This window comes from Myotis myotis, unplaced genomic scaffold, assembly GCF_014108235.1.
Source record: "Myotis myotis isolate mMyoMyo1 unplaced genomic scaffold, mMyoMyo1.p scaffold_m19_p_14, whole genome shotgun sequence".
NCBI lineage: Eukaryota > Metazoa > Chordata > Mammalia > Chiroptera > Vespertilionidae > Myotis > Myotis myotis.
In genome coordinates this window covers 54,081,157-54,152,984 of record NW_023416318.1, presented here as the reverse complement: position 1 = coordinate 54,152,984, position 71,828 = coordinate 54,081,157, and positions in this window count along the sequence as shown.

Below are 71,828 nucleotides of genomic sequence, written 5' to 3'. Positions count from 1 at the left end.
GAGGGAGCAGGGGTCACCGAGGGAGCAGGGGTCACGGCGGAGCAGGAGTCACGACGGAGCAGGGGTCACCGAGGGAGCAGGGGTCACGGCGGAGCAGGGGTCACGGCGGAGCAGGGGTCACCGAGGGAGCAGGGGTCACGGCAGAGCAGGGGTCACCGAGGGAGCAGGGGTCACGGCGGAGCAGGGGTCACCGAGGGAGCAGGGGTCACGGCAGAGCAGGGGTCACCGAGGGAGCAGGGGTCACGGCGGAGCAGGGGTCACCGAGGGAGCAGGGGTCACGGCGGAGCAGGGGTCACCGAGGGAGCAGGGGTCACCGAGGGAGCAGGGGTCACGGCAGAGCAGGAGTCACGGCGGAGCAGGGGTCACCGAGGGAGCAGGGGTCACGGCGGAGCAGGGGTCACGGCGGAGCAGGGGTCACCGAGGGAGCAGAGGTCACGGCGGAGCAGGGGTCACCGAGGGAGCAGGGGTCATGGCAGGAGCAGGGCCACCAGGGAGCAGGGGTCATGGCAGAAGCAGGGCCACCAGGGAGCAGGGGTCATGGCAGGAGCAGGGCCACCAGGGAGCAGGGGTCACGGCGGAGCAGGGGTCACCGAGGGAGCAGGGATCATGGCGGAGCAGGGGTCACCGAGGGAGCAGGGGTCATGGCAGGAGCAGGGCCACCAGGGAGCAGGGGTCACGGCGGAGCAGGGGTCACCGAGGGAGCAGGGATCATGGCGGAGCAGGGGTCACCGAGGGAGCAGGGGTCATGGCAGGAGCAGGGCCACCAGGGAGCAGGGGGCCCTGGGGCTGTCTCCTAAGTGCACGCAGCGAGGACGCAGCAGGCGGCGAGGCTGGGGTGACCAGGGATGAAGCCCGGCCCACGCTGCCTCTGTCACCATCGCAGGACGCCGGGTGCTGGAGCCCCGGGCCGGCCGGGCCCTGGGACGCAAGGCACCCACAGAGCCGCCAAGTCTAGACTCCAGATGTGCTCCGTCCCGGCCAAGGCCCACCCAGCGGGCAGATGTTCCCACCAGATGACAGTGGGCTCGGCACAGCACCACGCAAAGACAGAAACAGGAGCGGGGAAGGCCCAGGCACTCCTGCTCCGTGGGAGGCGACAATCACTCACACGCCCGCACACCCGCACACGCTCACACCCTCACACGCCCGCACACCCTCACACCCTCACACCCTCACACCCTCACACTCTCACATGCCCGCACACCCTCACAGGCATGCACTCACACACATACCCACGCTCACACACCCTCACACTCACATGCTTGCACACCCTCACAGGCATATACTCACACACTCACATGCCCGCACACCCTCACAGGCATGTACTCACACACTCACATGCTTGCACACCCTCAGAGGCATATACTCACACACTCACATGCCCGCACACCCTCACAGGCATGTACTCACACACTCACATGTTCGCACACCCTCACAGGCATGTACTCACACACTCACATGCTTGCACACTCTCACACTCACATGCTTGTACACACATTCACTCACATGTTTACGCTCACACACAGGCATGTACACAAACTCACAGAGACTCACACACACACTCACAGGCATATACATACACTCACACGCATGCTTGTACACACAAACACTCAGAAACTCACACACTCACAGAGACTCACACCCACACTCACTCTGACCCACACTCACTCTCACGCAGACTCACATATCCTCACAGGCAGGTGCACACACACTCACATGCTTGCACACACTTCTTCAAAATGCTATGATGTCAATAGGTCATATATCCCCTTATGTTTTCTTGCCATACTGAAAGAGATCCAAGATGAACTGAAGACTAAGTCAATGAGACATTTAAAATGAGCTGAAACTGGGTGCGTGGAGAGGACACGGGCAGCTCCCCCTCCGATGTTTAGCCTTCAGAAAGTGCCAGAGCTGGGAAAGACCGGACACTTGAAAGAATTTTAGAACGCAGGGCCGCGGAGTATCCACTGACTCAGACATGAGAGTTCCACAGCGCTCGGAGCGACAGAGTAGCCCTGCCCAACGGGACCTAAAATTAGGCCTTCTCTCCGGGCTCCTGGGCGCAGGCGCCCCTGCCCCCCACACCCTCCGCCTCCCTCCCCACAGCCCGGCCGTGGCGTGACGCCAGGGCTGGTTCCACACTGTGACTTACACCTGCCTCCAGCGACGGCAGGAAGGAGGTGGGTTTCCAGCCCCAGAGCTGGAACATCTCTTCTCTTCGCTGAAAATACACTGGCACCTGGCAGGAGGCAAGGCGCCACTTCCTTGTGAAATCGCAGCCTCCCTGTGGCAGAGGAAACAGTGGAAAGGGAACGAAGTGCAAGAATGTTTCACCACCCCTCACCCCCCCCCGCACCCCCCCCTCCCCCACCCCCCCCGCACTGGATCCGCAGCATCCAACCCAGGAGGCGCTCAGCCAGTGTCGCCTTCTGAGTTTCTTACTTTTCCTCTTGAGAGCGTAGGGTTCTGTGTGGGAGGAGACTTGACCTTCAACTGGAATGTAGGTCACCCCTTTACATGAAAGGCACCACCAGGGAGGGAATTTCACTTCTCATTCGATGACGATTCCCCAGACACGCCGCCTATTTTATCCCCGTATCTTCGCAGCAGCGACAGGCAGAGTAGGCTAATGGGTGAGTGATTTCCAGGTCACACGGAGAAGGGGCCGAGCTGGGACTGGACCACCCCGCCTGCTTCCAGGAGGAAAGCAAGTGTGCCGGACGAGGACTGGGACAGACAACTGCCACCCACCGTGGCTGTGGCAGCATTCATTTTATTTCTAAAACGGAAATTCCCCGCACAAGTCAATGAATCCACATTAAATGTGACGTCTTTTACTTCATTCACTTCTAGATCAAAATTAAAATTTGCCTCCCAGACTTGCTTGAGTAAAAAATTTATAATACACAGAATTTCAGCCCAGAAAAAAACAAAACAGACAGTGCCTGGAGGACTCAGCATGGCCGCAGGTCCTCGGATTGTGGTCGGCCAAAGAGTGAACTTACACTTAATAAAAGTCCGCCACCAAAGAGGTACTAATGGGTTAGAGTCCTTCCCTTGTTCCAGGGCCATAAAGATAGCACCTTGATTACTGTTATATTGTCTCCGAAAGTCAGTTATCTAAATTGTATTGTTTTATATTACATAAATGTATATTATAAAACAACATCTCACAGTGCTGCCTATTACTAAAACTCCTCATTATTTAGTGGGTCAGGCTGCCAACTTCTGCTTCATGTGGGAAAGAGGGTGTGGGACACATTTACGTTCAAAAGGCCTGGTCTCCCGTCGCCGGGCCACGTGGCAGGATAACGGGTGGACGTCATCGCGCCCAGCGCGAGAAGCGCAGAGATGCTATGGCTAGACAGTGAGCTGTGACTTACATGTGAGTACGCCATAGATATACATATAAACAGTACACACGTGTAAGAAAAATGAGGGGAAACGTTCACATTATGAGAGAATTCGTGGAAGCAGCAGATCCACAGAACCCTAGGGTCCTGCTGGACTTTAAAATGCACTTGATAGGCAGTGCTCAGGGACACACCTGCTTCATCACCTGGAAGGAATCCATGTTTATTTACATTTGAAAACCGAAGTGACTGCTGTCTACGGATGTGCCCGCAGACAGTGACACGCCACGGTGCCCGGAAACGGCTGGAACGCGGCACCACGAAGCGCGTGCCCACAGCAGGGTCACCTCAGGGAGAGCAGCGGCTCCTGATTCACCCAATTACCCCGCATCCTAACAATTAAGCGCTCACGTTTTAAAGTATTTTAGAGCGCTGGAAAGACCCCAACGCAATGGTGGCTCAGAAACATTAGACAAATCCATGTCATTTTAAGACCATGTCCATTGGCAAAAGGATTCAGACAGAATTTTGTTTGAATCAAAGTTTAAATAGGACAACTGACAATCAGCCTGGAAATAATTATTTGACTGGATGCCTCCCATGAACCTCCCATGAACTGCTGTGTCCACCCAAGTCCCTACGCGTCACTTCACCAGGACGGCCTATTGGTGCATATGCTCCTTCTGGGACGGAAATGGGCTGAAAGCTTGTTGAATCGGGACTTCCCAGCGTCCTCCCCTCACACCAGACTTTGCTTGTGTGTCTTCTAGGAACTTGCATCCACCAAAGGCCACAGCGAATGCCATTCCCCCCGCAGCGCAATCTTAGACCCCAAATCCCAACGCCGCTAAGCCTCCACCCAAGCTGCGTGAATGATGGACGTCCAGCCACCAATCCAGCGCCTTTCTCTTAGCCCGACTTCGTCCCTTCATCCTCCTTGGCTTTTACGCAGCCTCTCCTATCGATCGCTTTCCCCGGAGCTCACACTAAGAGGAGTGAGCCACCCCCTTCCCAGACGGCAGGGGTCCGGCCCGCAGGAGGCGAGGACATGAGGACAGAAGGTTAGGGCAGAGGCAGCCTCCGCCTCCGGGGCGCCCTCTCCTTTGTAGATTCTGCACCGGTTTCCTGCGCTATCTCCCCAACAGCTGCCTGCATGATCATTCTATTTCTATTCCCGCCGCCCCGAGCTATTTGCGGAGGAGCCTGCTGTAAAGAGCTTTGTAATTAGGCAAACAGAAAGATCTTTTTATAGGAGGCAGGTCTGGGGTGAAAGCACACACACACACAGCAACAGTCGCAAACAGTGCGGGCTGTTCCAGGGGGAGCGCCCCGCTCCGCAGCGGACACGGCTCTGCTCCTACCTGCGAGGGTGTGGTCCTTGCCGCACGACAGCGTAAACTGTCTTCTCCTGGTTTGGTTTTGTTTGTTTTCTTAAGCAAAGGCCATATTTTTCAGGGTGGGTTCTTAACATGTGTGTGCGTGTGTGTGTGTGTGCGTGTGCGCGCGTGGGTGTGTGTTTCACAAAACAACAGGGTCACAAGGAACACACACATCTCTGGCCGGGCAGGGCTTGAAATCTGCCTGGCACGCGGAGAGAGAACAGCAGAGACGCAGGGACGCACAGGGTGACAGATTAAATTAGTAGACACTATGGATTATGTGATGTTGCCATGGAAGTAGCTGCCAGACAAAAAGAAACGTGAACTACTAATCACGACATTAAAAAAAAACAACAAAAAAACCCGCCGGTGGCTCAGTGGGTGAGTGTCACCCCATGAACCAGGAGGTCAGGGTTCAATTCCGGTCAGGGCACACACCCGGGTTGTGGGCTGGATCCCCAGTAGGGGGCATGCAGGAGGCAGCCGATTGATGATGTTTTCTCCCTCAAGGATGTTTCTATCTCTTTCCCTCTCCCTTCCACTCTCTAAAAATATCAATAAAAACACATTTTTAAAAAAGGCTCAGGTTCCAGTCCAATCTGCCCAAAGCATGGGGCGTTCCCCGGGAGGGCCAATCTGTGCCCATGTGCTTTCAGTAACGCTCACCCCATCATCCTCATTAAAGCTGTCATTGGCTGGACATCTTTGCTCTGCCCTTTTGTAGACTTCCTCAGCCATCCAGGAGCCACGCAATCCCAGAGATGGATAGAAAACACAACTGTCATTGGCTGGGTTTCAGCCTGGCCACAGGAAGGCTCACACATCCCACGACAGTCATACAGCACGTGCCCGCTGCCATCCGCCCGAGAGCACAGGGGCAAGGCCGTGGGAACGAGCCACACACAGGCACACTGTTTATCACGTTGTTTATATTGGCACTAGAGGCCTAGCACGGGAGACCGTGTGCGGGGAGGGCCCTTAGGCCTCGCCTGCAGTCAGGGCCATCTTCCGCCCGCTTGCCAGTCCCCGGTCCCGCTGCCACCCCTGGTTCCCCATGGCTCCCCATTCGCCACACTGTGATCAGAGCCTGCGGGCGGGGGGAGGGACCAAGATGTCAGCCGTTCTGCCCGCTTGCCAATCCCCAATCCCGCCCCGCTGCCACCCCTGGTTCCCCGTGGTTCCCCATTCGCCACGCTGCAATCGGAGCCTGCGGGCCGGGGCGGGGGAGGGACCGAGAGGTGGTCAGTGCACCTCATAGCCACTGGTCGAGCAGTCGTTCTGGTCGTTGCACCATTTTGGTCGCTGGGCTTTTATTATATAGGATAATATAAGAAAAGCAATGTGCTTGCATGTCCAACAGTGAGGAAATGGTGAAGAATTCACAGTAGATGCTCTCAATGGGATGTCTTACAGCCATACTAAATTTGTTTTCTAAAATCTTACAGTGATTTAGGGAATGTTTACTATATAATGTTAAGGGACAAAAATATGATCTCAATCCTGTACAAACTAAAGCACACACAAAAAAGGAAGGCAATAATATTTCAAGACGTTAACAGTGGTTAAATTAGGGAGATGGGGTATAGATTTGCTGAATATTGTAAACCATGTGTTCATGGAACGTGTCTTGAGATCTGCTTCTCCTAATACAGAATACCATGTTTCCCCCTTAAAATGTGTACCTGGGTTCTCCTAGGATAAATCCTATTGCTGGTAGGTGTATAAATGGATTCAACTTTTTTGGAAAACAAGTTGGAAATTTGTATCAAGAACCTTAAAAAGGGCCCAGTGGATAGAGCGTCGGCCTGCGGACTGAAGGGTCCCAGGTTCGATTCCAGTCAAGGGCATGTACCTTGGTTGTGGGCACATCCCCAGTAGCGGGTGTGCAGGAGGCAGTTGATTGATGTTTCTAACTCTCTATCCCTCTCCCTTCCTCTCTGTAAAAAATCAATAAAATAAAATATATATTTTTTAAAAAGAACCTTAAAAAGGTCCTCTTGGTACAATAATAGCATTCACTTTACTTTATCTGAGAACATTACTCAACAGACACAGAAAGTAAAAACCTTGATATCAAAGATATCACCATGATGCTATTGATAAGAAACATCATACATGATCAACAAATGGTACAGCCACATGGTCATTTGTACTTTGATGTGCGCATGACATGAAGCAGGCCACCTGTATGCTAAGTGTAAGGTGGTTCTAAATTGTAGGTAAGTAATGCTGACCACGGTCAAAAAAGTGTGCACTGAGGAAGGTTTAATTAAATAAAAATGTAGTTGTATTTCTGTGGTATAATTATACTCAATTTTTTTCAACATTTCCATAATTAATACATTTTTTACAATGACCATATTTTTTTTATAATCAGAAAATAAATCTTTACTTTTTGGAGAGCTTTTTCTTCTTGATGTCATAATCAAAGGGGAATGGTGGACATTGACAGATATTCATTTTATAAATAAGAAGCAAGAGAAAGACACATTTCAAGGGAGACATTGAGGGCAGAAGTAGCAAGTAATCATGGAGTGGGAGTGGTCAGATGTTGGGAGGCTGAGTCTAGAACGACCTCCAGACTCCCTTGTAGCTTACAGGATGGGGAGCATCCCGTGGTTCTCAACCTTCCTAATGCCGCCACCCGTTAATGCAGTTCCTCCTGTGGTGGTGACCCCCAACCATAACATTATTTTCGTTGCTACTTCATAACTGTAACTTTGCTACTGTTATGAATCGTCATGTAAATATCTGATATGCAGGATGGATTTTCAGGGGTCGCGACGCACAGGTTGAGAACCGCTGACAGACAGTGAGACCTCCCTACAGAAATCTGGAAGCACAACTTGCACCTAAAATAAGAAGAGAGCTGGGAGGTGCAGAAATGTGCAGAGGCCAGAGGGACATCTGACACAAGATCATTAGAACCCCCAACGGGGGAGGAAGCTGTGACATTCGCCACTTGCTTTAAAAATAGAGTCATAGCCCGTTGGCCGGTTAGCTCAGTTGGTTAGAGCGTGGTGCTAAAAACAGAGTCACACAACGAGGTGAGACCTCGCAGCCACGTCAGACGGGTAAGGAGAGACCGAGAGTCGAGAGCGGGCGCTGCAGTAAGTACGTGTGTCAGGGGTGCTGCTCCCGCACGTCGCCAGCCCACACTGCGCTGTGTGAGGCCGCAGCTGCGGGGTTTGCGGGAGGCTCAGGCTCCAATGCTGAGGGGCGGGCTCTGCCCCTCCAGAATGAGGTCCGCCTCTTCCCATCCCCCCACCGGGCAGAAGGCACGCTCCTCCCGCCAGCAGTGACCCCGGCGCGAGGATGCTGATGCCGCGGCCCCGGCCACAGCCAGGCCGAGTGAAGGTCACCGATGAGGGAGCTTTTATAAAATGCACCTAAACCTCTGCCGGCACCACCACATTGTACTGGCCTGAAGCAATCCCACTGGACCATGCAAACGCCTCCCTGCACCACTGCCTGCTGTCCACGCTGAGGACACCGGACTCCCTCACTCAGTCCAGCCCTGGGTTCAGGGGAAGCACCTACTTTTTAAAATATATTTTTCTAAATTTATTTCAGAGAGAGGAAAGGAGAGGGAGAGAGAGAGAGAAACATCAATGACGAGGGAATCATTGATCCGCTGCCTCCTGCACGCCCCACGCTGGCGATCGAGCCTGCAACCCAGGCCTGTGCCCTGACCAGGAATCAGCTGTGACCTCCTGGGTCACGGGCTGACACTCGCCCACTAGCCCCGCCTGCGGGTGTGAAGCACCTAATAACGTGCATGTCCTCCAGGCCTGGTGCAGGGCCTCCGTGAGGCCCAGGGGTTTGCATCGCGGCAGCGTTTCCGTTCCTTATGACAGAGGGGACCACAGGTGTGACAGCCGCTGCGGTGCCTGCTTCCCAGGCAGCGAACAGCACTTGCTGAACTCAGGCCGGTTTCACAAATCAGGTGCAACCCAGGCATTCAGCCCGCAGGCCAGACACCCGCTCCCCATACAGCAGGGCTGCTGGGTGTGTGCTCAGCCCGTAACCAGGAAGAGCTTTATCAAAGGGTTGGATGTATTCGAGCTAGAAGATTCCATGTGTCTGGAGTCATCAGATGACACCAGGTAGAGAGAGACGCCAAGACATTACTGGACAGTTGGATCAGGACTGCAAAGGTTCTGGCATCCCTGTAAGCGGGCCAGAGCTCAGGAGGTAAAAATAAATACGCACAGAGCCAATTCTGAGTCAGAGGAGCATGGCCCCGGGGAGGGACCGGTTCAGGGGGGCACAGCTCGGGGGGAAGCGGGCTCACCTGGTGGAGGTGACCCACGCCACAGTTGGGGCTCATGACAGAGAAGGGAACGGCCCAGGGCACCCGCCCCCCAGGAAGCCACATCTGCAATCCGCTGGGAGCCCCAGTTCAAGGAGAAAAATGGCAAATGGAAGCATCTCCACTAGAGCAGACTGAGAGGGAAGGTCCTGGGAGCCATTCCACGGGAGGAGGGCGAGGGAACGGGAGGGTCTCCCTGGACAGGGCGGGGGTGGGGGGGGGGGCGCGGAGCGACGGTGCTGTCACATCTGCCCAAAGCTCTCGGGAAGTCCCCTCCTTTTGCCCCGGAAGTGACACCTAGGTCCCGGGCAGGAAGCAGCATAAGCAGCAACGCCCCTGAGAACGGGCCTGTCTGTCCTCCTGTCCTCTCCCCAGCTCCCCCCACCATGGCGCCCCTCCCTGTGCCCAGTTCTCTCTCAGTCTAATCGCGGGGCTCTCCCCTGGAACAGCCTCTCTTAATCGTGTCCCAGCGACACCTGCTCAACCCCGTGGGCCTGGCGACTCCTCCTCCGGGAGATCCTGGCCCCAGCACCCCCGCCCTGCAAGGACCCCGCCACCCAGCACCGTCCCTGCACCACAGGCCCCGGGCGCTCCTCCCTCATGCAGCCCCAGGGGCGGCTCAACACCTGGGCACGCCTCTCTCATTCCCTGAGCTCCCAGCAGGTCCTGATCCCCAACACAGACAGACCCTTAAGAAACTCGGGGTGGAGGGAGAGAGGGGGGGGGGGGAGAGAGAGAGAGAGAGAGAGAGAGAGAGAGAGAGAGAGAGAGAGAACCCATGGCTGATTGACCTACACCTCCCGGTGTGAATTTAATCAGGGGGAGCCCCAGACGAGAAGATCCCGCCTGGAACAGGCTGCGGGCGTGACGAATGACTTGCTCTTTGGAGAGATGGATCCAAGGAGAGGAGAGCTCAGTCTGACGCTCCGCCTGACCTCTCTCTGGATGAAAACCACATGGCGACTTGGCAGGAGCGCCGGCCGCGGGGCCGAGAGAAAGAATGGGGGTGGTGCCGCCTGGAATCCGCAGCGGCCGTGAAGCAGAAGCAGCAGAAGCGTGGTCGCTTGTTTCACTTTAATGCTGATTTCACTGCTGCTATTTCCAAAATAAGCTGGGATCTTCATGCTTCAAGCTGATCTGTCGGGAACCAGTGGCTTCTCATGACATGGAGACAATATTAAGAACAGAACTACCCTAATCCAGTATAGAAAACGAAGGCGTTCAAGCTGAAAGCTGGGCCATGTCATGCTGCCCTGGGCTCGTAGAGGACAGACCAGGCCTCCTCATGTAAGCGGGGATATAGCACTTATTTCTCCAAATGGAATCGGGGAGTCATAAAACTGACGTGCAATTCATCGTACCGTGACATGGTTCCCCAAATCTCCAGACTTGAAATGATTGGCCAATCGCCCTACCCTGGGAGGCCCCTAGACAACAGAAGTAAGCGTATGCAGAGTGCACCCCAACACACAAGCTCAACGACAGTGGGGCTTCTCCAAAGAAGGCCTGCCAAGGCCAGTGGGCACGTCGCCAGGATCAAATCTCTATGGTGCACCATCGCACCTTCCCAGGACGGCTGCAGTCAAAGACAGATTGTGACAAGTGTTGGCGGGTCGTGGGCAATCCGAGCCCCACCCACTGCCGGCGGGAGAGCAGGCTGGTGGTTCCTGACCTCGTCATCCATGCAGTTACCATGTGACCCAGCAGGTCCACTCCTAGATGTGCATACAAATACCCAGGTGAAACAAAAATGTGTCCACAGAAAGCATGTACACAAGTGCTCATAGCAGCATCCTATATAATAAAAGGCTAATATGCAAATCGACCAAACGGCAGAACAACCAGTCACTATGACACACACTGACCACTAGGAGGCAGATGCTCAATGTAGGAGCTGCCCCCTGGTAGTCAGTGCACTCCCACAGGGGGAGTGCCGCTCAGCCAGACGCCGAGCTCACAGCTGGCAAGCACAGAGGCCAGTTGCGAGAGCCTTTCCCACCTCCACTGCAGCGCTAAGGATCCCTCTGGGGATGTCCTACTGCTGGCTTAGGCCCGCTCCCAGTCGGGCATCCCCTGAGGGGTCCCAGACTGCAAGAGGGCACGGCCGGGCTGAGGGACGCCCCCCCCTCCGCCCCCAGTGCACGAATGTCATGCACTGGGCCTCTAGTTATTTATAACAGTGGTGGGAAGTGTTTCCAAAGGTGGGGGAAAAAACACAATTGACCATGAGAGATGACTGGAAAAACAAAATGCGGCATGTCCATACAACGGAGTCTTCCTCGGCCATAAAGAAATGAAGTGCACGCCACACTACACCATGAATGAACCTTGGAACTAAGCTCCGTGGAAGAAACCAGTCACAAAATACCACATGTTGTTGGTGCATGTATACGGAATGTCCAGATTGGGGAAATAACAGACGGAAACTCCGTGAGTGGCCGCGTGAGCTGGAGGCAGGAGTGGACTGGTGTGGGGGCGGCGGCTAAAGGGCAGCCTTCACCTTGGGCTGATGGAAATGTGTAAGATTGTTTTAGGAAAAGGCTCCATAACTCTATGAATAAGTTAGAACCAGAGAACTATGCACTTTAAATGGGCAAAGTGTATGGTACGTACATTTTACCTCAATAAAACTGTTACAAAAGATAATCAGCCAACTACAAGCAAGGGAAAAATGCAAGAAGATATTGTTTAAATATTGCTATTTTCTGGTTTTTAGAGGAGAAATTACTAGAGGAATGTGATTAGAAAAAGAAGGCCATGAACAACTTTGCTGGGAGCTTAATCTTAGCATCTGAGAAATGGGGCAAGTATCCCCATTGGAAAATACCCCACGCCCCAGATAGATGTTCAAACTTCTTTAAAAGCTAAAATTAATCTGAAATTCAAATATTAAGAAGAATATGTAAATTACCTGATAAACAATTTATAACAATTTTCCTAGAGAACACACACATTATATAATGGCACCAGAAATCCTCAGAGTAAAATCTCTGTAACGAGAAAATACGTTAGTGCCCATCCAGGTGTTGAAGTCTCCAGGATCCAGAAACATCTGTAAAACTAATAAAACCTTCTGGCCGGCGTGGCTCAGTGGTTGAGCATCAACCTATGAACCTGGAGGTCATGGTTTGATTCCTGATCAGGGCACATGCCTGGGTTACGGGCTCCATCCCCAGTGTGGGGCGTGCAGGAGGCAGCCAATCCATGATTCTTTTCTATCATTGATGTTTCTCTCTCTCTCTCTCTTCCTCTCCCTTTCTGTATGAAATCAATACAAATATACTGAAAAAGAAAAAATTAAACTAATAAAACCATCTGGGGGGAGGGAGGGGGAGAGAGACTCTGTCATCCTTGTGAGCATCGCTAGGTTTTAGATGCAGAGCCATCTCCATCCACCACACATTTTCTAGATGGTGACGCCGAGGTGGGCGTGGAGAGCTCCCGTTGCCATGGTGCCAGCCTGCAGGTGGCCGAGCCAGGACCTGGCCCAGCCTCCCTCCACCTCTCCGCTTCCCCTTCGCCTGGGCCTGAGCCAGGACATGTGAAGTGCGGGTTTGCCGCGTGTCTGCACAGCGTTACTGTGCACTGCGGCCTCGCCAGTGTGTGCACTCCCCTCTGCGTGCGCTGGGCGAGCTGGGACGAGGGGCAGGTGGCCCATGCTGTGTCCTTCCCTGGAGGCTTCCTTCTAGATGTTTCCCTTAAGCAGGAGCCCTCGGCGGGAGTTTTATCTGGAGACACGGGCAGCTCCCTCAGGGCCAGGTCCGCCATCAGCTGGCTAAGCCCCTGCACCGCCGGCCTGGGAATCACGGCAGGAGCGGCTCGATCGGCACAACAGATGGCTCTCGTTTCATCTTCAAACACAGCACTGAACCTGTCCCCACAAAAACATCGCGATCTGTAACGAAGCCAGAAAACTTAAAAGAAAGTAACGATTTTTTTTTTCTGTGAATTCAACTAAAGGGCTGTTAAGTGTCTGTTTCTCCTCAGATATTGTGCTCAGCCAAAGAAATACAGAACTGAATGAAGACACACGTGTCCTTTCCCCAGAGGACTCACAGCCCTGCAGGAGAAACACATGCACTACACACATGAGCTGCGGGAGAAACACATGCACTACACACATGAGCTGCGGGAGAAACACACACACTACACACGCGAGCTGCGAGAGAAACACACACGCGAGCTGCGGGAGAAACACACACACACTACACACACGAGTTGCAGGGGAAACACATGCACTACACACGCGAGCTGCGGGGGAAACACACACACTACACACACGAGCTGCGGGGGAAACACATGCACTACACACATGAGCTGCGGGAGAAACACATGCACTACACACACGAGCTGCGGGAGAAACACATGCACTACACCCATGAGCTGCGGGAGAAACACATGCACTACACACATGAGCTGCGGGAGAAACACATGCACTACACACACGAGCTGCGGGAGAAACACATGCACTACACACACGAGCTGCGTGAGAAACACATGCACTACACACACGAGCTGCGGGAGAAACACACGCACTACACACACGAGCTGCGGGAGAAACACATGCACTACACACACGAGCTGCGGGAGAAACACATGCACTACACACACGAGCTGCGGGAGAAACACATGCACTACACACACAAGCTGCGGGAGAAACACACGCACTACACACACGAGCTGCGGGAGAAACACATGCACTACACACACGAGCTGCGGGAGAAACACATGCACTACACACACGAGCTGCGAGAGAAACACACGCACTACACACACGAGCTGCGGGAGAAACACACGCACTACACACACGAGCTGCGGGAGAAACACACGCACTACACACACGAGCTGCGGGAGAAACACATGCACTACACACGCGAGCTGCGGGAGAAACACACGCACTACACACGCGAGCTGCGGGGGAAACACAAGCACTACACACGCGAGCTGCGGGGGAAACACACGCACTACACACGCGAGCTGCGGGGGAAACACATGCACTACACACATGAGCTGCGGGAGAAACACATGCACTACACCCATGAGCTGCGGGAGAAACACATGCACTACACACACGAGCTGCGGGAGAAACACAAGCACTACACACACGAGCTGCGGGAGAAACACATGCACTACACACACGAGCTGCGTGAGAAACACATGCACTACACACACGAGCTGCGGAAGAAACACATGCACTACACACGAGCTGCGGGGGAAACACACGCACTACACACGCGAGCTGCGGGGGAAACACACACACTACACACACGAGCTGCGGGGGAAACACATGCACTACACACACGAGCTGCGGGAGAAACACATGCACTATACCCATGAGCTGCGGGAGAAACACATGCACTACACACACGAGCTGCGGGAGAAACACATGCACTACACACACGAGCTGCGGGAGAAACACATGCACTACACACACGAGCTGCGGGAGAAACACATGCACTACACACACGAGCTGCGGGGGAAACACATGCACTACACACATGAGCTGCGGGAGAAACACACGCACTACACACACGAGCTGCGGGGGAAACACATGCACTACACACATGAGCTGCGGGAGAAACACATGCACTACACACATGAGCTGCGGGAGAAACACATGCACTACACACACGAGCTGCGGGAGAAACACATGCACTACACACATGAGCTGCGGGAGAAACACATGCACTACACACACGAGCTGCGGGAGAAACACATGCACTACACACACGAGCTGCGGGAGAAACACATGCACTACACACGTGAGCTGTGGGGGAAACACACACACTACACACACGAGCTGCGGGGGAAACACACACTACACACGCAAACTGCGGGAGAAACACGCACTACACACGCGAGCTGCAGGAGAAACACACACTACACACGCGAGCTGCGGGGGAAACACACGCACACTACACATGCAAACTGCGGGGGAAACACACACACTACACACGCGAGCTGCGGGAAAAACACACACTACACACGCGAGCTTCGGGGGAAACACACACTACACACGCAAACTGCAGGGGAAACATGCACTACACACGCGAGCTGCAGGAGAAACACACACTACACACGCGAGCTGCGGGGGAAACACACGCACACTACACATGCAAACTGCAGGGGAAACACGCACTACACACACGAGCTGCGGAAGAAACACACACACTACACACGCGAGCTGCGGGGGAAACACACACTACACACGCAAACTGCGGGAGAAACACGCACTACACACGCGAGATGCAGGAGAAACACACACTACACACACGAGCTGCGGGGGAAACACACGCACACAACACATGCAAACTGCAGGGGAAACACGCACTACACACACGAGCTGCGGAAGAAACACACACACTACACACGCGAGCTGCGGGGGAAACACACACTACACACGCAAACTGCGGGAGAAACACGCACTACACACGCGAGCTGCAGGAGAAACACACACTACACACACGAGCTGCGGGGGAAACACACGCACACTACACATGCAAACTGCAGGGGAAACACGCACTACACACACGAGCTGCGGAAGAAACACACACACTACACACGCGAGCTGCGGGGGAAACACACGCACACTACACTCGCAAACTGCGGCGACGAGGGACGCACGCGCACGGGGGACGCAGAGCCGGGAGCCCACGTGTCGGAGCAGCGTCACGAGAGGGGATGCCTGAGCAGGTGGAAAATCAAAAGTCTTGGTCTGTACCCCCCCCAAGGCCTCCATCGCCCCCGTAGGGGGTCTTTGGGTGACACGTGCTCACGGGCACCAGGAAGCCAGACCCGGGCCCAGCCTGCTTGCGGGCTCCAGTGGGCATTCGCCGCAGGACGGCTGCTCTCTGACGAGAGGATGGGAGGTTGCCAGCTCTCCACAGGCCTCCAAAGCGCCCGAGATGAACATGCTCCACCAATGACACGTAATGCCTTTTACCTACTCAGAGGATATCGTGTGCACGTTATTCAATGTCTAGCATGTTCTTGTTTAAGTTGATCATCAGCACACGGGCTACTGTGACGGCAATGGGGATCTTGTATTAAGTTTTCCAGTCGGTGGCTGATGAATAAGCATAGAAATGGTTTCACCGATCTTGTGTCTGGAGACCTAGAAAACTCTTTTATGAACTTGTATAGTTTCTTTGTTTTCTTTTTCTTTGTTTTTCTGGGGCTATAATCACAGCTTTGTTTTTCTAGGTCAACAACCACAAATAATTACAGTTTGGGATCCTGGCTATGCTTACTCTCTTGACATAACGATTAATCCTTTGAGAAATTGACAAGGATTCTGTATTTTGGCTATGATACCAATATGATAAAATTTTAGTTTTTTCCTGGACCCCTGGTCTAATTCAGAGGATGTGTGAATATCTAACATGTTTCCTGAAAGTCAAGCCCACACACGCGCACTTGTCCACCAGGAGTGTCAGTCAGAGAAAACCCCTTAAATAAGGAACCACGCTTCGCCACTTCACCAGGTTCACAGGTCAGGAACGGGTTCCCTATTCCTCCCCGCTGAGCACAAGAGCACATGAAAGCAACAGAGCAGTCCGTGGAGCAGGACGCCCCTCTCATCTTTAAATCAGCCGGACTTCGGCCACTGCTGTCGCTCTCTGACCCGCACAGGCACCCGGGACAGATTTAGGATGAGGTCATTCTGGAGACTAAATCGATGGCGGAGTTCGTTGGCTGGAACTCGTTACGATGGACAGCGCTGGCTGACTGTGCAAAACCCCTAAGGTTTTCCCTCCGTCTCCATCAGATTTCTGCTTTCCTGGGGACAACTGTTTGCACACTAATTTTTTTAACGTTACCAAAAGGACTTTTGTGTGTTGACCTTTGTGCACAAACCCAGCAGCCCAATCTCCTGCACACGTGTCCCACGCTCTTGGCAGACATTCCCCGGGAGCAAACGTTCACTCCGGGTAGTGTTTATGAAGCTTTTATAACACAATCGCGGTCATGGCGGCCCCTCACTGCTCGAGATACATGCTTACCCAGGCCACAAATTCATCAGTGCTGAGCTCCCCGATGGAACCTTGTCAGAAACCACTTATTTCGTGCCCACTTCACATTTTTAAACAAACGATGTGATTTCCTGTGGTTTGCCTTGCACCCTACAGGGACTCCCCAGAGCCCAGCTCACCTGCCTGCGTGTAACACAGAACAGCAGGCGTGGGACCCTGTGTCACACCACACAGGCACGGTGGCGGGGGGCTGTGACTTGGCTCCTTACCTGCCATCCCCAGGGCTGACCTGGACGGTATGGGGATGCTCCCAGGTAATCGGGGATTAGCCTGCTACTTCCTTCAACACGAGGTGGTGCGTCCCGACACGCAACGAATGCTCCCGACGAGGCGGTCCGGCCAGAACCATCCATGCGCCAGTTTCTGTGGGGACCTAAGTTTTCAGCTCCTTGGGGTGGAGAGCAAGGAGCGCAGCTGCTGGATCCTGAGGCGAGAGTGTGCTTAGTTTTGTAAGAAACCCCCAAACGTCTCCAAAGAGCTGGTTTCCCCAGCAGCCCCTCCATCCAAGTCCGAAGAGGAAGAAGCCAGGGTGCTAGTTGGCGCAGACGGGAGCCCTCACTGCAGCGCTTTGTTCCTCTCGGAGTCTCCAGCTGATTCGACGCGTCCCACCCACACTGGGGAGGCAATAGGCCCCATTCAACACTCATTCAAACGTCAGTCTCCCCCACACCCTCACAGGCACACCGACAACAACATCGAGCCGAATGTCAGGGCAGCTCCTGGCCCAGCCGGGTGGACATAAAATTCACCAGACAGACACCGAAGCAGCATGAAATGGAACATCCCTCTTATATTCTCAGACAAGCTCTCCCTCCCGTCCCAGGTCCACCTTTGGGTTGATTTCTAGACAAATGGCAATTCACTCCCTGCAGGCAGAGGAGAGGCAGGCCCCGGGAGGAGGTGGGCCTGCGTCCCCGGGAGGGGGTGGGCGGTCAGCGCTCTTTCCCAGCACCTGCGAGGGCTGGCCGGGGCTTTGCATTTCCCCGGGAGGTTACGCTTTCATCACAGGTGGTAGGTGGGTTTCTAAGTCTCTGGAAGGACCTCTAAGAATTGCAAACCCCTTTGGTTCCTAAGAGCTCTTTTGACTCTACTTTTCTCAAAGAATTTGCCTAAAGGGTCCAAATTACAGAGTCCTCGTTGCCCACTAAATTCTCTGTCATTCTAATCAATCCCCTTATGAGGTTACAAATGGAGGCCAAGTTCACACGTGTAATTTATTTGGTGTCAAGAACATATATCACCCCGTCGCAGACTTTATACGAAGTGCATGATTCATCACTGCAGCCTCGAGCTTCTGACTGACAATGTGCTGTGGACGAGCACAGCGGGGTGCCTGGGTTCCTAGCCCCCCTTCCAAACCCGGGCTGGGAGGGGTGACTCCGTGCGGCACAGCGCACGGGATGAGAGGCATTCCTGCCCCAGGCGCCAGGACTCAGGGGGTACAAGGCTGGGAGAGGGGAGATCGGAGGGCGGGGGGGGGGGGCAGGCTGCAGGACCCACCTCACAGGGGATCCTTTCCAGCCCACTCCTCACTGATGTGGCCTTGCTCTTGGGGTCACGTGACAAACTGCTCCCAAGAGCAATTCAGCTACAGCTGCAGGTGCGCATTCCCAGAGCGAGCAGCTGGACCCCATGAGCCTCTCAGGGCTCTGCCCCCGGAGGACGACCTCTCGCACCTGGGCAGGGAAGGACATCAAGCCGGCCAGCAGCTGTCTGCTCCCTCTGGCTCAGCCTGCCTGAAGGGGGAGGCACAGCAGGGCGAGCAGGAATTCACGAAGGCACCGTCCAGAGGAAGCGGCGACAGAGCAGCCCACTGTGACAGGCGTCAGGGTGTTTGACGGTAATCACGCAACAGGTCCCCGATACCCCACACAGGCATCTCAGAGCACCCCTGCAGGCGAGGACACTGAGCCCAGCGGGGCAGGAAGGGGTGAGGAGGCACCTGCATCAGACCCGGGACTCCTCGCCCCGCCGGGTGTGCCCGCACCTCGCCGGGGAGCCTGTCTCTTCCACCTCGATTGCCTCCTTCATGAGATAAGGAGCCAACTACATGGTTTCCATCTTCACTTTGATTTTTGAAATAATTACAGCCCTGGCTGGTTTGGTTCAGTGGATAGAGTGTTGGCCTGCGGACTGAAGGGTCCCGGGTTCGATTCCCAGCCAGGGCACATGCCTGGGTTGTGGGCTCCATCCCCAAAGTGGGACGTGCAGGAGGCAGCCAGTCAATGATTCTCTCTCATCATTGATGTTTCTCTCTCTCTCTTCCTCTCGGAAATCAATAAAATCATATTAAAAATAAATAAAGATAAAAAGTGTTACAATCAAAGAAGGCGAGAGGCTTTGCCCGAGCGAGCTGGCTAATGAGCGGCAGGGCCAGACCCGGAGCCCTGACCGAGGGCTGAGGCCGCGCATCCTCCACAGCTGTGCACGCCCCAGGCCACCCAAAGGCTCGTACAAAACGCGTAGGTGAAACTCACTCAAATCTTTGCTCTTGAGAAAGCAGATGTGCGCAAGACGGTGCTGTGACAAGCATCAACGAAACCCGCGCGCTTCCTGATGGGAGATTGCGGCTCCGGCCAAGGGCCCTGCAGGACGCAGCCTGTGTCGTGAGCATCCAATTCCAGCGGCGTCAGCGAGCTCTTATCTGCGCCGTTACAACTGCACTCTCGGTTCTGAGAGCAGCTGACTTGTCGGTACAATGCTGATAAGATGCAAAGCGACTGAATCTTGATAAGTTTCCGCCTCGGCAGACAGGGCCGTGGCTTCCAGGGCGCCTTCGTCGTCTCAAAGAGCACACAGCGAGCTCACAGCGTCGGCCAGCCGCGTGCACATATTGTAAACCTTGGGAATGCCCCAACACATGCCGCTGAAGAACAAACCCTGCTTGGCCGTCAGGTCCCCTCTCTGTCAGTTTGGTGCCACGTGGTCCTGGGCGCCTACTCTCCGTCTGACACATGCTCTTTCGTATCTTCCACCGGGAACACCCTTCCCTTCTCTGCCCGCGGGCACCGAGGCCCCCTGTAACCGGCTCTCGTCCAGCTGACATGTTCTCACCCACCCTGTGCAATTAGCATCAGGGCTCCCAGGAGCTCTCAGCCTCCTATCGATGCCTGGGACTTAATGCCCGCCCATGTCCTCCGTGGAGCTGCGACCTCCCAGAGGCGGACTGAGTGTGTCTGGCTCAGCGCCTGGCCCAGGACTCAGCTGCCCTGCGCTCCAGCTACTTGCCCGATGCCACCCTCTCTGCTAGGTGTTGGGCTCCATGAAGGCCAGGGTCAGATTGATGGGGTTTCCCTACACGGTGCAGAGTGGGTGCCTCAGGCGTGTATATGTATACAAATCAACTCTGAGTTTCTAGAGGGTAAAAGGTCTCAGTTCCCTGTGCACCCGCCAGCACGGAGCACGATGCCTCACGCGTCATAGGTGCCCGCCAACTGTCTAAAGTGGCCAAGCGAAGGCAGGCTGAGCCCGCGTGACCCATCCGTCCTGGCGGGACTCTGTCAGCCTCGGCCGCATCTGGCCTCTCCAGTCCTCCTCACTACGTAACTCACTGAGGCTCCTTGGCGGCCACTGAGCTCAACAAGCAGCTCGGCTTGGCCAGGCGGATGCTCTCATCTGTTAATAATCTCTTCTGCGCAAACACCGTGTCCCCGGGGTGGACCTCAGGGGCGGGCAGGCGGGGAGGGCAGGAGACCAAGGGCCCAGCTCCTGAAACACGCGCCGGGCGCTGGCCGGGGTGGCACAGCCTGCCCGCCTCAGTGCTGCCCCGTCACGCAGTTCAGGCACCGATCGCCCCCAGGAGAGATGGGTCGGGGACATTTCAGGTGGCCTCCCTCCGCCCTGTGGCAAGCCTCTCGGAACCGGCACCTTGAAAGCTCCCGTCTGTGGTTGGAACTCCTGCCTGAACATGGCTCGTTGGGATTTTCACTGGCAGAGACGCCTTCGAGTCCAAATTCCTCCATCAGCAGCTCTCCAAGTGCAGTCTGGGAACTTGTGCCCTCAAGGTCACGCCCGCGGAGGAGCCCCCAGTCAGGCAGCTCGAGGACCTAGAGGCTCCTCAGGGCTCTCTCCCCTTTGCTCACCCTGCATTGCCCAAGCTCCGCGGCCACCGGGCTTTGGCGCGATCCCCGCCTCTGCCGGACCCACAGGAAGACAACCAGGGCTCCAGGCAGAGTGGACACGCTGTCTGCACAGGCCGGGAAGGAGTAGTCCAGGCCTCGCGGGTCACAGATGGGCTCTGTCTCACAGTCTGTTTTGTTTTGCTTTATTTTTCCAAACCCTTTACGAATGTGAAAACCACCCCTAGCTCGCGGTTTGTATAAAAACAGGCGAGGCCTGGACCTGGCTGCCGCCGCATTGTGCATTGTGCTCATCCCGCCCTGGACAGCTCTCCCGACAACCACTCACCTGGGGAACCTGAGGCAGAAAGTCTGACTCCCCCTCGCCGACCTTTCACCTCTGCCCGTCTGCAAGTCTGTGGACGTCGCTGGTTCTCATACAAGCATTTGCTGGGCAGTTCAAGGGCAAGCGGCCAGCGGCGACACATGTGATGATAAGACCCCAGCCAGCATTTCGCCCACTGCCCCCTCCCCCCCGCCGCCCCCGTGCCCAGCGCTGCTCTGGCCCTGCCGAGTGGAGCTGTGCAGGCAGCGGGGTACCCGCTTTGCACTCCCGCTGCCGACTCACACCGCCTGCCGCACGGCCTGTCTCAGGAGGACACAGTGAGCGAGCTGCACGCGGAGGCTGACCCCCCAGGTGTGCTGGGCAGTGAGCCGCACCCCGGGACCAGCTGCCCGGCCCGTCCTGACTGCTTCCCGGGCGTCCTGCCCGACCAGGGGCCTGAATCAGAAACACCTGGCTCAAAGCCTGTCCTCTCAGATGCTGTGTGACCTCGGACGCGCCACTCCATCGCTTTAAGCTGCAGTTCCTCAAACTGAGAGGCGCTGCCATCGCCTCCCTGGCAGCCTCGCTGGGAAGGGCCAGGGGCCAGGAGGGAAAGATGCAGCACCTGGACGCAGAGAGGAAACGGAGCGCCGCCCCCCTCACCCCGACAGCCCTCTGGGGTGCCTCTCTCCCTCCCCCCTCCCTGACAGCCCTCTGGGGTGCCTCTCTCCCCCCTTTCCCTGACAGCCCTCTGGGGTGCCTCTCTCTCTCCCCCCTTTCCCTGACAGCCCTCTGGGCTGCCTCTATCCCTTCCCCCCCTCCCTGACCGCCCTCTGGGGTGCCTCTCTCCCCCCTTTCCCTGACAGCCCTCTGGGGTGCCTCTATCCCTTCCCCCCCTCCCTGACAGCCCTCTGGGATGCCTCTATCCCTTCCCCCCCTCCCTGACAGCCCTCTGGGGTGCCTCTCTCCCCCCTTTCCCTGACAGCCCTCTGGGGTGCCTCTCTCCCTCCCCCCTCCCTGACAGCCCTCTGGGGTGCCTCTCTCCCCCCTTTCCCTGACAGCCCTCTGGGGTGCCTCTCTCCCTCCCCCCTCCCTGACAGCCCTCTGGGGTGCCTCTCTCCCCCCTTTCCCTGACAGCCCTCTGGGGTGCCTCTCTCCCTCCCCCCTCCCTGACAGCCCTCTGGGGTGCCTCTCTCCCCCCTTTCCCTGACAGCCCTCTGGGGTGCCTCTATCCCTTCCCCCCCTCCCTGACAGCCCTCTGGGGTGCCTCTCTCCCTCCCCCCTCCCTGACAGCCCTCTGGGGTGCCACTCCACTGCCGGGAGGTGGAGCAGAATGAGACGTGGCCCCCGCAAGCCCTGCCTTCCGCGGCAGCTGGTCTAAAAAGGGCATCTTTCAAAATGCCAAGCAGGGCGTGGGGTGGGGTACAGGGATGGGAGCGAGTGCTTCCCGCCGAGGAGCTGGGGAGCGCTTCACAGCGACCCGGACCTAGAACCCGCGGGGAACAGGAGCTGACCCGCTGGAGATGGAGAAGATGGATCATGGGCAGAAGACAGTGGAGCCCGGAGAAGATGGGGAGCAGCCACCCGTGTGGGGGACGTGGGGGGGTGCTGGGGTGGGAGGGGGCGGGAAGGGGCCATCAGCTACATTCCCAGGCGGCTCCGTGGATTTTATCTGAGGCAGGTGACCCAAGCTTTCTTCCTCTATTTACTCCCAGGGAGGCGAAGCCCACTCCGCCAACACGGTCCGCCAGCGCGCTCCGCCAAACAGCACGGGCGTGGAGTCCACGGGGTCCTCCCGTGGGAACATAACTCCCTGCGACAGGGCATGCCTTTCTCACTCTGTGCCCCATGATCGTAGGACACGTTGCCTTGCACACCGGCTGTGCCGGCCCCGTCTCCACGCGTTTGTGAAAGGAAATGTAATTACAGAAACTCTGACAGCAGGTACTGGGGCTTCCCCGTCAAAGGCATCTTAGCCGGAGCGCTCTCCCGCTGGGTCCGCCTGCTGAGCTGTTCCGGACACTGCCCGGCACTCCGCTCCGCTGGACTCTTTCATAAAAAGGGTTTTTTAAATATATTTTTATTGGTTTCTAAGAGGAAGGGAGAAGGAGAGAGAAACATCCATGATGAGAGAGAATCACCGATTGACTGCCTCCTGCACACCCCACACTGGGGATCGAGCCCACAACCCGGGCCTGTGCCCTGACCGGGAATTGAACCCTGACCTCCTGGTTTGTAGGTTAATGCTCAACCCCTGAGCCCCGCCGGCCGAGCCATAAAAAGAGTATTTTATTTAATGCTCAAGCCCTTCTCCTCATTTTACAGGTGAAAAAAATAGGCTTTAAATAGACTCATATTCCCCTTGACAACACAGCTTTCAGGGGAGAGCGAATGACACCCGCAAAGCCTCAGGGGGCAAACGCTGACTTCACGCAATGAACGCGCACCGGTGAGAATGTGGTTCCCAAGAGACAGAGCAGCTAGCACTCTGACCTTTCTCTCCCTGTGATTCCACCCATAGCTGGAGGATTTCTGTTCCCCTGTCCATGTACATGTACATGCACATACACGCACATGCACACACACATGCATGTACGCGCACACATGATTCAAATTAGCAGAGGTGCCCATCAGACGGGCCCTCTTGGTGAGGAGGGCAGCAGGGCAGCGAGATAGTCTCCCAGCCTTTTTCCAGGGGGCACCCCGAGGGCAGTGCGTTTCCTGCTGCCAAGGCTCAGGGAGAAGGGCTCCCTGGGGCCAGGCCTCCCTGCTCCATCCCGGCCCCCAGCAGCCTGGCACTCCTGGCAACATCCTGGGGACGCTGTGCCCGAAACCCCCCCAGCCACAAAGCACCGTCAGAACGGACGGGGCCGCCCCAGGGTCAGGTGTCCGTTGGCCACCCTTCAGGGCTCCACATGGTCCTGGAGGGGGAGGGGGCATGAAAGGTTCCTGGTTTTGCCCAATCCGTTTTTTTAAATAAATATTTTGTTGATTTCAGAGAGGAAGGGAGAGGGAGATAGAAACATCAATGATGAGAGAGAGTCATGTACTGGCTGCTTCCTGCAGCCCGGGCCTGTGCCCTGACCGGAATCGAACCCTGACCTCCTGGTTCACAGGTGGATGCTCAGCCCGAGCCACGCCGGCTGCGCTTGCCCAACGCGTGCTAACCTGAACGCTTTGAGGAAACTCTCCAAGCGCCTCCGCGGGTGGACCCATCTGATGGAGGGAGGCCACCCACTTTCCCTCTGAGACAAGGTGCCTCCGGGAGGGGACACAGGGCACCGTCCCCACATCGTACCCGCGCCGTCGTGTTCACTGCACTGGACAGTAACGAGGCTCAGATCGCCGAGGCGTGTGTGGCGAGCTGTACGACCCGCTCCTGTGCGTAGCCCTGGCCAGTCAGGAAGTCCACATATTTGGTGTCAAGTCCTTTACGAGCGCCAACAGCCAGCCACCCTCAGGGCTCTGCCAGGCCCGGGTCCAACAGCGCCCCCTTCGGGAGACAGCCCAAACGTGCCCCTTGCAGGCTGGGAAACAGCCTTAGCCAACAACTTGGGGTGAACTTCTTCCTTGTGATTTTTTTCCTTGTCTTTTTTCCTTTGTGTTTTTATTTCCCTTTTCCCTCTCAAAGGTTCTCCTCTTTGAAGAGGCCAGGTGATAAGCAAGCAAGCAGGACCCTGTCTCTACCCCCCGCCTAGCCAGGAACGGGGAAGGTGAGTCAGGGTTGTGGGGGGCAGTGGAGGCACCCGGGGTTGGGGTTAGAGTGTTTGCACAAGGCCCGCGAGCTGGAGGGGGTCGGCATGAGGCCTCACACCTGGAGAGGCGGCCGCTCCGGCCCCGTGCCGTAAGCCTGGCTCCGCGCAGTCTAGCCAACATCTGGGACGGATACCAGAGGCGCGGCGGCCTGGCCCGCTGGCGCGGCGGCACCTTTGTACTCTGCGTTGCAAATTGAAAAGCAAAACAGACATCAAGGATGTATTTATATAACTGTCTTCGAGTTGCATTTTTGTACTCCCATCTGCTGCACATGATCAGTTTCAAGTGTTTCCTAATAAAAAAAAAAGAGCGGGGGGGAGCGTGAGCGTGGGAGGGAGGCCATGTGCACGCGGCCGAGGCGTGCGGTTCGGGTGGGGATGATCGTGTGCAGGCTCCGCTGAAAAGGGGTGAAACACGCGGCGTCTGGAGGTCCCGCGGGTTTCAGCTGTTCCGATGCTTTGCACGGCACACGTACGCACACATGTGCCTGGGATCGCTCCAGAGAAAAGGGGGGTCTCTTTCTCTCAGCCCCGCACGTGCACGGCTCGGGTGCGGGACGCTGGGGGGAGGAGAAGCCCACGTTTTTGTGGAAAGTCTTTGGAGAAGAGAGAAATATGGGGCGTGAGGTGTGGGCGAGACGCTGAGGGGACAGAGCAGCGGGCAGCATGCGCCAGGCGGGCCCCAGGTGACCAGGTGTCCACGTGTAAGTGAGCATGGGACCCGGACGTGGCTGCTGACTGTCCTCGGGCAAAGCTGGCAGCGCCGTCGGCCAAGCTCAGAGCGGAGGAGCTGCTCAGTCCGCTCACCAGCCGGGGGGGGGGGGGGGGCAGCCTCCTGCTTCATTTCTCCACGAACTGGGTGGCGGGCAGAACCGGAGGGGGGCGTCCTGCAGGGGCTCCCTCCCCAGGGCCGTGCACAGACGCGGAAAGTGAAGTGACCAGCCAGGCAGCAGCCCTGGTGCCGTGGCCTTTCCTGAAACAAACACACACCGAGAACATGGGCCTCGGGATCCACCGGCACAGCGGGCTCTCCACGCCCAGCCTGCTCACTGTGAAGAACAGAGGCCACGCCCTGGCTGGTGAGGCTCGGGTGGCTGAGCATCACCCCGTGGACTGAAAGGTCGCTGGTTCAATTCCCAGTCAGGGCACTGGCCTGGGTTGTGGGCTCCATCGCCAGTGGGGGCTGCAGGATGCAGCTGATCAACGTTTCACTCTCACATCAATGTTTCTCTCTCTCGGTCTCTCTCTCTCCCTCCACCCTGCTTCCTCTCTCAAGAAACAAAAAAATCAGTAAAAATCTTGTGTGTGTTTGAAAGAGGGGATCTACACCGGATACCCACAGAGGAGAGGCAGGAGGACGTCACTGTCCTGGCTGTTCCCAAGCTCGTATTTCTTCTGGGACTTTATGTCCGAGGGAGGATGGGCGTATGTGGGCCGGGAAAGGCCACGCCCCGGGTCATCCCTGGACACAGAGCCGTCGGCGATGTGCTGGACGCGCCCGCAGGAGCGCAGCTGGCTCCCGACCGCCGCCAGCAGAGCCTGGTGGCCAGAGCGGGATCGCCAGACGAGACAGACATGAGGTCAAACCCGGGCTCTGCCCCTGCACGGCCAGCAACTTGGACAGGCCCTGAGCTGCTCCTTCTCAGTGACCTCATCTGGAAAACGAACCGGATAACAAGCATCTAGCAGGGCGGCCAGAGAACTAACGGGTTAACAAATGTGAAACATCCAGTGTGCACTTTTTTCTTTTTAAATACATTCATACCGATTTCAGAGGGAGGGAGAGGAGCGAGAAACATCAATGATGAGAGAGAATCACTGATCGGCTGCCTCCTGCACGCCCCACACTGGGGATCAAGCCCCCAACCCGGGCCTGTGCTCTGACCGGGAATCAAACAGTGACCTCCGGGTTCACCGGTCCATACGATGCTCAACCACTGAGCCCGCCGGCCGGGCTGGTGCGCACTTTTAGTCCAAGTTAATCCACGCTATACCTCTCCCCCACCACCCTCCCGGGTCACATGGGCGCTGTGCCCCCTGCCGCAGAGCCTGCTCACCGTGAGGACACCCTTCCATCCTGGGCACCTGCCCTGAGGGCTCGGCCTCGGAGTGCTTGTCACCAAAGCCCTCCCACAACCGCTGCCGAGCGGGAAACGTCGCATCCACCGCATCTTCCTGCCGCCCTGGTCTCACCTGAATCAAACCTGTCAGCGAGGAGAAGGCAGTGAGAGCGCTGGTCGACCGCCTACAACGCATCCGGGTCACCTTCACCGTCCCAGGAGCCTCCAGGAGCTCGCTCTGACCCCGGTGGGCTCACCCAGACGCCGCCCCTCGGGAGCAAACCCGGGACAAAACCCAACCCGCTCAGGACTGTGATGACTGTTACTTATTCTGCACATGATGCTAACAAAGTGGTGATGAGAGCAAAAGTGGTTACTATTGGACGAATCAGTGGCCACGAGAAGCCCTATGGCTGGCATTTGAAAAGAAGTAGGTCTGTGTGCTCACAAGAAGCCATAAACAAGACACTTTATGGCCTCACTCTGCACCAGAAATAAAACGCTGGAACCAAACACGGATTTCAGATGATGGGGGCCCCTGACCTCCGAAGGGGAGCTCAGGGTGGCTGCAGAGCGGGATGGGGTCCCTGCTGCCCCACCCCCCATGCAAGGGAGCACCCACACCCTCTTCACTAAAACCCCGGAAGGTTTGGGCACACCGACACGTTGGTGGAGTCCAGAGTCTGTCTTCCCTCCCCTCCCAACGTCCACTGGACCGCGGCTCCGACAGGAACCTCACGCCAGCTGCCCCCGCGTCTCCCTCGCATCCCGCCTCCGCCTCGGCCGCCGCCCCAGCTCGCGCCCACGCCGCCCCGGGAAGACGGGAAGAGGGCTGCTCTGGAAGCCCAGCAATGCCATTCCTGTGACACCTACAAATCCAAGCAGGGCCGGAGCCTGTGGCTGCCAACAGCTGGGACTTCACTTCCATTTGGCAGAAACCGCGCTGCAGCTGGGGACGGAGCGCTGAGCTCCATGGCTGCGGGATGGACGTGCGCTCCCAGCAGCAAGGACGGCGCCGCCGCCTCCTGCATGCCTCGCTCCTGTTTACTAGGCTCACGCGGCGCCGACTCCGTGCAGCCGGTCCAGCAAGAGCTGCTCCTGAGGGAGGTACACTTGGACCCCTCGGCCCACAGGGTGCCCTCGGACGCCTCCTGGGCCACACTGACAGCCAGGAAGGCGGCCCTGCCACCAAACGCACCTCTTTTGACCATAATTGGAAGAAACGATAATTTTTTTAAAACATATCTTTAATATATATTTTTATTGATTTCAGAGAGGAAGGAAGAGAGAGAGAAACATCAATGATGAGAGAGAATCATGGATCGACTGCCTCCTGCACACCCCGCACTGGGGATGGAGCCCACAACCCGGACAGTGCCCCGACCGGAATCAAACCTTGAGCTGGTTCATAGGTAGACGCTCAGCCCCTGAGCCACGGGCAAAGCTGGAAGAAATGATTCTTGTTTTTCAACTCAAACTTGGCTTATCACAGTCTGTGCCCGACTCTGACGGAGCCTCTTTCTATCAGTGGAGATATTGATCACTATCATTGGCAGGCTGACGACGAGCTATAAATATCTCATCAGCTGCCACAGAGAGTTGGGGGGATGGGGGGGCAGCCTGCGCCTGTGCAGGGGCTGATGCGGGAAGACGGGTCCTCACGGCCACTGTCTGCCAGCCAACATGTGCCTCTCACGCGGGCGATGATGCTCACAGAACCCAGAGGCCAGAGAGCAAGGGGCCTCGGGGCACGCAGCGCAGCCTCGGCCAGCGTGGAACTGCTCTGCACAGAGGCTGCCTCCGTCCAGCGAGACGCACTGACACTCACCACCACCTCCGGCACAGGAGCCTCCGCGGGCTCAGAGGAAGAGGAGCTGTGACAGTACTGAAACCTTCGCTCCCCCCCAACAGCAGCCTTTCTCCGCTTATAAACACGCAGGACGGCATGCCAGCAGCTTATACGGCTCCACGAATTCCACCGGGACTGGGCAAACTCATCTCGAGGAGACTGGGATTTTTTTTTTTCCCCAAACAAATAAAAGGGAAGGGCTGGCCAGGAAGTTACCAAAGTTACATTTGATCTCATTCTAAAAGTGTTTCTCGCCCTGGCTGGTTTGGCTCAGTGGATAGAGCGTCGGCCTGCGGACTGAAGGGTCCCGGGTTCGATTCCGGCCAAGGGCCTGTACCTCGGTTGCAGGCACATCCCCAGTGGGGGGTATGCAGGAGGCAGCTGATCGATGTTTCTCTCTCATCGATGTTTCTAACTCTCTATCCCTCTCCCTTCCTCTCTGTAAAAAATCAGTAAAATAAAAAAATAAAAAATAAAATTTAAAAAAAAAGTGTTTCTCAAAGTTGAACTCCCAGGATTAAACGTGCTCTGTTGTGGGGACCCCACTCCATGTCCTCCTGCCAGGACCGCCTGGCCCCCGGCTTGCCGAGTCCGTGAGCTTCTCTGTGGAGCCAGCTTCCTGCCGCGGCGTCCGACAGCTCTCGCTCCCTGCCTCTCCCGGCCTCCCGTCCTGCCTCGGCGATCGGGGCCGCGGGAAGCGCCCTTGCCTCTGAGTGACCCGATTTCTAATTCAGATGCAGGCTCCTTTCTCGGTGGAACTCTTCCCTCAGGAAACCCGTGTTCACCCACGACCTGCGCTTGCGTGTCGACAGGAGGCGCTGCCCCATTCCCGGGAGCGAGCGCGGCCTTGGGAGGGCTCGCTTCTCCAAGGAGGTGGCCCCTTTGATGGTTTCCACGGGTTCCAGACCCAATTCTGCAAAGTTTCTTATGGGAACTTGGGCCTAACCACCCACGTGGCCTGCAAGGACCCCTGGAGTCGGGCGTGGGCACGGCTGTCTCTCTCCCCAGGGCAGAGACTGCCGTGTGCTCCCGTGCGTGGGCCGGTGCGTGGGGCGCCTCCGTAACGCACTCAACCCAGACAACGCGAGCTGTGCTGGCTGCTTCTGGGAGGTCCTGTGACAGGTGCCGCTGCATTCCACTTCCAACGGGATTTCCCAACCGAATCCACGTGGTCCCAGCATGTGCTCCAGCTGGGCGTCCACACCCACAGGCCGCCGCCCTCGGAAACAGCCTCAGGAGCCAGTGTCTCCCGCCCTCCCTTCTCCCTGCCGAGAGCCAGGCCCGGGGCCTCTGGGCCCGTCATGTCCTGTCCGTTTCCAGCGTTGCTGGCCTGCGAGCAGCGCTTCCAGGGTCAGCAGTCTTTTCTGTTAAGGCAGCGGTTCTCAACCTGTGGGTCGCGACCCCCTTGGGGGTCGAACGACCCTTTCACAGGGTCACCTAAGACCATCCTGCATATCAGATATTTACATGACGATTCATCACAGTAGCAACATTACAGCTATGAAGTAGCGACGGAAATAATTTTATGGTTGGGTCACAACATGAGGAGCTGTATTTAAAGGGCCAGAAGGTTGAGAACCACTGTGTTAAGGCCTTTGGCTGACTGGACAAGGCCCACTGTGCTGGGGAGTATAACCTGCTTCCCTGCAAGTCTAACACCGTAACCTCACCTAAGATGGCTTTCACCGCAGATCCGGGCAGATGTCGGACCAGATCCCGGGTAGCGCGGCCTCACCAAGTCAACACAGAAGCATCACCCTCATCTCCGTCGGCATCGTCACGTTCTCCCTGTGCGTGTCCGTGGCCAGGATCCCTTTTGCTGAGGACCCTGGCCATCCTGGGCTCGGGGCCCCCTCCTCCAGTGTGACCACATCGTCATGACACCTGTCGCTAAGGCACTGAGGCCCTGGGGCTTAGGACCCCACCCTAGACCCTTCGCAGACACAATTCAACCCATAGCAACGTCCCCCAGCACTGTGATCCCGAGTGACCCTGATCCACAGCTCGTAGCTCCCTCTTCTCGCCCATTCACATCCCCACTGTGTCCCCCGCCTGGACTCCCGCAGGTGCTCTGCACAGAAGAGCCCACCGCCCCCAGCCCCCCCCCCGCCCCCCCCCCCCCCCCCCGCGCAGCACAGCAGGACTCCCAGGAGCCAGCCGCTGTCCCCCTGCCCTGCCACCTGCACAGCGGCTCTGTCCCTTCCTGGACCCCGCGGTTCCCAAAGAGCCACCGCCCCCGCCGCCTCAGGGGAGGAGAGGGGAGGGGAAGGGAAGGCAGTCACAGACACAGCGCTGTGCTGCATGCGGGACAGGACATGGCAGCTTGGCGAGGGTGTGATCATTCCTCCAGGAGGACGCATGGTTGCCCGGCCGGCCATCGCCTGGTGCGATGTGAAGTGAGGAATCCCCATCCCGGGCGCAGTGCAGCATCCGAGCAGGAGTCGGACCAGCACGTCCCAGTGTCTCTGGCACAGAGGCCACGGCTCACCTGCTTGTGAGCTGTCGGCGCTTGGAAGGCTCTGCGTTCCCGTCTCCCCTCCACCCCCCAGCCCCCATCGCCCGTGACCTCGTGGGAGGTTTCCCTGGGTGAATCAGTAGAGGGCGAACGGGTGGGTGCATGGGTGGGCGAAACCCTGGGATCTTTACCTCCTGGTTCTACTTTTAATCATAACAACGTTTTGTTTGTTTTTAACTAGAAATGCGTCCCTTTTGTTCACTGGGATTCCACTCTCTTTCTCTCTTTTTTTAATCCTCCCCCGAGGATATTTTTCCATATTTTTTAGAGAGAGTGGAAGGGAGAGGGCGAGGCAGAGAGAGACACCGATGTGAGAGCGACACATTGCCTCCCGCACGCGCCGAACCAGGGCCAGAAGCCTGCAACCAAGGTCCATGCCCTGGACCAGAATCGAACCAGAATCCACTGAGCCACACCTGCTAGGGCTCTTTCTCTTCTTTCTCACTTACCTCCCCACAGGTACTGGGATACGCTGATGCCCAACTGTGCATCTAGGAAAACGGTACTATTATTAATACTAATAAAGAAAATGCAAAAAAAAGTGGAGTGTTTTGTTTTGTTTTGATTATTTTGCATTCCCACATTTATAGGTAAAATGTTCTGGTTGCATAACCTCTGGCTCAGGAGATGAGACACTGTAAGACTTCAAAACCCTAGTGTGAACCCTGCACGTCACCTGCCTCCTGGGCCCTGTCACTGGGGGTGAAGGAAAGTCCCACTGGGGGGGGGGGTGCTCCTCCCCCTCCCTCTCCTCCTCCCACCAGGCCCCTCCTCCTCCCACCAGGCCCTCAACATGCAGGGCGTCCCAGCGGCTCCCCGGAGTCTCACCTCCTGCCTCAAGTAACCTCCCTTCTCTCCCCAGTTCTCATCCCCTCCCTCTGGCCCCCCTCCCCTCTCCCCTCTGACTGCTGCCTCTGCTCCCCTCTGGATCAGCATCAGGCTAACGTCCCGAAACCCTTCACTCCATCCTGAGAAAGTGGACAGTGTTATAATGACCCTCCTTCCCCCAAAAGCGGAGCTGACCAGCTCGAGGTACACCAACCACAGCCGCGTCAGGGTCCCAGCAGTCACGAGGCGTCCAGGCCTCCTCCTCGACAGCCCCGAGAGGGGTCGCAGGACGGTGGGCAAGCCGACTGCTGGGCCTGCTGCACCCCATTCCCATGCAAGCGAAGTCCCAGGCCTCCCCCGTTGCCGGGAGCCGGTCCATGCTTGCTGTTTCAAGGGACCTGGCATATATGGCATACTGTTCTTAATATGTTTGCTCACCTTCTTGGCACTATGTGTTTTAACCAAGGTCACCTCTCTGAGAAAGGTTGTTTCCCCAGGTAGGGATTTTCCCCTGAAGTTAGGGAGGGAATAAAACCTCTTAACTAGTGCCAGGTGGGTAATTAATCACTTTAACTACGAACAGTCATGCTTAAGCTACATAATCTTTACTCCCTGGAATGGAGATAAGAAACGCCCTAACCTTTGAAATAGAGATTGATAGGATTGGAATCAACTGGTATAAATACAGATGTAAGAAGACAGAACACACACAGAACTAGAGACAGAAGAACTTCGCTGGAGAGAACATGACAAAAGATCCTGGACTGAACCTGACTACAGAAATGGGCAAGAGAACCTGACTAGAACCTGGTGACTGAACCTGGCTGGAGAACCTGGAGAACCTGGCTGGAGAACCTAGCAAGAGAACATGGACACAGAACCTGGCAGGAGATCCTAACCAGAACTTCGCTGGAGATCCAGACCAGAACTTGGCTGGAGATCCTGGCTAGAGATCCTGGCGAGGCTGCTGATCAACTGAACACTGTCTCCGTGTCCCTCCTTCTTCGCTGACTCCGTCTACACCTTTGGGCACCCCTGGACCTGCTGGGGTTGGACCCCGGCACCCCATATCTGACTCGGCGGCTCTTCCTGTCTGAGCTCTCTCTTGATTTGTGTCCCACATAAAATGTCCTAAACCAGTGGTTCTCAACCTTCTGGCCCTTTAAATGCAGTTCCTCATGTTGTGATTGTTGCTACTTGATAACTGTCATGTTGCTACTGTTATGAATTGTAATGTAAATATCTGATATACAGGATGGTCTTAGGCGACCCCTGTGAAAGGGTCGTTCGACCCCCAAAGGGATCGCAACCCACAGATTGAGAACCGCTGTTAAATCGTTCCTTTTCTCTCACATATCATTACATTGTATTCCTGGGCACATGTGCACGTACACACATGCACGCAATACACATATGTGCACACGCACGCACACACGTGTGAATGCACACGTGCACACACATGCACACACACCTGTCCTCTCCATCAGAGCAGAAATGCTCTCTGAAGTTCCTCATTTGAGGACTGAACACAGGTCAGCCACCTCCGCCCTCAAGAGAGACATCCCGAGGAAAACAGATGTGGAGCTGTTACCTAAGCCACGTCAGTAAATTATTGGGCTCTTCAGAGCAGACTGTATCAGTTAGAGTTTGATTTTTAAAAATCACGTATGTAAGTGCTACTTCCACAGCTCTGTGCAGCGATCGAATGCTGCTAAATGCCGCCTGCGCCACAGCATCAGCGCGCCCCCGGCCACCACGGCCGCGGCGGGAAGTGTGGTCACGGCCGAACAGTAGCGCAGGCTCCACTCCTGGGCGTGTAGGGTCCCCTGTCCGTGTTTAACTTCCAGATCCTCACTCTGGGCATTTCCAATACCTGCTCTGTGTAGACGGAGGAACTGAACTAAAGGTCACTGTACCCAAGGTTACAACGTAAGCAGCATCCGTCCACGGCTGCGATCACGCACACACCACCAGTCTGGCCACTCCAGGTGAGTGGTTACCTGGGGGCTGTGACGTCATGAGCTGCTTCCCCGGTGGAACTGACACTCTGGAGGGAGGGAGTGTGGCCCGGCGGGGCCCGACCCGGCGGGTGGGCACCCAGCCCCTCCTCACTTGACCTTGCACCTCGGGGTGTGGGCGTCATTAGGAAGTATTCATGACCTCGTGCTAATCAGCACAAATCTCCTCCAGACGTGGTGGTGGGTCCGTGTTCCCGTGTGTCCTTCAGAGGCATGGAGACAGTGGACTTGCTGAGGGAGTGGGCAGCTGGCGGCCCCTTGCTGGTGAACGGCTCTCAAAGCACGTGCCACGCACGAGGTCCCCTCTCCTGGGCTTTCTGTGCTCACACCCGAGTCCCAGGCCACTCCCTTGGCCCGAGGCCGCCCTGGGCTGGTGGGCAGGTGGCTAGGCCGTCCCCCAGCCCAATATGGAGCGTGCATTCACCCTCCGTCCTCCCTCCTCTGCCTGCGAGTAGCCAGCACAGGGGTGCTGACTGCGAGCCTTTTCTTTTTTAAATAAAAGCACTCAGAGCTGTCAGGACACCACACTGTGCGTGACCGGCAGCCTCCCCAGGGCATTCCCGGGAGGAAGGCTGTCCCAACACTCCTCACTCACGCCTCTTCCTCTCAACAAGCGTCCCCCCTCTCCCCGTCGCCACTCCCCCCGCCCCCCGGCCCCGCACACTCCTTTTAAGGGTCTTATTATTTTTTCAGAAGAAATAATGTGAGCATCTATATACAAACTCTCCTTGTTCTCTTGGATGTATATTATAACCTATAGACAAAAGGCTACCGTGCCAAATGTCTGACCATCGGGGATGACGTCACGCAGCAACGCTGGCTTCCTCCCCCCAGCGACGACTGGCCTCCTGCAGTTTCTTCAGCCCAGGAACACGGCTTGCTTTATAGCCAGGTGCAGACATTTCACACTGCAACCAAATGACTGGAAGCGTTTTCTGTGCCTCATCTCATTTAATCCTCACAGAAGTCCTGGAGTAGGTAGATAGGAGACTCAGTGGAATCCTATTTTCTTTTTATTGGCTGGAAAATGGAGATTTAGGAAGCTTAGAAACTTGACCTGACTGAAAAGAAGTAAAGAAATGGTGGACCTTGAAAATGACTTTAGGCTTTCTCACTGCACAGAATATCGTCAAACGCTGCTACAGTTAAATATTTTACCCTTTGTTCTCCCTTCGTGATCTACAATAATAATCTGTTCCATGTTGATATTTACTGCTGTGTTGCTGACAATTACCTGAAAGAGAAGTTGGGGTGCTTCACTGGGCTGGAAAAAGTTTAGCTACATCAGAAAGCAGGTCTAATTAAGCAAGTTTATTCTCTATCTATAAAAGGCTAAGTTGGCTCACGCATGCGCGATACACATAAAGCTCTCGCGGGCGCCAACCGCACGCGTGTTTCCATCTGTCATTGTCGACTGTGAATTTGGTTGACACTCCTATTATAGAGAAAGGGCAAGTACCGATATTAAAATATTTCTTCTAATATAATTTCCTTTGAATGTGCACGAATTCATGCACCAGACCTCTAGTTTTTTAAATAAATGGGATTCTTCCAGGCTGACCATTTCCCACCTGTACCCTGAGTGTGGAGGGTGACAATCTCATGAAGCCACAAAACCACCTTGGGTGGGGGGCACCTACCCCCCCATCCTCCCCACCTCGCAGGTCCTTCCCGAGCCCGCGGTGCCCTGAGCTCCCAGCAGTCTCAGCGCTGCCTGACCTTTGCCTTTCCTTCTCCTCAGCTGTGTTCCCAGCACACAAGTGCTGCATTTAAGAATAGAGCAAACGCCTGCCCGGGACAGACACACTAAACCACGGGGCGAGATGTATTCTGGGACAGCTTTGCACAGTCTGTCTGCAAACAGCCCGGATTAAACACGTCTGGGAGCCGGACTGGGATGGCACCAGCCGGGGCATCGTGACCCAGGCTGCCACCGCCCCCCCCAACCCCCATCAGGAGGTCTAGACAGCGGCCCCTCTGATCCCGGCAGTGCCGGCCTGAGCAGGCCTGCTGCTGGCCTCCTGGTGGCCATCTATTGTGGACACATTAGGTAAGTGGAATATATTTATGAATTCAAAACGGCTTAGTCGTCCTGTCAAATCCGAGTTAAAAGCCACGTAAGAATGATTCATGTTGCTTTGCCTTTTACATGATGAGGGTAGATATCGTGTGCAGGGTTGAAATGTGTTCTTACGAAGTGGGAAGAGATTTTCAGCACGTAATCAGCAAAGGACAGCACTGCTGTGCTCAGTCGCCTCTCAGAGACGTGACCTGACTGTCCCTCCTGCTCGCCGGGTCCTCTCTGTCCCGTGCTCCCGTTCCGAACCCTACTGCGCGCTCACTGGAATAAGGACCCTTCTGCCTGGGCCCGGCATTCTCTCCCAGCACAGGGTGGAGCCATGTAAAAACGGTTAAGATGCCCTGGCCAGTGTGGCTCAGTGGTTGAGAAATGACCTATGAACTAGGAAGTCACAGTTCAATTCCCGGTCAGGGCACAGGCCCAGGTTGCAGGCTCGATCCCCAGCGTGGGGCGTGCAGGAAGCAGCTGATCAGTGATTCTCTCTCATCATGGATGTTTCTCTCTCTCTCTCTCCCTCTCCCTTCCTCTCTGAAATCAATAAAAAAATATTTAAAGGTAAATAAAATAAAATAAATAAAAACGGTTAAAGAGCAGAAAGCCTCTTCTTCCCACACGTGTGTGCGTGGAGACAGCACTGCCAACTCTGTCTAGTTTTGGACGAGAGTGGGTGGAGGTGATACTTACTGCTGGCCAGGTCCTGTGGCTTTTTTCTTGGTAACTGGTCTAACCCAGGGGCGGGGAACCTTTTTTCTACCAAGGGCCATTTGGATATTTATGACATCATGTGTGGGCCATACAAAATTATCCACTTAAAAATCAGCCTGCTGTAGCTGGTCAAACATTGCATCAGCTCACCTCTAACGCCTTGGCAGGGCCGGACCAAATGATTTGCCGGGCCTTCTATGGCCTGCGGGCCGGATGTTCCCCACCCCTGCTCTAGAAGGTAGAGCCCGGTCCGAGGATCCGTACAAATGAGCTGGATGCGCGAGTGCACGTCTCTTGACTCCACAGGCAAAGTTCCGCCTCCCAGGTAGCCATCAACTCAAACAAACCGCCCCTCCTGGCCTGTCTGTGTGTGGTGCTTTGCTTTCCGTCCTTGGGAAAGTGGGCTCAGTGCAAGGTGCCTGGTGAAAAATACCCCAAGCATGTCCCTGTGGGACCGGGCCCAGCCCCTGGCCGGGTCTGCTCTGTGCCTCTGGCTGGTTCATCGGTGGCAGGCAGGGAAGCAGCCCCGGGAGAGGGAGCAGCGAGCACTGTAATTGTACAGTACGCAACAGTAATATTGTGACGCCCTGCTCCACAGTGTAGTTCGCCGCCTACGAACATCGAGTGTAGTGCTTCAAGAGCTAACACATGATTAGGGCACCCAGGGCCCCAGCCCCTACATTCGCAACAACTGTGTGTTAAACAGACAAAAGAATGCATGGCTGTGTGAGTGAATGGAAGCAGGGAGTATTTGAGAAAATCCAGGCTTTTAAAAAATATATATGTTTTTCAACAAAACTCTCTATATACCTGTTGTGAACTGTTTTGGCTACTTTTTTCCCCAAAATCTTTTATCCCCATCGGGAGCAACAAAGAAGTCTCAAGTAGACCTCTGGAGACAACATAAGAGGGGTTTTTAAATACATGTTTTTACTGATTTTTAGCTAGAGAGGAAGAGATAGAAACATCCATGAGAGAGAAACATGGATCGGCTGCCTCCTGCATAACCCCCTACAAGGGACCACGCCTGCACCTGGGCGTGTGCCCTGACCAGGAATCGAACCAGGAACTCCTGGTGCATGGGATGACACTCAATCCCCTGAGCCACACTGGCCGGGTAGGAATAGGGTCTTACAACAGAAGAAACCCTTTTTTGTTGTCGTTAATCTTCACCCCAGAATATTTTTCCATTGATTTTTAGAGAGAGTAGAAGGGGAGAGACACAGAGAGAAACATCCATCAATGAGAGAGACACATCCACTGCTTGCATCCTGCACATGCCCCTCCTGGGACCCAGGATTGAGCCTGCAACCGAGGTACATGCCCTTGACCAGAATCGAACCTGTGACCCTTCAGTCTGCGGGTAGATGCTCTAACCACTGGCCAAACTGACTAAGGCCAGAGGAAACCCTTAGTAACGTACATTTCCCCAAATACTCTTCACTAAAGAAAGTGGAGGACAGCACTTAGAAGATTGCTAGAAGATTCCAAACGCAGTGTGCGTTCCTGAGAAAACTGAGTGTACTGCTACCTGTCCGCCCTTTCCCCGGTATTCTCCGGAGCAGGGGTCCGTGGGCACAGCCTCTGGCATGGAAGTTGCAGTGGTGTATGAAGCAGAGAACAAAGAGGGCACTGGGGGCCTCAAAACTTTTTAACTTGATTTGCGCGCGCACGCAAGGGGGGGCGGGGGGGGCATCGATTTGTTGTTCCGCCTATCTGTGCTTTCATTGGCTGCTTCTTGGAGGTGCCCTGGCTGGCGATCGAACCCACCACCTCAGCATATCGGGATGATGCTCTAAGCCACTGCGCTCCGGCCAGGGCGAGAACTCGGTTCACGTTAAGCGTTTCCTGTGAAAAGCAGCAAGACTCAAGCAGCAGGAGCCAAAGCGCGCTGCAGAGCAAGTGAGCTTCGAAGCCGGCACCTCGGCCGAGGCTGCTCCTAGGCGTCACTGAGAAGCACTGATAGCGGCTCTCCCGCCAGATCACTCAAACGAGGGGCCGGAGAAACCCGCTGCAGCCCCGCGGTCAAACAGAACAACACGACACCCGTGCGAAAGCTCTCTCCGGCTCTAAAACAAGAGACAGGTAAGTGCCCGTCCCCACACCGCGGGAGCGAGGACACGCACGGCAGGAAGCCCTGGCTGTTTACATAGGAAATGCCCTCGAATGGTGGTCCTCCCCGACTATGACCATGCCGAATCAGCCCGGCACTTGTATTTCCTAACCGTCTTCCAGAAAGTACCTTAAACCACATTAAAACAGGCATCAGCATCGGAGTTCGGCGCCCTACAGCAGCACCAGTGACATTTCAAATCCCCCCAATCCTCCGTCATCACAGGCCTGGCCTCTCCCCCGAGGGACCCAGGTTTAGGCGGATCCCAACTCCACACACGAAACAGGAGATTCCTCTCTAACTGTTAAAATGTGCCGAAACCGGTTTGGCTCAGTGGATAGAGCGTCGGCCTGCGGACTGAAGGGTCCCGGGTTCGATTCCGGTCAGGGGCATGTACCTGGGTTGCGGCACATCCCCAGTGGGAGATGTGCAGGAGGCGGCTGATCGATGTTTCTGACTCTCTATCTCTCTCCCTTCCTCTCTGTAAAAAATCAATAAAATATATTAAAAAAAATAAAAATAAAATGTTAACACCCCCTGGCTGGTGCTGCTCAGTGGATAGAGCATCAGCCTTCAGACTGAAGGGCCCTGGGTTCAGATTTGGTCAAGGGCACATGCCCAGGCTGCAGGCTCAGTCCCTGGGGAAGGTGGGGGGGGGGCGTCAGGAGGCAGCCAATCAATGAGTCTCTCTCATCATTGATGTTTCTATCTCTCTCCCTGCTCCCTTCCTCTCTGAAATCAATAAAAATATATTTTTTAAAAATCATTAACACTTCCTCTCATTTTCAAAGTATGTTACTGCCCTTGTGAATATAATCCCTTTTCCATGAGAAACTATGGAAAACACTTCCAAAAGAGCTTTTATTTTTTTTATGAGCCAATAAACAGTGAGAATCCTAGACTGAGGGTCCAATGTGCCCCCACGCAGCTGCAGGGGGTGGATGCCTGGGGGGCTGTGGGAACGAGGGGGTGCGTGTGCTCTGACAGGAGCCAGGGGCCATAGAGGAGCTGGGGCCTCCATGAGAGCTGGTGTGCAATGTGTCACCCTTCCAAGTGCCAGCTGCCGCCGCTCACCTGCACAACCAGGCGTCTTCACACACATTCCAGTCATCGCAATCTATTTTTTAATTGATTTCAGAGAGGAAGGGGGAGGGAGGGAGAGAGAAGCGTCAATGATGAGAGAGAATCACAGTCATTTTAGCTATGACCAACAGGCCCTTCAACACAAACCCGTCAATGGGCTCAGCCGGGAGCAGGGATCGCCGCCACACGATCCCTAGAGACTTTCCACAGGCTGCTCGTCCACTAAGAAGGGAGGGCATTGCAGGGGCTTACATGGCCAAGCTGTGGGATCGCTTCCTGACTTCCTGTGCAAAACATCAAGTTTTAAAATGAGAGCCACTGTTTGTAGACGGGGAAACATTCAAGGTGCACAGGTGCACCTCATGTCACTAATTCCCGCCTCGTGTCGCTAATTCCCAGTGCACTTGGGGCAATGACCCAGCCGCACAGCTGTCTCCCAGGCCTGTCCCCTCGCAGGTGCCAGTGAGAGGAGCCCACATCCCCGCAGACACAACCTCTGCGTGTGGACAGGAGGCCGCTCCCGTGGCTCCGGCCCAGAGCACCTCTGACTGCGCTGAACAAGAGGCAAGCGTGTGTCTGAAACGAGCACGGAGGAAGCCGCCCACAGGGCGAATCAGCGCCCAGCCACGGGGATGGGTCTCCTGTCCAGGCAGCTGTGGCCTGCCCCGCCCATCAGCGCCTGTCAGCCAGGCAGCCAGGCCCATCAATGGCACCACCTCACAGCTCAATCTCAGGGGGATCCCACAGCTCAATCTCGGGGTGATCCCACAGCTCAATCTCGGGGTGATCCCACAGCTCAATTCCCGAGGGGATCCCACAGCTCAATTCCCGGGGTGATCCCACAGCTCAATTCCCGAGGGGATCCTACAGCTCAATCTCGGGGTGATCCCACAGCTCAACTCTCGGGGGGATCCCACAGCTCAATTCCCAGGGGGATCCCACAGCTCAATTCTCGGGGTGAACCCACAGCTCAATTCCCAGGGGGATCCCACAGCTCAGTCTCAGGTGATCTGGCTCCATTAGCTCTGAGAGGCCAGGCACCCGCTGCTGGATCCTGTCCTTTTCTCCTTAAATGCAGACGAACAACGCCTCCTCCTCTAACCACGGGCACAGACCCGTTGATCTCCTGGTGTCACATCTGCTTTGCCCTCCGTGCAGTGTGTGTCAGGAGACGGACGGCAGGTGGAAATGAGGCGATTCAGATTAATTCCAGGACCTGCCCACTCAGGCTTGGAGCCCTCTGAGCTGGCACGAGCCACTAGAAGTGATCACGGGATGGAAATAATGCTCCGGGGACGGCGTCAGCTGGGAGGTGGCCACAGCCCCCGTCGGAGCTTCCCCAGGGCCACTTGCTAAAGAGAGGGCTGGGAGAGCCCAGGTGCTAAAATCCCCTTCTCTCCCTCCGTTTGCCTCTCCTCTCCCCTCCCTCCCCGCCTGCCTCCCTCCCTCCTTCCCTTCCTCCCTCCCCGCCTTCCTCCCTCTCTCCTTTCCCTCCTCCCTCCCCGCCTTCCTCCCTCTCTCCTTTCCCTCCTCCCTTCCCGCCTTCCTCCCTCCCTCCTTTCCTTCCTCTTTCTTTCCTGCTTTTCTTCCTTTCTCTCTTGTCTCTCCACCCTCCGTCATTTCCAAGTGGAAGTGGACACCTATTGCAGAGAAAGCTGAGCACTGAGGGGTGAGATTGAAAAACACATGTTTCTGCTCAGGGTCAGAGTTAAATGTGTTCACAGCCAGAGGACTCAGACCAGGGCCAGGCCGGGCCGGGCTCATCTGTCGCTGTCGGTCAAGCTGCTTTAGAAATGTCTGTGTGTCGTGTGGTAAAGGGCCAGAGAGACTGACATCTTCCAGAAATCCATATGAGCTGAGCATTTTTAAATATTTTTTCTTTGTTAATCCTCACCTGAGGATATTTTTTCCATTGATCTTTAGAGAGAGTGGAAGGGCATGAGGGAGGGAGGAAGAGAGAGAGAGAGAGAGAGAGAGAGAGAGAGAGAGAGAGAGAGAGAGAGAGATGAACATGGCTGTGAGAGAGACACATCCACTGGTTGCCTCCCACATGCACCTGACAGGGACCAGGGATCCATCCAGCAAGAGGCTGTAACAGCCCTGGATTTGAGCACCCCTGACAGCAAAGCCTCGGATGTGTGCATTTTAAAAGTCAGAGAACCGCAGCCAATCACAGGGTCAGTCCACGGTCCCGGGTGAAGAGGTAATGCCCTCCTCAGTCACTGAGAGAGCCGGCACCTGGACTGTCCGTAGAGACCGACAGGTGAGCAGTACCAGCAAGTGGTGCCATGAGCACATGGAGAACATGGCCCGCACCAGGGAACACACTCTCTCCGGTGCCTTGCTCCCTCCACCAGGGGAGACTCCGGAGGTGCCTCCGGCCAGCCCCAGGCATCATGGAGAGCCTCCGCTGTCGCCGTCGCTGTCGCTGGCTACAACCTGGACCTCTCGTGCCATGGAAGCGCCAAGAATTATTCACCTTACACCTTCCCAATTCTCCTGGAATTTCATTTTGTTGTTGTTGTTCCGTGATGGATGACCTCCTACCCACGTGAAGGGGGAAGCTAGCACTGCGTGTCCCTCTGGGGTCACTCATCCGCCCACAGCGCCCCAGGGTCGGGTGTGGCCGTGAGCAGGACCAAGCTGGCTGAACCCTGCCCCACGTGAGCTCCCTCCCTCACCGCAGAGCAGCACAGGTGCACGGCTTCCTGCCCGAGACGGCGGGCTGGTGAGATGACTCAGACCGTGTGTCACGGTGGCTGGCACCGGCTTTGCGGCTGAGCCTGCAGGTCTCCAACCACAAGCAGAGCCGATGGGCCAGCCCCAGGCTTCCTGCTCTGAGCCAAGACTCTGGACTCACAGGAACAGCAGAGGGCGGGGGTGGGAGGGTAGCTGGGGCGTGAAATGCTCTCTATTGTTTTTATTCCAATCCCTCTTCATTTCCCCACTGCAGCCGTCAGTCTTATTTTTTTAATATATTTTTATTGATTTCAGAGAGAAAGGGAGAGAAAGAGAGACAAACATCCATGATGAGAATCATTGATCAGCTGCCCCCTGCACACCCCCCACTAGGGATCGAGCCCGCAACCCGGGCCTGCACCCTGACTGGAACCGACCCCTGACCTCCTGGTCCCTTGTTTAATCCCATCGTACCCATGGGAAAATGAGGAGTCCATTTCCTAGGATCTGGGAGAGGGGGAGGGATGCGGTTTGCACGCAGGCGGCTGACTCCAGAGTTCCCGTCTGGCCCGTCTCCCGAGTCCTTCCCGATAAAACACAGCGCGGGATGCACTGCAGAGAGCAGCGAGTTGATGTAGGGCGTCCAGGACGGCGCTTCTTAGATTCCTCCTGAGAGGAACCGTCCCACCCACGATCACGCTCATCATTCACTGCCTCGGGCAACTGCAGGTGACAGCACCTGCCCTCACTGGTCCCCGGTCCCCTAAGATTCCTCCTTCCACGCGACCGGCTCCTCCTCCCAACCCGGGGTCAGAGTGCGAGGACCCTTTGTGCCAAGTGACCTCAGCCCTTCGTCCTAGACGTCTAGGGTCACAATTTCCAGTTTCCAGGGAGGGTACATCCCATCTTCAAGAAAAACCCCAAAACAACCTGTGTCTCCTCCAGGGACCCCAAATAAATCCAAGGCTCACTTACGTGGGGAGCACACACATTGGTTGAGCACCCACCACGGGACAGGTACTGAGCCACGTGCCAGAATATCAGGGCGACCTGACCCATAGGCCTCTCGGTCCAGGAGGAAACGGACAAGCAGCAGGAACAACCAGAGGTGGGGAAGGTGCTCCTGAGGGGGAACCCCGACACCGCATGGGGGGACCCCGACACAGTGGTTGGGGTGGGCTCAGGGAATGCCTCCTGGAAGAGGTGCCCTCTGAGCTGACAGAGCCTGGGAAGGAGGCTGGGGACCAGAGGGAAATGCGAGAGAAGGAAGCCCCGTGGGGAAGGTGTGCGTACAGACGCCCAGGGCTAGCCCTCAGGACGAAGGACGCAGGCTGAGCACCTGCAGGGGGAGGGCAGAGGGCAGAGCTCAGGGAGGGGGTGCAGCTCGGAGACCATCACCCCACAGTCCCAGCTCAGGAGGGAAGGTCCTATCGGATCTTCCATAGCAAGATTCTTATTGCGAGTGTTTACCCTTTTCAAACAAAGAGCAGGAATGAGGGGGAGACCGGCAGGCAGTGACCACACGTCTCACCAAGACCAGGCCTCGGCCATCTCCTCAGCAAGTACCACCCTCCCCCCACCGCCATGTGCCTGCCGTGCTGTTAACACTCTGCGACGTCCCCGTCAGCACGGAAAGCGGAAAGGCTCAGCACAAAGTGGCGACACAGCTCTCTGCCCTGGACGCCACCCGATTAGAAACAGACACGCAGGCTGAGGGTGAAGCAGGAAAACACGTACAGATGACCCCATGGCGCCCCATGTGCTCTGCAGCCAAAGGCAGGAAGCTCCCGTGCCCTCTGCTTTCTCTCCCCCAAAACCCGACCCAGGAGAAGGTCTGCTGCCTCCCAGACGATTCTGCAGGGAGCCCGTGTGGGCCTGCGTGGCGCTACACATGACGGGGAGCTGACCGGCAAGTCCACGGAAGCGCTCAGACACCTTGAGGGGAGGGGAAGCAAAGAGGAAGGCCTTCCCTCCCCTCTGACTGGCGCAGTTATTTCCACGGCGGACAAGTACTTGTGAATAACTCCGGATGCGCCACGGGACTTCCCGAAGGTCTCGTTGAGCGCTGAGCCCCGAGTTCTCCTTTTCCCTCCAGCCCGGCGGGTCTTTTATCTGCCATCTCGCAAGCACCCCGTGGATCTCGCCAGAGAACAGCCTCGTCATTTGAGAGGAGCGTTTAACATGACGCCGACTGTTTGCACAATTACAGCATCTCCCTGCGCGGCAGTGTTCCAAGCCGGCGTGTGTGCCGGGAGATAATTCTCCCTCCGTTTCTCATTTGATCAGAAAACTAACCTTCATTTCAAACGCGGGGCTGACGCACTTACAGCTACACCCTCTGCTGTCCGCGGGAACTGGGACTTTCAATCTGCCAGCCCAGCCCTGAAGGGCTGACTCTCATTCCCAGACCTGAGCCAGCCCCTAGGAGCGGAAGGTGGTCCCGGAGGCCTAACCCCAGCCCTCAGGCCCAGCCCAGCCCCGAAGCTGCACCTGTCCTTCCCGAGGACCAAGGAGCCAGCTCCCTGCGAGGGCGAGCTCCTCGCAGCCTCCTCCCCGAGAGCCAGGGCCCTTCCGACCTCAGGCTCCGAGGCCACGTGTGCGCAGGCCTTTGCGGGCAGTGGGTGACGTCACAGAGGGACGGGCAGCGGGACCCGCCAAGGCCCGGTGTGATGTGCCGGAGGGCACGTCGCGCCAGCCACCAGCCGCCAGCCCTGTGGCCAGAGGCGGGACCGGGGCACAGGCGAGCCCGGCCGGGAGGCCTGTCAAATGCTCCGTGGGAGCTGCCTTCTGGCTCAGCAGGGCCTGCGGGGCCGGGCTGCCTCGTCAGGAAACACTTCCCCGGGTTTCCCCCGGGTCATCAGTCTCACCCCTCTCGTCGGCGCTGAGATAAAAGGAACAAACACGCAGGGACCTACCCCACGCTGGCCGCACCGTGGCCGCTGCGCATGTGTAACAACCGGCGGAAGCGCTGATGGTAGCAGGGGTACTGGACACACACAGACCCTGAGACGCCTCCGTGACGGTCTCAGAAAACCCAGTGTTGTAGCTGAACCTCCCTGGCTCCTGAAGCCGAAGACCCAGCAGCCACACGTGAAATGGTGCAGCCCTCCCTGCCCGAGAGGACGCCCAGCACAGCCACGGGGCACCAGGAAGCATGCCCAGCGGCCCCCTGCCCGAGGCTCCACCCCTGCCCTGCCCACGGGGCGAGTCCAGCGGGGAGGGCAGTGCAGAAACCAGGACCACAAGCAGAGACACGAAGACGCTTCCGATGCTCATACACAAATTCAAATGCAAAGCCGCTGCGGCTGGGATCCTCCCGGCGCCTCTCGGCCGTCCCTACAGAGCCCGGCTTACGCCCTAGACCCGTCGGTGCCCATCACAGTCTCAAGGAAAACACACAGGCCCTCCCATGTCCGTCACAGCCTCGGCCTCCCGCTCCCCAGGCCACGGGGAGACGGGGCTGGGAGAATGCCTGGGTTGCTTTCCCTCTTGGCGTCTCCCGCTGAAAATAAAAATCCTAAAAGCTAATGAAGCCGCAGGGACCAACTTGTGCTCAGAGACTTGGGACAACCCCCATCCTGGTGACAAGAGGCGCAGGAGCCGGGGCAGCGCCTCCGGGGAACCCCAGCGTCTGCTTTTCCACAATGAGGTGTCGCAAAGGTCAGCCCACAGCGGGAGGGGGGGGCCTGCCCCCGCTCAGACCCCATTCCCAGGCCGGCACCTGCGGGGAGGCCGGCACCCGCTGCCTCCTGTGCCGGGGCTTTGTTCCTGGACCCCCGCGACCTGAGGCTCGTGCCCCGACTCACCGCGCTCAGCGTCGTGCCCGCGAGGCCTTGTGTCGGCGGGACGTCCTCGGGGCCGTGGCCGCCTGCGGATCGACGCCGGGGGGACGGCTGGGCCGAGCCGCGGGGTCTCGGGCGCCAGGCCCCTCCGCGGGACCAGGCTGCACCCCTGCCGCTCCGAGGCTGGTCCCCGGTGTGTCCCCGGTGTCCGTGCCTCCCAGGGTCACAGCTGTCGTTTCGGCGTCCCCTCCGCGCTGCCCTCCACGCCGAGGCCCTGGTTCCCAGGGTTTGCTCGTCGGGTTCTGGTGGAGGGGGAGCCGGAAGGCAGGGCCGGACCGGTCCACAGAAGGCCCAGCACCGCCTCCACCCAGGGCCGCGGGCCACCGAGCCCCACGCCCCGCACTGTGGGCCAGACCTGCCCCTGCGTTTATAGGGCCTGTCAGCGCTGCGCATGCGCAGATCCCCGCCGCGGCTTCCGGACCGCAGATTCGCCACCGCAGATTCGGGACCGCAGATTCGGGATCGCAGATTCGCCACCGCAGATTCAGGACCGCAGATTCGGGATCGCAGATTCGCCACCGCGATGGCGATGCGGAATCTGCGGGTGCGAGACCAGGGCACGGATGGCCAGCTGTGTATTCATCACAAAACATCTACCCACGTATAAGCGGACACGTGCAGATCCAACCCGTGTGTTCAAGGTCAGCTGTCATTCTCAACTCTGCAGTCCATGCCCCCCCACCCCCAGGCTTAACGGGGAACCTCCCCACCTTGTAAGGCGGAGGTCAAAGGTCATCTCTCTGCAGCCACCGTGGCCCTGGGCCCCTCCCACGCTGACATTTCCCGAGGCCCTGCCTCGCCAGGGGCTGCAGCAGGTAAAGGCCGGCTGGGTCCTGCCTCACTCTCGATGCGTCCTGCGGGGCTCACGGTACCGCCTCTTCCACAGAAATCCCTTAGGAGCCAGAACCCCAAATCATCATTTAAAAGTCTCCAAGGTTTTATTTTTAATATTTTTTATTGATTTCAGAGAGGAAGGGAGAGGGAGAGAAAGATAGAAACATCAACGATGAGAGAGAACCATGGATCAGCCGCCTCCTGCGCGCCCCCACTAGGGACTGAGCCTGCAACCCGGGCCTGTGCCCTGACCGGGAATCGAACCCTGACCTGCTGGTTCTTAGGTGGATGCTCAGCCACTGACCATGCGGGCCGGCCTGAATTTTTGTTAAATAATTAAGTCTAGATGGTTTCCTGGTTCCCCTCAAATCCCAGACATGCTCTTCTTCCCACGTTTGCTCTCCCACTTTCTCCCCTTTGCCCAGTGCAGCACGTGAAACGACTGACCCACAAATACAGTGGGGCCTTGACTTACGAGTGTCCCGACTAGCGAGTTTTTCGAGATCCGAGCCGTCTCTCGGCCGACTTTTTGCTTTGAGTTGCGAGCTAAAATTCGGGTTACGAGCCAGCTTCAGATACCCCACCGCTAGTTGGCGCAGCGAACGTCACAGTGAACGCCACAACATCAGCCCAGCATCACGTGTCTCACTCGTTCACTTTTTGATTTGACATACGAGTAATTTGAGTTACGAGCTCCGTCACGGAACAAATTAAACTATTAAGTCAAGGCCCCACTGTATGGGGCTCGTTTATCTCTAGCAACAGCTGCACTTAAAGTTAGAGGACAGGGAACCCATCAGAAGGGAAAAGGGAAGTTAGGGTTGAAGGACTGCATAGCAGGGAGGTGGCCGGGTGTGCGTCGGGCAAACAGACACGGGGACGGAGCCGTGGCATCACAGGAAAGCCTGGCCCTCGGCGGGGACATCGATGGAGTTTCCTCCCAGGTGGGCAGTCCTCCCTCCTTTCTCTCTCCCCCCCTTCCCAGCGAGAAACAGCCCGATGCCAACCCGCTCCGCTTGGCCCCCGCGTCGGGGGCGCGTTGCTCACGATGCTCTGAGCAAAGGCTGCGTGTGGCAGGTGAGGGCACACACACTCCAGTCTGCAGAAGCAGGAGGACATGGCAGCGAGTTCCTCCGGACCTTGGTGTTGTAGGACAGGGCTCTTTCCACATCCATCTTCCTATGCGTTCCCTCCCTGCCTCCCCCTCGCCCAGCTGCTATCACAGGATGTATTCCGCTTCCCAGGTCGGAAAAGATGTGAAAAGCCGGAGCTGAGAGAAGCCGGGGGCATTTGTGAATTCCCGCCCAGGCCCCCTCTCCACTGCTATTCAATCAGTACGTTTGGAGGACGAGAGAGAGAGACGGGCAAGAGAACAGGAACTCATGTGAAGTTAAAAAAAAAAAAATTAGATTGACTCATACCTCTATTATGAACGTGAAGAATCCTCCCAATGCAGCTCTTATAAAAAGAGTTATTTTCGGGGTCATTGTGAAGAAGAATATGACTTTTTTTTCCCTGTATCCAAGGATGCCACAAATACAGCTTCTGCTCAGGGCCGGGGGGGGAGGGGGGGGCGGGCGGTGGGGACGGGGGGAGGGCGATAATGCTGCCTCTTTCTCTGGGGAGAAGGCAGCTTCTTATTTGGATGTTACAGGCTTGTCAAGACACTTATATTTTTCATAGCATTAAAAGTTATTTTTTATGCTGTTTAATTGTTCATTGAGATTTCAAAACCAAACCGGCCTCCTTGCCAAGTATCTTTGTAATATGAACATTTCCCACTGGCTCCTTACAATAGGTTTTCCCGTGGGACCCAGCCTGCTGGCACGGGCTTCGTCATGATATTATAACAATAATTAACATTTAGCATGTGCTGTATAGCCAGGCTTTGATCCATATTTTTCACAAAATATAGTAACAATGCTCTCTCACAGCATCCTTCACCCGGGCCTCAAGGCCGTTGGCAGCACCCTATTATAGCCGAGAGGGTGTCATTCTCTCCTGAACCCTCCAACGCCCGGGTCTGCGAGCGGCAGGCGTCCTCCCTGGGGACGAGGAGGAGGGACGAGAGATCGGGGAGCCGCCAGCGTGCAGGCGAGGGGCAAAGCGGGGAATGAAACCCGTCCTGTCTTCTTGCTCAGCGAGCCAAAGCTTCCGTGCACCTATTTTCATTTATTAAAAATATATTTTTATTGATTTCAGAGAGGCAGGGAGAGGGAGAGGGAGATAGAAACATCAATGATGAGAGAGAGTCATGGATCAGCTGCCCCACACTGGGGATCGAGCCCACAACCCGGGCCTGTGCCCTTTCCGGGAATCGAACCCTGACCTCCTGGTTCAGAGGGTGATGCTCAACCCCTGAGCCACCTTGGCGGGGCTCAGTGCACCTACATTTAGACAAAGGGGAGGAGGAGGAGCCAGCGGCGCGAGCAGATGATGCAGGCATGTGGGTGGGTCCTGAGGTCCTTCCTCGTTCCTGGAGTGAGTCCTGGAAGCAGATTTCTGATTCGACTGTGAGACGCCTGCTCGGCAGGTGCCGGTGAGTGTCTGCTCTGTGCCCACTGAGCGCCAGGTCTCCACTGAGCCCCTGCTCTAAGGCGGGGGGACCTTGCTCTGCCAGGGGCCATGTGGATATTTATAACATCATTCACGGGCCACACAAAATTATGCTCAGTGGTTAGAGTGTTGGCCCTCAGACGGAAGGGTCCTGGGTTCAATTCTAGTCGGGGCACATGCGCAGGTTGCAGGTTCATTCATAGCCCCGCGTGGGGCAGGTACAGGAGGCAGCCAGTCAATGTGTCTCTCTCACACCAATGTTTCTCTCTCTCTCGTCTCTCCCCCTCCCTTCCACTCTTTCTAAAAATCAATGGACGGCCCAAACCAATATGCTCAATTAATATTTGACAAAGGAGGCAAGAACATACAATGGAGCCAAGATAGTCTCTTCAATAAATGGTGCTGGGAAAATTGGACAGATATATGCAAGAAAATGAAACTAGACCACCAACTTACACCATACACAAAAATAAACTCAAAATGGATAAAGGACTTAAATGTACGACAGGAAACCATAAAAATTCTAGAAGAATCCAAAGGCAACAAAATCTCAGACATATGCCGAAGCAATTTCTTCACTGATACAGCTCCTAGGGCACTTGAAACTAAAGAGAAAATGAACAAATGGGACTACATCAAAATAAAAAGCTTCTGCACAGCAAAAGAAACCATCAACAAAACAACGAGAAAACCCACTGTGTGGGAAAACATATTTGCCAATGTCATATCCGATAAGGGCCTAATCTCCAAAATTTATAGGGAACTCATACAACTTAACAAAAGGAAGATAAACAATCCAATCAAAAAATGGGCAAAGGACCTAAATAGACACCTTTCAAAAGAGGACATTCAGAAAGCCAAGAGACATATGAAAACATGCTCAAAGTCACTAATCATCTGAGAGATGCAAATCAAAACAACAATGAGGTACCATCTCACACCTGTCAGACTGGCTATCATCAACAAATCAACAAACGACAAGTGCTGGAGAGGATGTGGAGAAAAAGGAACACTTGTGCACTGCTGGTGGGAATGCAGACTGGTGCAGCCACTATGGAAGACAGTATGGAGTTTCCTCAAAAAACTACAAATGGAACTCCCATTTGACCCTGTGATCCCACTTCTAGGAATATATCCCAAGAAACCAGAAACACCAATCAGAAAGGATATATGCACCCCTATGTTCATAGCAGCACAATTCACCATAGCTAAGATCTGGAAACAGCCTAAGTGCCCATCAGTAGATGAATGGATTAGAAAACTGTGGTACATCTACACGATGGAATACTATGCTGCTCTAAAAAGGAAGGAACTCTTACCATTTGCAACGTCATGGATGGAACTGGAGAGCATTATGCTAAGTGAAATAAGCCAGTCAATGAAGGAAAAATACCACATGATCTCACTCATTCATGGATAATAGAGACCATTATAAACTTTTGAACAATAATAGATACAGAGGCAGAGCTGCCTCAAACAGATTGTCAAACTGCAGCAGGAAGGCCGGGGAGGGTTGCGGGGCAGGAGGTAGGGGGGTAAGAGATCAACTAAAGGACTTGTATGCATGCATAGAAGCATAACCAGTGGACATAAGACATTGGGGGATAGGGGAGGCTAGGGGACTGTCTAGGGCGGGGGGATAAAATGGACACATATGTAATACCCTTTGTAATACTTTAAGCAATAAAAAAAAATAAATAAATAAAAAAATAAAAAAAATAAAAATCAATGGAAAAATATCCTCCAGTGATGATTAACAACGACGATGAAATAAATACAAAAAGAAATTTTGTAAGCAAGCAAAAAGAAAACTAGCCTGCTAGTTTTGGACAAACATTTCATTAACTCACCCCGAACGCCTTGGCAGGCCAGACCCAATGACTCCGAGGGCTTGTACGGCCCGCGGGCCGGACGTTCCCCACCCCCGAGGGAGAGGGGAGAAGAGGGCCTAGGAACGACTTTCAGAAACGTGGTTTCGACCCCGTTGGGGCGACCACAGCCCGAGCTCACAGCCAACCAGGACCAGTCACCTCAGCTCTTCTGCCGTCCTCCCGCGGGTCCCGGCCCTCAGCTCCCAGGCGTCTTTCCAGGAAACACCCTGTGAATCCGGGGGAATAACCGGACGTGACGACGACCCAAAAGAAGCCAGTTGTCACTCACATTGAAAAGGATGGGCCTGCCCATGGCCGAGACATGAACCGTCTGTGGCTCATTAATGCCTGGGGGTGAGGAGTGGGGGGTGGGGGGTCAGCAGTTCCATCCCATCTTAGCTTCACTCTGATTTGCAAAGTCTCAGGTCCAGGGGCGGTGTTGGTCGAGGTCAGAAATGGACAGAGTGAGTGAGGCAACAGCTCGCCGCACAGAAGACACGGGGCCACCTCTGCGCGAGTCCCAGGAGGAGCCACCGACTGAGAGGGCGTGACCGGTGCCTCCAGTGCGGGTGACACGGCACTGAAGCCACCCCGGCTGCCCTGGCTGGTGTGGCTCAATGGATAGACCAAAGGGTCCCAGGTTTGATTCCAGTCAAGGGCGCGTACCTTGCTTGCAGGTTCCTCCTCGCCGGGACTCGTGTTTCTCTGTTTTTCCCTCTCTCTTCCACTCTCCCTAAAAATCAATGGGAAAATAGCCTTGGGTGAGGATTGAAAAAAGAAGAAAGCAGTTTAGAAACCACCGCAGCTAACCCACGTGGGCATAGCCCCGGACGGGCTACATCGCTTAATGGGCCAACCGCCCCCTGGGCAGGAGCTGTCCGAGCTCCGTCTGTGGGTGAAGAAGCCGAGGTTGACAGAGTTAAGTGACTCCCCTGAATCCAGAGCCAGCGAGGAAGGCTGGGCACCGATGCCCTTGGAGACCCCGCTTATGCAGCTGCTGTTGCCAATGTCCGCGGCCTCCGGGAAGCAGGGAGGTGAATTAGTGACACGATGACCAGTGGTCACAGCAGCAGCAGAGCAGCTGGCGGGTGTCGAGTGCCATCGCTGTGCCAGGCACCGTTCTCAGCTCCACATCTGCCCCTGAGCCTTAAAACCCCCCTGCAGGCCTCTGACTGCCCCCCTACATGGCTGATGGGACGACGCTCAGGCCAACACAGCTCGCAGGGGTGCTTCCCAGCAGGGGCAGGAACGTTCTCCGGCCAGGGACCATGGACATTTATAACGTCCTAGAGGCCGGAGCCCGGTGCACCGGGGGGGGGGGGGGGGGGGGGGCCCTCAGCCTGGCCCGCGCCCTCTCGCAATCCGGGACCCCTCGGGGGATGTCCGAATGCCAGTTTCGGCCCGATCGCCACAGGGATGTAGTAGTGCACGAAGCGGCAGGCGGCGGGGAGGAGCCCGAGCCCGGGCCAGGCGCAGCACCACTGCCGCTCACCCCAGCCCCTCATGCCTGCCGCTGTTTGGTAGCGCTGCCACGGAGATGGGAGAGGCTCGTGCAGCTGCAGTTGTGCTTGCCAGCCGTGAGCCCGGCTTCTGGCACCCCTTGGTCAGCTGAGCGGTGCTCCCGCTGTTGGGGCGCACTGACCACCAGGGGGCAGCTCCCGCATTGAGCGTCTTCCCCCTGGTGGTCAGTGAGCGTCATAGCGACCGGTCGACTGGTCTTTCGGTCATTTGGTCGCTTCGGCTTTTATATAGAGAGATGGTGGAATTCACTTACTATAAATGCATGTTGCTCTGAGAGAAGCTCCCAGGTTTATGTGTTGGATTTTGAGCCCCAACTGCGGCTGCCGTGGCAGGGCCAGACCTGGGGATGCCAAGGCCTGACACACAAAGGCGTTGAGTAGGGAGTTCCCGTGACTTCGTGCCAGAATCCCGTACTTCACGAAAAGGTCAATGTGATTCAAGATGCCGTTATTGATCATCTGCCGTGCACAGGAGATTCTAAAAAAAGACACCTGGGCCTGGCAGAGGGAAGCTGGGAAGTTGTTAGAAGAGGAAGAACACAGAAATGTCAATGGAAACGCTTCTCCCCATCAGCCTGCAGGTCTGTGAGAGCACCCGCCACGGCAGCGGGAGCCAGGACAGAACCAGTGGAGCTGCAGAAGGGTCAGGACGCTCCTGCACTGCCATCGCAGGGGAGGCAAGGGAGGGCGTCCCAGGGGCCAGTTCGTCAGCAACGCCGGCTAACACGTTCTAAATGCAAATTCCAAGGGACGAGTTAACTTCTTAAAACTAAAGTGTAGCAAGTGTCATGGATTAAATTGTGCCCCCCCCAAAAAAATATGTGGGGGTCCTAACCCCCAGTGTCTCAAAATGTGACCTTATTTGGAAATAGGGTCTTTACTGGGACGATCCGTTAAAATGAGATGATTAGGGTGGGCCCTAGCCAATACGCCCTGGTGAAGGGGTCAGAAAGGGGGGATCTGGGCAGAGACCAGCACGCGCAGAGGGAGGGCGCTTTGAAGATGAAGGCAAGATTCGGGGTGACTGTTCTACACAACAAGGAACACCGGGGTGCCAGCCAATCCCCAGAAGGCGGGGGTCAGGCCTAGAACAGACTGTCCCTCAGGTCCCTCAGAAGGAGCCCGCCCTGCTGACCCCTTGACTGCGGATGTCCAGCCTCCAGACTCTGAGGCCAGCGGCTTCCATGGTCTGAGTCCAGGGCACTCTGCCGTGGCGGCCCTAAGACACCAGGGGGGCCACTTCGGAAGATATTCTCCAAGGTCTCGGGCTAGACCAGTGTTTTCCACACCTGCACATCCACTGAGATTCAGGCAGAAACTTCCAGAACCTCTATGCTTCTCATTCATTGAAGACCTCGGTTTTGGCATAGGATACAAGAGCATTATGTAGTCACACAATCGTACAGCATACCGTTCACAAATAAACAATTGTGCAAAGATGGGGCTCTTGTTCAAAGATCGCTTCCTGCCCCGGCCCGTGTGGCTCAGTTGGTTGAGCATCGTCCCACGCACTAAAAGGTCGCTGGTTCAATTCCCGGGCAGAGCTCGGAGTGCGGGCTCGATTCCCAGGACGAGGACGTGCAACAGGCAGTTGATCAATGATTCTCTCATCATTGATGTTTCTGTCTCTCTCCCTTCCTCTCTGAAATCAATAAAAATATATGTTAAAAAAAATCACTTCCAAATAGCAACACACAATCAATCAAAACATTGTGCAACTGTTAAAAGTGACAAGAATCCGGATCATCGTAATTATGAGATAGCTGGTTCCCCTAAATGTTTGGTGGATGAAATACAATCCCGGGTGGCAGGGTAATGCGGCTTTCAGCACCCCAAAATGGCAGGCATGATGCCATCCCCCTCGCAGTCCTGGGAAGACTTACCTTCGTGGCAGCTTGCAGCTCCTGCACTGCCCCGTGTGAGCCAAGGCGGAGGAGGCCTGTCTCCCGCCCCGGAATCTTCTTTCTCTGCAGGTCAGAAGCCCGGCGCCGTAGACACGGACGCACTGTGTTTCACCCTATCTTGCCACTTTCCCTCCCCTGCCTTCTAACCAGCCAGCACCGAGCAGGCTGTGAACCCCTGGGGGCTCTTCTCGGATAAAAGTCCTATGTGCCCCCTCCCCTTCATATCTGGTTCTGACGTTCCTGCTGCAGCCAGCAGGTTCCTCGGTTGTAAATCGCGGCTCACCTGCGTCTCTAAGGAACTAGCGCAGCGGTTCTCAACCTCGGCTGCACCTTAGAATCACCTGGGAATCTTTAAAATCCTGATTTCTGGGCCTCATTCTCCGGAAATTCTGTTTCTTTGTTACTAATGTTGTGGCCTCACCCCATCACAAAGAAACAGAATTTCCAGAGGATGAGGCCCAGAAATCAGGATTTTAAAAAGATTCCCAGGTGCTTCTAATGTGCAGCCAAGGTTGAGAACCACTGCACTAGTGGAAGGTCTAGTTCACGTGAGGTTTTCCTCCCTGGCCCGTGAATTCTCTGCACCTGCACCTTCCATGGCCCGAGGTTCCCCACAGACACGCTGGACCGGGCTCACAGAGGCTGTGGGGTTCGAACGTGGACACCTTGCCAGGCTCCCCCCTAAGGCAGGTCCCACTCTGCCACTACCACCCTGGGAAGTGTGACTGGGTGTGTAAGGGTGCGATCCTTCACTTTCAGATCAGTGTGTCAACCTAACCACTTTCTGCAGAATTACTTCCAGCCAGAATCTACTAAATGTCCCCCAAAGAGGCTCCGTTCACAAACGCTTAACGAATTTAACATCAATGGAACCTTCGGGTGTGGGGAGGGGCTGGCTGGTTGTCACTGCACCTCCCATCTCCCCCTCCGCACCCCCCTCCCCCGCATTCACCCTTTCGCCCTTGGAACAGCCGTGGGAGAGAAAACAATGGTCAGGGAAGATTGAAAACACCCCTCTCGCTTCTTGCCAGCGTATTTGCATTTTTGGAAGAGGTTCTGATTTCTTTTTCAGGCTCAGAGTGAGGAGCTTTTAGAAAAGCTAAAAATATCTGCTCAAGAAGAAGGAGGAGGAAGAAATGGTCCGGCGAGCCCCTCTTTCTGTGCAAAAGGCTTGGGACACAGGGAGGTGCAGAGCCAGCTGTCGATTCTCGTCCCTGAACACAGGGCGGGAGGGGGTCCTGGCACCTGGGGCCCAGGACCAAGGCGCACGGAGGCGAAGGTGAGAGGCGTTCACGAGCGCACAGTGGGCGCGCAGAGGCGGCGGCTGAGAGTGGCCTGTGGAGTTCAGTCAACACAAATCCTCCTCTCACCACTCAGAGAACCAAATGCACACACATGGCGTGGCCTGCGTGCCGCCCAGAGCCGAGTCCCGGCCGCCGTGAGCAGAGAGGACCGGCCGCAGCCCCGCCCGCCGCAGCCCCTGACTGTCCGCCTCGCCCTGGATCACTGTCACATCACATGCTTGTACCTGCAACCCCGAAAGTGGCTCTCACGGATCTGGTCCAACCACTGCCTCCGTGGGGGTGCCAGTCCCATTGAGGGCGGAGGAGCCTGGCCAAGGAGCCCAGCCAGGATTCCATGGATGTGCCACCAACTGGAGGATGTGTCCCCCAATATCCGTATGTTGAAGCCTAACCCAAAAGTTGATGGTATTTGGAGATGGGGCCTTATGAGGTCAGGAGGTCAGGAGGGGGGAGCCCCCGTGGATAGGGTTAGTGTCCCTCTTAGAGACCCTGCAGCACCCCCTCGCCTCTTCTGCACAGAGGAGAGCAAGGAGCAGCGCCCATGAACGGGAGGTGGCTCCATCTCGGACTCCCGGAGCCCACGCGCTTTATTATGGCTGCCGAGCTGACTAAGAGACGCCCCCTCGCCCGCCCCGGCGTGAGGCGCCATCTTTGGCTGCTGTCCTGGAGCCCGTTTCTCCCTGCCCGTCCTCAGAAACGTGACAGCACCCACCTTCCGCTGAGCACAGCGCCCCATCCACACGCATCACACGTGACTCAGAGACCCTCCACCTCACGATCCCGAAACGTCCACAGGACCTGCTCCCACACACGGTCACACTGCCGACCGCCAGCCGCGTCCACAACAACAGAGACGTATGTAGACCAAGCCCCCTTCCCGCTCCCCACCCTCCCAGGAGCACCGGGACCTCGGCCGTTAGACCATCCCCCTCCTGTGAAAGCACCGTCTCAACACTTAGCAGTGACCGCCGCCTCGCACCCACTGGCCAGCCCGCCCCCCGGTCCCAGGAGGGAAGGTCAGGAGAGACTGACCCCCTGGTTGCTGCTCCTGCTTTGAGGGGCAGGTCAAAGGCAGCCTCACAGAGGGAGGCCCACTGTGCCGCCCTGGCCGCCGGCCAGCACCCGGAGCGGCTGGCGGGCACTCCCCTGCACCCTCTGACCCCAGCTCTTGGCGGATGCCAAGCTCAGAGAGCCCCCCCGCCCCCCATCCCCGAAACGCAGCCTCTGGTCCAGTTTGCCCTGGACCCTCAAACTTAGGAAGAAGGAAAGGAAAAGGCCAGGAAAAAGCACTTGTGTCAATACAAAACAAGTATTGACACAATGTGACATGCGTCGCTCACTCAGTGTCAGAGCTTGTCATATACCAGCTCTTCACGGCTGACCTGGTGTGTGGCCTGTGCACTCACATGCACACATATGCATGTACACACGTGTATATACATGCACACACATGCATAAACGTGTGCATGTGCGTGCACCAAGGCAGGTTAATCCCTGTATCATTGGCTGCCACTGACGCTTACCAGGGCATGTTTTGACTTCAACAGTGACCTGCGACTGGTCTGCCATGTCTCCCGGTGTTATGAGCATCCTGTCACTCGTACCTCCTCATGAAACCAGGGCACCCAGGAGACGGCAGGAGCCGGAGCGGACGTAAAGCCAGGCCCGGGGCACAGGGGCGTGTCGCCAAGCCACGAATCATCACCTGGAAACCAGGATCAAACCTTGACTTTGGCGTGCAAACATGAAGTCGCAGGTCCCCTGGCAAAAGACACGCTCCCCCCACTTCTCTTCAGGAGCTCGCCCCGCGGAGCCGCGTGGCCTCGCTCACTGGGGACCCGTTGCGGAGCCTCAGCGGGCCCGTGCGGCCGCCGGAGCGCGCTCTTCTCCCCCTTCCAGTGCGTCCGTAGCCACACACACCCCAGCTTCCAGTCACCACCCGGCTTTGCGCTGGTTTTTAAAGGGCGTGTCCTTCGGTCTCTACGTTCATCTTCTCCTCCACGTGGCAAAGCCACCCTCTGCCCTACGCTCCGCTCGGTCACCCATTCTTTGTGCAAAATAGGGCACTGCCCCCTCTCTCACTCTCCTCTTCCACACCAGGCGGCTATCCCAGCGAGAGCGCTGTTCGCGGCACAGCCCTGCCGGCGCGGCTCCGTGGAGAGAAGGTGGTCCTCTGACTGAAGGTCCCGGATTCCGGTCAAGGGCATGAGCTTCGGCGGCAGGCTCGATCCCCGGCCCTGGTCAGGGAGCCGGCAGGAGGCAACCAATCGATGTGTCTCTCGCAAAGCGATGTGTGTGTGTGTCTCTCTCTCCACTCCTCCCATCCACTCTCTCTAAAAATCAATTGGGGAAAAATATCCTCACGTGAAGATTGACAAAAAGAAAGAGAGAGAGAGAAAGGAAAGGGCACCTAGTCCCGAGAAGAACTCACGCTGTTTCCTTAAGGGCAGGCAGGTCTCCGCGAGGCCTTTTCCCCTCTGATCAGCGCGTGGGCTGGAGCGAGAAGCACAGGCCACCTGTTCTACTCATTTCTGGGCTGGAGCGGCCCGCGGCCCCAGCACTTCTGTCACGCGCCCAAGTGCGTCCCCTGCGTGGGAGCCCGCGGACGGGTCTGTAACCGGGACCTTGTCAGCTGCCGGCGGCTGAGAGGCCAGGACCCGCGCCGAGACGGTCAGTGCTTGGCCCCCGGCTGAGTCCCCTCTCGGGCCGCTCTGCCTCCGCTCACTCAGGGTGTCCGGCCTGGTCCCCCGTGTCCCGCGGTCGCTCACCAATCAGACTCGCGGGGAACGCCGGTGCGGGAACGCCGGTGCCGCCCCCTGGATAGCAGCCCATTGCTTTCTCAATGAAAGGCAAACCGTCCCCAAATCAGCCATGTCACTAGAAACTCAGGGACCCGCCTCCCCGTCCCCGCACTGAGCACACCTGTCACCGCGCTGTCCGCGTGGTCGGAGCTGGGACCGCGCAGTGAGCGAACAGAGGCCGCAGCCGACACTCCCGCCGCGGGCGGCCGCTACACACGCCTCTTTCGTCTTCTTTCCCAGTTCACAGTGCTCAGCCCTCGGCAACACGGGGACACTCGCTGGCGGTCCCGTGACGCTGCAACGACCGCTAGTTCCAGACCAGGGGTGGGGACCTCTTCTGCCCAGGGCCACTTGGACATTTGTAACATCGTCCGTGGAATATAACTCACTCGGTATTCTAGTAGGTGAATGTTGCTATGAAAAAGCTCCTAGGTTTACTGAACTTCGAGTCCCGCCCGGGGTTGCCTGGCAGGGCCAGACTAAATGATTTCACGGGCCTTACGGGTGTGGCCCGCGGGCCAGGCGTTCCCCATCGCTGCTCTAGAGCATGCAGGGTTTGCAGGAGCTGGTTAGGTCTATGGCAGTGCCTCCAGGCTGCCCTCCAACGCCCCGCCCCCTCCTTCCCTGGAACAGAGCTGAAAGGTTAGGCTCCCAGCCTCTCCGTGGCCCTGAGCCCCGGCCAGGACGGGCAGGGTGGACTGTGTGGGTGGGTGGGGAGGGCAGAAAGGCTGCTGCATAAACTCGAAAGGGAAGGGAGGGGCGCCTCAGCCTCTTCCTCTTTTCTCTGGAATAGGGACATGGCATCTAGAACGTCCACATATGCCTTGACCTTGAGGTGACCTTGCGGTGACCTTGAGATTGCAGCAAGCCATGCGCCGCTGGGATGAGAGACAGTGAGACAGGAGGCGCATGGGTCCCGAGTGACAAGTGGCAGCCGCCCAGACCCTGCTGCCTGCCCCGCACGCCTCGGCGAGAGAGACCCGGCCCGTGTCCACGGGAGCGCTGGGGCGGGGTGTCCCGTGATGCGCTATGGATGCCACGCTTCTCACACGCTCTGTGTCCGCCAGACACGCGTGGGCATCGACACCCAGAGTTCAAGGACAGCCCTTCTTCAGCAATGCTACGAAAAAAGGCCCCTGGATTCACTGGACTTCGAGTCCCGCCCGGGGTAGCCTGGCAGGGCCAGACCGAAGGGTTTCAGGGCCGCTGGCCTCCCACTGGTTCCTTCAGGAAGTGGATGCCGAGGTTCTGTTCCTACAAAAGGCGACGCTGCCCCTACGGTTCCCGGGGTCGCGTAAGGATGAGCAAGTCCTGCTCTCAGACTTAGACGCTCCAGGAGAGTCATTCTTCGGGGACCTGTTGCCTCAGATTCTAACCAAGTCAGGGCTGATTTCAGTCCTTCGGTCTGACCTGGCGCGTGCTGCCCCAGCCAGAGCCGCGGTGCGAAAGGCTGGTCCCGTGTCTCAACATCCGTCCCTGTAACTCCAGGCGCCGAGAGGCACCACGAATAGGACTCTCCCGGGAAAAGTCACTGCCGATGCTCATCACTGAGCTCACAGTCTCCTTAAAAATACAGAGAAATTTTAAAAATCACACGTTCACATAAGAGCCCTGCGAACAATGACAGCCCAGCAGGAGTGGCCGCCACCGGGAGCTGGTTCAGAGGAGAACCACCAGGCCCAGACCCCGCCCTGAAGTCCCGGGGGTCCAGGGCGTGATGGCCTCGGCCTGCGGGAGGGGGGCCCTGCTCGCTTTTCCAGAAACCAAGATGACAATCATTACCAGGCAGCTGCTGCCCCGAAACACAACAACCTCCCCGCCCCCGGAAGGTGCTGGAACCCCCTCCCTGGGCCCAGAACTCCAGTGAGCTCCTGTCGATCAGGGAATTCTCAGCTGTGTCCCCACAAGGGCAGGAGCTGGGCCTTCGCAACTAGTTCCTAAATCCACAGGGAATGACATGATTGGCCAGCGGTGCGGATTCCTGAAGGCACCTGTCGGGAATGATGCCAGGAGAGCCGGCGCCTTTTCAAGTCCCGGCCTCGGCCTTTGACCCAAAGCCACACCTGGTGTGACTTCACACGGGGAAGGTGAGCGAGGGCACCCAGGTGGGGGGGACAGCTCAGCCAGGCAGGGGGAAAGGCAAAGCCAGGGTGGGACACACACACACACACACACACACTCTCACAGGTACTCTCTCTCATGTACACACTCACACGTGCACATACACCTTCAGGGTTGCTGGCTGGCTTGCAACACTAACACACCGGGTTGTAAGACACAGGGCACCAAGTACAGCCCAGTGAACACGTGTGTATTGTCACCGGTCCCTGCACACATTTCAGGGGCAGGAAACACCTGAACGGATCGGAAGAGGCCCTTCACCTTTGGGGCGTGGCGATGCCTGTGTTGCCACCCACAGGGTCTCGGGTCCCCCAAAAGCAAGGCAGCCTGGGAAACTCCGTGTTCTGCCGCATCGAGTCGATTTAATTCAAGTGGGAACGCAGGCCCTGGGTGGCGGGTGGCCTGGGGCCTGTCACGTCTGCCCAAAGCTCAGGGTTCTCACCTACAAAACAGTGACTCCTGCTCCCGGACAGGAGGGCCCTGCCCCCACACGGCTTGGCCTGCGGCTGAGGGCTGTCCTTCGTCCTGGATCTGTCCGCCCAGTAAGTGTTCACTCTGACCCAGGCTAACCCTGTTCAGAAAGAAACTAAAAAAAAAGCCATTTCGAATAATTATTATCTTAAATATTAAATAGTCATATGGAGACATTCCGCCTAAAATACTGTATAACCCTCCACTCCAAGCTCAACAAAACCTGCTCTTCAGACCCTCCTAATTCCTGACAAAACTGCGGTTGCAGGTGATTCCACAAATAAAAACAAGAGGTTTGTCACCACAGGGCACCGCCCGAACCATCGGCGCCCATTTCATTGCCCTTTCAAACTAGGCCTCCCGTGTGCGATGGCGGCAAAAGGCACATTCCGTTACTCGGCGTCTTTCACGGATATTACGCGGAGTTGGTCACGCCGGACTCCCTCGTCCTTGCAGCGGCAGGAACGCATCCTCCTTTCCTAGATCCTCAGGGTGTGCGAGCCCCAAGCGGCCAGCTCTGCAGCTTGAACGAGGGTCCCTGCTGGGCCCAGACGCCGACCGGGGTGTGACGAGGCCACTCCCACTGGGGAGGGACGGAGCTGCCTCGATGTTTCCTGCAAGAACGCGGGATCACAGAGCAGACGGAGAGCTGAGAATGGGTCTCGTTGAAACCTGGCCCTGAGACGGCAGAATGGAGGGACGCTGGTTCCCCAAATAGTCCCGCCCCCACCCCTTGGCATAGAGCAGTGATGGCGAACCTTTTGAGCTCGGCGTGTCAGCATTTTGAAAAACCCTAACTTAACTCTGGTGCTGTGTCACATAGAGAAATTTTTTGATATTTGCAACCATAGTAAAACAAAGATTTATATTTTTGATATTTATTTTATATAATTAAATGCCATTTAACAAAGAAAAATCTACCAAAATAATGAGTTCGCGTGTTGCCTCTGACACGCGTGTCATAGGTTCGCCATCACTGTCATAGAGCAAACCTCCCTGCCCCGCTGACTGTGGATTGGCCAGCAGCTGGGCCAAGGGGGTGTGAGCACAGGGGATGGAAGGAAGGTTCACATGGGCTTGTGTGCTTGGTCTGTCCTCTGCACTCCTGTGACCCAGCAGGAGAGGAGCACCGCCCACTTCCCACTCACTGTGATCCCCGAAGAAACCCACGCAGCAGCCCGAGCCTGGCCGGAGCCCGGGGCCACACCCCACCAAGATCAGCAGAACCTCAGCCCCCACAGACTCAGGTCTGCAACACACACATGTGTGACAGTCACTGAGATTGTCCGGGTGTTTGTCACCAGCACCAGCAGGCCAGTGGCAGAATGGTACATGGGCAGAACCGCTGAACGGTGCGTTCTGTCTCCCTGTGGCCGTAGGCGATGAGACAGCCCGAGGTTCGCTCTGCAGTGAAGGCCCCTGAGGCTTGGGAAGGCTAGCAGGGCACCCGCCGTGGCCACCTCACTCCTACGTGGCCCTGCGATGTCAACGCCCACAAGCTCTCCACTCCCAGGTCCCTCTGTGTCCTATTAGTGTGACTCCTCATATTAATATTAACTTGCTAAGTTAGCCTGGAGACATAACGGCTACTTTCTCTGGTACAGTATTAGGAGTGAACAGCAGATGAAAGAAGAAACGGAGTTCTGGCCGGTGCTCAATGGTTAGAGCGCCATCCCACAGCGGACTGAGGGGCGAGGGTTTGGCTCCCAGTCAAGGGCATGTACTTTGGTTGCAAGCTTGATCCCCAGCCCAGGTCAGCGCCCATGTGGGAGGCAATAAAGCAACGTGTCTCTCTTACATCCATCTCTCTCTCTCTCTCTCTCTCTCTCTCTCTCTCTCTCTCTCTCCTCTCTCTCTCCTCTCTCCCTCCCTTCCTTCCACTCTCTCTAAAAATTAATGAAAAAATACCCTCAGGTAAGGTTTAACAAGAAGAAGGAAAAAAAACCAAGAAAGATTAGCGGAGCCCACACCTCCCACAGAGAAGGCCAGGCCCAGATCGATGGTGGCGGGATTTTTTTTGAGGCTGATAAACAGGAAAGGAGTTTGGTTTTGAGAAATCAACCGATTTCCTTGCTGCAGCCGTGGCTAGGCTGTGCGTCGAAGAAAACAAAAATAGTTCTGGGCACCGAAGGCAGATGGAATATCTCTGCCCTCAGCGCTGGGCCGGCCTGGCTTGCGCCCAGCGCCGGAGAATGCTGCCGGCCCCCCTTTAAGTAAAACATGAGATAAAGCGGGTCAGCCCGAGGGGTGGCAGCCGCGCAGAGCAGAGGCGTGGGCGGCTGTGTGAAACCTTTCGCAATTGCCAACAGCAGCCTGTTGTGCAGCAAACAGCTGGGAGGGAAGCGGGTGAGCTAACAGCACAGCTCCCACCCCCGCCCCCACCCCGCCCCGGCGCTGGCCAGCATTGTGCAGCCGCAGCTGACCACAGGGAGACGCCGCAGGGCAGGAGGGGAGGTGGCAGCAGCTCCTGTCCCATCCACCCCAGCACCCAGGCCCAGGGCTCCTATCCCATCCACCCCAGCACCCAGGCCCAGGGCCCCTGTCCCATCCACCCCAGCACCCAGGCCCAGGGCCCCTGTCCCATCCACCCCAGCACCCAGGCCAGGGCCCCTGTCCCATCCACCCCCCAGCACCCAGGCCCAGGGCTCCTGTCCCATCCACCCCAGCACCCAGGCCAGGGCCCCTATCCCATCCACCCCAGCACCCAGGCCCAGGGCCCCTGTCCCATCCACCCCCCAGCACCCAGCCCAGGGCTCCTGTCCCATCCACCCCCCAGCACCCAGCCCAGGGCTCCTGTCCCATCCACCCCCCAGCACCCAGCCCAGGGCTCCTGTCCCATCCACCCCCCAGCACCCAGCCCAGGGCTCCTGTCCCATCCACCCCCCAGCACCCAGCCCAGGGCTCCTGTCCCATCCACCCCCAGCACCCAGCCCAGGGCTCCTGTCCCATCCACCCCCCAGCAACCAGGCCAGGGCTCCTGTCCCATCCACCCCCCAGCAACCAGCCCAGGAACACAAGCTCTTGGCTGCAGCCTCTGGAGAACCCCGGCTAGAGGAGCAGGGAACTCGCTCTGGGAAGGCAGCGGCTTGGAGGGCGCCACCCGGGGACTCAGGGCGCAGAGGCGGCAGCAGGAAGAGCAGGGACGGTGTGTCCCAGCTCCGCGTGGGTCTGGCCCCACAGGGCCTGCGTCCCCAAGGCCAGGCCAGTAACACGGCAGGTGCCAGGGAGGTTGCTGGCGACTCAGCAAGTGACCGAGAGGCAAGGACCTGCCTTCCCCCCACTCACACCACCCCCCCCCGAACCCCATCGGCACAACCAGGCTCCCACTTTCTAGGAATCAAGTCCAGGGTTCGATGCTAAGCTCAGGGGACCACAGGGTGACTGGCGGGTGAAAGGCCCCTGGGGGGCGGGGGTGGGGGGGGCAGGAGGACAGGAACGAGCCAGCCCTGGGACCTGCCACAGGCCTGGGAGCCCGAGGGTTATGGATGGAAACAGCCTGTTCCTCTCGGAAAACACCTGCGGTCGCTTTGGTTGCCCAGCGGCTCCAGCCCGGGGCGCGGCACTGTCTGCCTCTCCTCGTTCCCTAAACCACTCCCGACAGCACGGGGGTCGCGCCCCCAGGTCAGGCAGGGTCAACAGCCGGCGGAGGGGGGACAGGCTCCAAGCCCGCGCCCTCCCCCGCTCACGCTCACTCCCTGGTCCCCACCCACCCCCACCCCACCCCCTCCCTGGCGGGCGGAGGCCCCTCTTCACGGGGGGACTCCCCCTCCACTGTCTGTTGCTTCACTGGCTTCTCTTCTTGACAAAAGTGTCCCCGTGTGAACACAGGGCGGTTGCTCAATGTTTTGAAATCGGAAACTATATTTTGAAAATTTCAGAACCATGACCCAGCGTAGAGCGACTTCCTGGACCCGGGCCCCTGGCCGCCCCTGGGCTGGAGTCGGCCCCAATCTTGCACGTGACCTGGGGCCGGAGACATTGGACACGGGCTTGTGGAGTTGCTGCCGCAGCGCATGTATGACACTTGTAATATATACATGCAGGTGTGACGTGTGTAATACAGACCAGCCTGGACACAGAGACGGTCTGTGAGCTCCGTGAGGGCGCGCCCAGGGAGCACTGCAGTCCCCGCTGAGAGCCGGAGCCCGCGGGCACGGACATGAGGGCGCCACCAGCTCGCCCTCCTCCTTGTGCGTTTGATCTACAGTCGCTACGTGACTGGCAGGTGCCCAAGGCGAGCCCGGCCCCGGCCCTGCTCCTCCGGGCCAGGCTGCGGACCACACCTGCCACCTGCTGCTCCAGACCTTCCTGATGAACCAGCACCAAACGCATGGCTTCGGGATGTGCATGAGACCACGGTTTACACCAGCGGTTCTCAGCCTGTGGTCGCGACCCCTTTGGGGGTCGAACGACCCTTTCACAGGGGTCGCCTAAGACCATCCTGCATATCAGATATTTACATGACGATTCATCACAGTAGCAACATGACAGTGATGAAGTAGCAACGAAAATAATGTTATGGTTGGGTCACAACATGAGGAACTGTATTTAAAGGGCCAGAAGGTTGAGAACCACTGGTTTAGACAGAGGAGGGAAAGGGGCGCTCACACAAGCAGAAATATGCAAAAATGTAGATTATTTCACCAGAATGTCTAGGACAGGCGTCTCCCTGAGGAATGTCCCTCCAGGATGCAAGCGAGTTCCCACTGAACCCCATCAACATCTTGTCAGATGGACCCCTGGGCCCAGGGGCCGCTGGGGCAGAAAGGGCGGTGGGGCAGGGGGGATGGAGAAGTCTGGAGGGACTTCTATGCCGAAGGAGAGAGGAGACAGGGTGAAGCAGAGCAGTCTTGTCAGGTCGTGAACAAGCCATTTCCTCACAGTCGTGGTGGGATTCTGTGAGTCAGCATTAACGATGAGGAAGCAGAAGAAAGAAAACTAGAAGAGATGGACTCTCAAGTAAACATTCACCAGCATTTTGTGAACACCTCCAAACCTAGGAAGAGACTAAATTGGGCCTTTGAGAGAGAGAGAGAGAGGGGATGCAAATTAAAAAATAAAATAAATAAAACTTTAAAAAAATCAGCCTCTATTTCTTAACATGGATCCCTCGGGCCCCTCACCGTTATCGGCCTTTTTATTTCCACGCGTCATCCTTTCTTTCTCTCTGATTCACAGATCAGCCGAGCGTATGAAGACATGGTTCCCACTTCCTGCCCACACACTTTTATCTACATTTCTTCAAGGTCTCACAGCTGCACACAGGCACCTTCTGTCAATGCCAGTGAGATCCTCCCAGCAGCCACCGACCATCTCTGACTGTCATTCAAGGACAGCTCGAGCCCCTCCGCTCCTTCCACCGCGTCGGATGGAGGTTCGCTGTCCACACCAAGGATCCCGATCGGAACGACGCAGGGAAGGGCCCGGCCCTCGGGTGGGGCTTGCCTTCTCGTTGAAAGAAGGCAGACAATAATGGAGAAAACAAGAACTAAGATACTGTAGCAAGAGCTGTGTGCCCTGAAGAGGCCGACACGGGCCTGCGTCAGACTTGACGCGCGTCGGACAGGACTGCGAGAACCATGGTGGTGAGAAGGAAGAGGCCTGGTGAGGCTTTGGGCTCAGAACATTCTACAAGGAATTCATAATACCAAATCTCTGGGAGCAAGAAGAAGCATGGCCTATTCAAAAAGAAAAGAAGAAAAAATAAGGTAGCCCAGCCAGGGTGGCTCAGTGGTTGAGCACTGGCTTATGAACCAGAAAGTCACAGTTCGATTTCCAGTCAAGGTACATGCCCAGGGTGGCAGGCTCGATCCCCAGTGTGGGGCGTGCAGGAGGCAGCTGATCCACGATTCTATCAGCATTGATGTTTCTCTCTCTCTCTCCCTCTCCCTTCTCTCTGAAATCAATGAAAATATATATTTAAAAAAAAAAAAAAAAAAAAAGCAAAACATGGCTAAAATGGCTGAAGACCAACAAAAACAAGATGAGGGAGAAAAAACGTGGCGGGCTTGCTAGGCCATCGCAGAGAAGCTGGAATTCGCTGCAGGGGCGACGGAAGGCCGCGGGAGCTCTGCCGCAGGGCGGTGATAAGGAGCCGCTGGCCGTTCAGAAAACGCGGCCAGTGCTCTTGAGAAACACGCACCCTGGCGCCAAGCTCTGCCCGACGCGGCGGCTGTATTGCCACACGCTCCCTGGCGATGAGGGCGGCCGTGTGGACATCCATAGACACCCACCTTCAACAGCTTCCCGCGTCCACCCCAGGAAGCAGCTCCCGGCTCTTGGCTGCCGTCTATTCGAAATCTGCTTCGAAGCAAACTGCTTCCAAAGTACCTTTGGTTTTAATTAGTTTAGCATTTTTGTTGTAAGAAAAGATGAGAAACCTTGATAAGAGGCATTTCCACGTGGGTGTTTAGATCCGTACCACGCTGTTCCATTACACTCGTCTCTGGTGCTAATTAATAATTATCTGAGGAATGCCGCGAGCGGAGAGGCCACGGTGACTCACCAGGCCTCCTTTCAGCTCCTTCTGCCTTAGAATCCGGTTCGTCCCGGTTACAAATGGCAAGATGGCTTCCTTCCTTCCGTGCGGCGTTCGCATTACACACGGGCCTGTGATCCAAGTGGCTGTTGGCTGAGACAGGCCCTCAGTTCATCTTGGTTTTCACATGCATCTTGTCAAATATTGCTCCTGTGCCTAATTCGATCCATGTCTAGACGTCAAATAAATCTCCGTCTTTCTCCCTGCCTCCCCCCCGCCCCCCCCCCGGGACCCCGGGAGCCTTCCCTTTGGGCCGAGCCGGGGGTGAGAGCGAGAAAGGAGGGTCGGGTCTGGGCTGTGCACGTGCGTTCTGCCATCACGGCCAAGGCCGCCGCGTGGATGCACGAATGGGGGCCCAACCACGAAGCCTGCCCCATGAGGCTCCACGTGTGTGAGCGGAGCTGCCTGGACGGTCCAGGCCAGACCGGCCACGGAGGGCAGGCCACTGAGCCACCCCAGGCCACCCCGAGGGAGACCCAGGAGCCTTCGGCCCAGCCAGGCCGGACATCCTGACGCACATCACAAACCGTATCAACCGGTCATCGTCCTTTGTCTCCACACGGCCGCTTGGCTCACGGTGCAGCAAGACGTCGCCAGAACAGAACGGAAGAGAGAGGGGGTGGGGCAGGGTGAGCAGCGGGGGTAGTAGAAAGAAGAGGCTGGCAGCGACTTTTTTCATGTCAAGTCCACATTCCTGTGGACGATGCCTTACTTTTTCCTTCCTGCCGCTCAGCAGGGGACAAATGACGTGAGACCCGCCGTACGCGCGCCTCGGGCGCCCACGCTCCGGGCAGTTTCACGCTGCACATCGAACTCCGAGACTTCTTTCGGGAACCCCCCCGCGATGGTGTGGGCCACATAGGGATGCAAAACAAAGAAGCCACGTCGGCAAGACCCAGGAATGGCTTTGCGTGGAACCGGGTGGCTTTGATGGGCAGTAAATGCTGTGCGTGATGTTCGATGGACGGCTTCCGGGGCGCCCTCTCTGCGGGCAGTGTCCTGGCCATGACCCGGAGAGCCTGACTTTCACGGCAAAACGCTTTCCCTTTTTGCAAGTAGCCTGTTCATGAGCAGAGGCCTGTGCATCGATTGACACCAGGGACCTGGCATTGATCTACGAAATGGCATTCAGAGGGGGCGGGGCGGGAAGCAAGAGAAGGATGATGCTCCGGGAGTTGTATCCGGCGAGAAGAGAGCTACCTGTCCCTGCTCTGGGGCCTCGGGCCCCCACTGTGCCCACTGCCACTGCTGTCATTCCACTCCACGCCGCGTGCATCCGTCTGACTTACCCCTCGCGCTTGGCCAGGGCGCTGACTGTGGGAGCCAACGGGGGGGGGGGGGGGGGGGCAGCCTGCAGCAGCGGAAGTGCGCGCGGAGGTGCAGCCTCGGGAAACAGCAGCATCACTCATCAGCACGTTCGACACAGTGAGCGGCCGGTCCGGCCCGTCTGTGACACGAATGAGGTGACCAAGCAGAGGGCAGAGGAGGGGGTGCGGGCAGCTGCGGATGAAAACCTCCTCCCAGATTCTCCACCTGCTGCAGAGGCAAAATCCGGCGCTCGACCACTAAGCCAGACCTGCTGTCTCCCTTTCTCTTTTCAGTAGTCACCACGCACGTTACCATGTTTAAAGCCCGTAAGAAGCCCTTGGATCTAAAAAACCATTTTTAATCGTGTTTGCCCCATCGTTGTTCAAAAGCCCTGTTCTGAATGAGCACTTAAGAAAGGCGGATAGAACACCGATGTCCCATGAGCTGCCAGCTGATGCAATTGGACATAAGGGCCATGGGAACCCAAACCATCCATTGGAACTAGTGATGGAACAGGAAACTGGCTCCCCATTAAAAAAAAAAAAGCCCCGATTTGCAGTGTCTGCCGATTTCCGTGGTGTAAATGCACCCGTGTCTGATCTGAAGCAAGGCTGTTTCACAAGCAAAGGAGACCTCAAGGAACTGGTGTGGCTGATTCTTGAAAGTTCAAGGTGCTTCTGCTCTCTGTCGGGCGCCCGGCTAGGAAACACGGTCATAAAGCAACAAAAGGCATCTGCCGAGCTGCACCGCTGGCACAGTTCTCAAGAATCAAACAAGATCAGATCAAACCTTCGTGAGATGATAAGCGAACTCGCCTTCCCCTGAAACGCCCATGCTGTGCTGATGGTATCGCCACGGGGAGGGGTCAGAGAGCTAGAGGAAAGGCACCAACCCCAGCGAAAAGCTGAGAGCTTCGAGGGACAGAGCGCGCGGACGTGTGAGGACTGAGGAGTTAACTGAGCGAGGCCCCAGGCACTGAGGTAATCAGAAAGGGGGACGATGAAGAAGCTGCCACTGCTGATCCTTTCTATGTGCTAACTGGATTATATGCACATACACACATATACATGTATACATACAGACATACGCATGCATGTGTACATACATGTACATATATATGTAGCTGTCAGGGAAGATGACTACGATCTAGCTGTGGGGCTTCTTTTAGGAATGAGTACTCCTTTTTTGGGTGTACAAAGGAAAAAAGGACATTTGAGACAGAGAGAACCCAGGAAAATCCCAAAGATAGAAAACAACCTGGTTCATATCTACTGCAGAAAGAAAGGAAGAAAGAAAAAGAAAGAAAGAAAGAAAGAAAGAAAGAAAGAAAGAAAGAAAGAAAGAAAGAAAGAAAGAAAGAGAAAGAAAGAAAGGCCTCCTCCTGTTAAATTGCTCAGAACAGATCTGAACTCCCTCCCGGCCTTGGGTCAGCCACACGGGCTGAACGAACAAGAAGTTGGTGCCACCTGCCCTGTGGGGGGATGGCCGACACCACACCACAAATGACAAGAACTCAGCGTGTCTGTCCGAAGTCCAGGCCCACGCCGGGCGGCACAGCCCACAGGAGGGCCCTGAGCAGACAGGGCCAGCCTTCCACAGCTGGGGCGACC